The sequence below is a fragment of the Dermacentor silvarum genome, chromosome 4 (genome assembly GCF_013339745.2).
Source record: "Dermacentor silvarum isolate Dsil-2018 chromosome 4, BIME_Dsil_1.4, whole genome shotgun sequence".
Taxonomy (NCBI): domain Eukaryota; kingdom Metazoa; phylum Arthropoda; class Arachnida; order Ixodida; family Ixodidae; genus Dermacentor; species Dermacentor silvarum.
The window spans coordinates 95,310,663-95,382,751 of NC_051157.2; the positions used below are offsets into that span (position 1 = coordinate 95,310,663).

At 47.2% G+C, this 72,089-nt stretch overlaps 1 protein-coding gene across 1 annotated transcript; it reads right to left on the reverse strand.

Moving 5' to 3' along the window:
- Window positions 1-647: 647 nt before the first annotated feature.
- LOC119450386 (cytochrome P450 2C42) lies at window positions 648-35,874 on the reverse strand. The gene is made up of 9 exons (XM_037713822.2): window positions 35,767-35,874; window positions 22,625-22,851; window positions 18,980-19,101; window positions 16,858-16,964; window positions 15,620-15,927; window positions 10,228-10,346; window positions 9,192-9,450; window positions 7,568-7,758; window positions 648-996 (listed from the first exon to the last, which is right to left on the reverse strand). Exons 1-9 carry the CDS (start codon window positions 35,767-35,769, stop codon window positions 815-817), a joined length of 1,518 nt encoding a protein of 505 aa, XP_037569750.2. The 5' UTR covers window positions 35,770-35,874; the 3' UTR covers window positions 648-814.
- Between the last annotated feature and the right edge of the window lie 36,215 nt (window positions 35,875-72,089).

The window sequence follows — 72,089 nt, forward strand, 5'->3', positions numbered from 1 at the left end:
TATTTTCACAGTGCTGACTCAGCCCCATCGAAACCCTCCCCACTAGAGCGTCCTCCTCGCCTCTTGTCGGCCAATTAAATAAGAAAAACCGCTGAGTGTAGACAATGTTCTTGGTTTTGAAAGCAAACAAAGGTGACCTCCCATAAACGAGGAGAGTGTTTGATTGGGTTGTTCAGACAACGCTGCGGGTCACCGCCCGATGCTTACGTCGGTGGTTATGTAAATTTCACGTCAGGAGTTTGGAATCAAAACCGTTTGGAATCATTTGACGGTATAGCGCCCATCAATTCATTATTACAATAATTTCTTATTAGTTTCTAGTATTATTCACACACTTTAATATCAACACTTGCTGCTGTCCCAGTAACGATTCTATCATTGAGATGGAAATCAAAATAGTAACGTCTACAATTTGTTTTCTGAATAACAATTTTACTGTCTTGTTGTAATATTTTCGCGAACCGGGAAGTTCAGTTATTACGAGCATTATACTAGCTGAAAGCTCCTAAATATTTAATCGAGGAGACTTAGAATGGACAGCATTTCTTCTCCGACCAGTTTAACACAAGTTTTCAGCCAGCTCCTTGTTTGCTATTCGGAAACGCTGTGCACCTAAGATGTATATGAAACACAACACATTTGTTGGTATCAAAGAACACTCATGGCTCTCTGTTTATTGATTTTCTGTTTAACGAAACGGAATCTCCTCTGTAGAAATCGGCGAAATTACTTACGTAACGGATGAAATGCTTTCAAGATTCCTGCACATACATATATAAAACACGGTAGTTGTGTATTTACTACGCTGTCGTTATCACGAGTGCTTGCGTAGAATAAACCGCAGCTTCGTGTCTCTTAGTTCTGGAGATGGACCGAAAGGCGTAATGATGATTGGCTTTTCGTTTTCGGGAAGGATGCGGAACTGATGCAACAGGGTGGTCAGGAATAGGAACATCTCCACCATTGCCATGTTTTCTCCGGGACATGATCTTCTCCCTAAAAGACAAATTGGTTCAAAAGGAATCATTCACCACACACCAATCCCATAGCCGCTGGGTAGTTTGCGCTACTGAGGATATAATTCCGCTCGTATAAATGAGCTTAATGAATGAAAAAGTTTATTGCGATAGCAGTTATACGGAATGTCGCGGCGTAGTCACCCTGTCGACGCTGCCGCCGCAGCCCTTGTCGTGCGCTCTCGATCGACGGCGCATGACTGGCAAGTACGAGGAGTGCCTGACCGAGGGTCATTAGAAACGCGGAGCGACATTTGGCTTTCTCCGGCGCCGTGCTCCCTGATGGGCTGCAGAATTAAGCGTCTCTTCCTTATACATAATAAACACCAGTTGTATTTGGCTTTCTGAACGACGAATACAATTGGAACGCACCATCAACGCTACCCTTAATCGCCTCGGTGGCTGAACCAGGGTAGCATTGTGCCTTCCACTGCCGGCAGGAGCGTTGTGCGAACGCACGCTATAAGCACACTAGCCCTCTTGCTGAGTTGCTGTGTCAAAGGTCTAAGCGGAATGGTCAGTGAATGACAAGGTAACGTTGCCTAATATATCACTGGTGACGGACTAAAGCCAATGTTTTCCAGTCGGTCTCATCTCGTGCCACGTCGAGGTGCGATGCTTGCAATGTTCTCATTAACCCAGCGTTGTGAGACGCCTGATAGCTGCCAGGGCGCTGTGCTATCTGACCATAGAGAGAGAGGTAAACATTTATTTGGCTCCAAGTCTGGAGTTTTTCTGTCCAGCAGGAGTTGCCTTACGTGCGGCGTCCCGCCAACATGTCACCCTCACGTAGGGTGATAAAAGACTGTGCGGCAACACGGGACACTAGCTTTTAAATCTTTGTACGTTTGTAAGAAAAATGATAGAAGGCGCGCACGTGTCCCAGCAACGTGATTGCAGTGGCCAGTATAGGAATCACAATCTGCCATGCGAAATGGGAGTGGTCTATCAGTTGCCCTTGCGATTACATTTGCCAGCGCAATGCTGAGTTTGTCGGTGCGAGCCAGATTGCCAGAAATCACTAGCTTTTTGTTTTGTAGCGTGAGCTACACTGGCGGAGGTTGGGAAGTTTCGCGTGGCTCCTGGAGAGCCGTGCTGCGCATGCGTGCGGAGCAGTGACGTCACACGACGCACACCTGGCGCGCCGGGCGTTTGATCGTTTGCGCTGGGCGTTTTCCAGTGTGGTATATCCATGGAGAAGGAGAGCGAAATTGCTTCTCAGCCGCGCAGAAGAGCGGAGAAGCTTAACTCATCGGATCCCGAAGTAGTTGCCTGGCAATTAGCGGTTGAGCGTAAGAAGAACGAACAGAAGAAGGCTAAACGTGCTGTGGAGACACCGGAGCAAAGGGAGGAACGTCTAGCAGAGCCGCGTCGCCAGGAGGCTGAGCGACGTGCCCGACCATCTCAGCAGCAGCAACAACAAGACGCCGTCGATGACGTCAAGGCTCACCGATTGACTGACTATACGGTGAAACTTAGCGAAAGCGCCAGTGCGACTCCGGACATTCGAGACGGACTTCGTAAACAATTCGTTTGGATATGTGTGCACCGTGTATGAAAGACTATGGCACATGAAAGACTTGACGCAGGTAAGTAGTGCCATGGGTGAAACCTTGAATATAGCGGCGCCGCCTGAGTGGGGTGAAACCGTGGCGCGGGTTTGTACAACGTGCAAGAAAATTCTCGATTCCACTCTTTAGCGTTACCAATGGGTATCGTTACCCGCCCATGCCACCAGGTCTACTGTTTCTGAACGATGTGGCCGAACGTTTACTTTCACCACGGATTCCGTTCAGTTCAGATCCGTATTGCTGCCAGTGAACTGCCAAACGTAGCGGTGCCTAAGGAGCGGTGCCCAACGTAGCGGTGCCATTCAGCTTGACGAAAGTGGTGTGGTCATCGAAGCCGTGTACGTGTCGCCAAACAATTCAATTAAAGACACTATAGACGTAATGGCTACGTCTATACGTAGTCGTGCGATAAGTGAACTGTATGTAATGGCTGGTGACTTCAATCGTGCTCCAGACTTTCTTGGTGTTGCTTTCAAGGACACGTTTAACCTGGACTTAGCCAGTGTTCCAACTGTACAGACGACCGAATGGGGAACCACCATTAATCTTGTGTATCTCAGACAGACAATCAATTCAAAATACTGCGTTGGCGCCATAGAGACGGCAGCGTTTTAGTACACTATACACCTTGACGTCTTTGTGGCAATAGAAAAGCAACCAGACCTTGAGCAAATAAAAATAAATAAATATACATGTGTCACTTAATGCGTATACCGTGTGTCATTGAAGCAGCAGTAAGCATGATAATCAATATAATCCTAGATTACCATGAAAGCTAAGAAAAACCAGCGGAACCTTTGGTCACGCTAGGTATATCCTGGCAAAGCCGAGCGAAGTCAGTGCTAATTTTTGTTCTTTAAATATAGTTGAATCGTAGGGTGTAGAGCCACCCTTCAATTATTGTCAGACAAGGAGTTCGCTTATTTACGCTCTATGTGTTACGCTTGAATCATGCCGTTGACTACTTATTACACCGTATACGCGGTTATGGGCTTATTCGAATAGCCGTTTCTGGTCTCGATGATGCCGCCGCCGCCGGCCCCATAACCGCTATTGCCGGAAATGCGAAAAAAAAGTACCCGCTCTCCGCCGGGATCGAACCCAGGCCCGCTGCGTAGGAGTCGGATACTGAGCCACGCAAACGCTTGCTATCACGCAGAAGAAAAATTCCATTTATACGTGCCCTATAGGCACACGCGCAGGCGCAGGCGACCCGAGCCTCCGTCGGTATGGTGGCGCCATCTAGTTAACGTGCCTACAAGCGCCGCGTGCGACGAGATGCGATTCAGACGACGCGCGCAATCAACGCTATCCCGATGCTAGATGTGCGCCACGTATTCTGGGTACCTATTCGGTACACGTTATGGCGTCTCCTCGCAAGGTACGAACCGCTGCTGAAGAAGCGAATCGTAGAGCGGCGTGCGCTGCTACAACCAGGCATCATCGGGATCAGCAGACTGCTGTGCAGAGAGCATTGCAAGCCGCAGCTCGTCGGCGACGCCGGGCGAACAGTTCAGATCGTCCTCGTCAAGATCGAGGCGAATACAGTTTGCCACAAAGACCTTGTTGTGCCTGGTGCCGACATTGCAGCTACTCTTGCGCCGCTCAACCAGCTTACGCTGTGACTGTGCTCCGTGTGCCGCGCAGGCCTGTGACTTTTTTGTCCTTCCCATGTTTTCATCTTTGTACCGTGATGATGACAGGACTATAGAACTGCTGTAGATTGGGCATAATGGTAATCTAACTTGGATAATATTTTTAGCGCCAGCGGAGGACAGAAGAAAGACATTGACAATACATTTCGCTAGCGCATTATGTACCACGTTGCATTGTCAACGTCTCCGTTCTCTCCTCGTCCGTTGGTGTTTGAAATGTTATCCAAGATGACAGGACACTCAATCTGTACGGAAACGCATGCTTCTATGTTTTTTTTTTCTTTTTACAGCGAAGCTGTATACCTCTACCAGCCAAGGCAATTTTCGTGTGGCTGACGTAAGCAACAAACGCGAAAGAAAATGAGAGCGAGAGAGAGTGCGCGCGTCGCAGGCTATGCTCGGGAGAGAGAAAGAGAAAATGAGAGCGAGAGAGAGAGAGAGGGTGAAAAAAATTGTAGCAGTACCAACGAGACAACGCGCACAGGTGCTGTCGACGCCAACCGCACTTCTCCATTTCCCCGCATTAGCGCCGAACACTCGTGGTGTCCATGACTGCAGCAGGCGCCTTTGGCGGCGGCTCGGCCAAGCTCCCACCAGCTGCGCGCTACTGCACATGCGCCATGACGTCTTTCCGGAGTTTCGTCTGTGGGCGCCGCCCGTACACTGTGCATAGCTTTCGCCCCACTTCCCCTACGTGTGATCGGACTGCAAGTACTTCGCCAGGCGGTCCCCGATGCCACGGACCACGAGGAAATGCTTATACACTTCGCATAGCCATGACCAGCTAGGAACCGATCAGCTCCGCTGCGTCTTTAGCCTTGCATCACTAGTGCAAGCATATCTGCTTAAAAATCAGGCATACATCATACAGCTCAGCACTCGTTTTCAAAAGAAAAACCACAAAACAAGCATCGGCGATGATACGGCGCGTGTGAACAATGGGAACACGCTCAGACGCGTTCCGGTAAATATTGGGTTTGCAGCTGCTTCGAAAAGGGTTGACGTTATTTAAAGCACTTGTGTCAAGTTCAAACCGTATAGTGTATGCTAATGACGTCTGCGAATAATGCGAAGCACGTTCCTTCTCCCGCGTGTGTTTCCCGGTATAGATTACGGTTGAGTAAGCTACTCCGAGTGGAAAAGTACCCAACAGCATAGAAATGATCTAGTGACGCCATGACGGTCTAGCGACTCATTAAGTTCATTCCAGGCTACCATGGGTAGACCACGGAAAGTAAGGACGCTTGAAGAACAGCGTGAATATGGGCACCGATCACTGTTCAGATGGCGCTACGACGTTTCATGTTTCTCCCCAGCATTGCCGATGCCGGCCGCTAGAGAGGCGATGAAAATGATACGCCATTCCGAACGAAAACGGCTTCCTTATCGTCGCTCGTTTGAGAGGTATTCCCTGCGCTTGGACGATATCAAGCTCACAATTGTTCCCGCTGCTCATATCGATTGCGAACGCGCGCTATCATATGCAGAGCATGCGCACTTTGATACTTTCACAACTTGGACAGGCTTCTTTCGTGATAAGCGATCGGAAGTATCACGGCGAATGTGTACAGCGTCTCTCCAGTTTTGCTGGTTATGACACTGGCCGTCCCAAAGCTTCACTTGTAGTGGCGCATAGATCGCGCGCAAACTGCAATGCACGGTGCCTATAATGTCGTTGTGAAGTAATAAAAGGCGTGGTTAAGTACATTTCACTGGTCTCTGGTTTCACTCTTTGTAGAGCCACATGTGTGAATTCAAGTGACGTCACAATAGGTAATCGTTGTGGATGTCGTTTACAACTTCGTTGTCCAGCCACCTTCACAGCGTGGATTGGAGCCAGATTTTTTTTTTCTTTTTCAGTAAACTCACGTGAAAGTCTGCGCTCATCGGCCCACTTCTTTCCTTGTGTCCCTGCTTGCCGCGCAGTTGTTATTAGTGCATCCGTATGTACTAGCCCAGCTATCAACGTTTTCAGCATTAGAGGAGTCAGTTGTGCCTTCCTATTGCCGTAAATTCTTCGCGCTTCGTGGGAAACTACCAAGTTCTTTTTAGTAAAAACGCAATAGTTTGTTCTTTTGTAATGTTTTAGCGCTGTGGTCTAATTGTCGAATTATAAAGAGTCGTTGCTGTCAAATTTCTACAAAATAATATTAAGCATGATGTCACTATAAATTCTAATATTTCACGAACAACATCGGTGCGACAACATTGATCTCTAGTTATAGCTTAAAGGGACCCTGAAACACGTTTAGAACAGAGTACAACAACATTGCCGACCTGTTAACCAGTCTCCAGTCAGCATGCGAGCCAAATATTATTGTACTGAAGCAATTCACAGCGCGAAACGACAATAACACACAGAAAAGATACACGGACACGTGCTGTAGGCTCGGAAAAGAGCCCAAGAAACTAGCAGCATGCTTCAAAAGGATGGTACGTTGGGCATTTTGCTATTCCACCCTGCGTGAAATGACAAGAACGCACAGATTCTTCTCGCTTCGCGCTGTGAATGGTTTCACCGCGCGAAACGACAAGAATCGGCGCAAGGGCACAGTTTTGCTACTCGTCCCACCCAAAGGTTGAACGTTTGACGGTTCGTGGCGGCACCCCTTGGCGGCCGAGATATCTATGCTACTCATTTCATCTCGAAGGCTAAGAGCAGCAGACGCAGCAGCACGCAACTGTCGTGTTTAGACCAGCAGCCCAAAAATTAAATAACTTTTCCGTCTTGTTGAGATCGCATCCATATATATTTTATTTGCTTTAACTCAAATTATAAATAATTGTATGATATAGAATGTTCCCGGTGAACCCGAATTCATCCAGAAGATGTTGTGGGCCCAGCTGCTTGCGACGAAGTTCTGTGACGACTACGCGGAAGCAAGTGTTGGATATTTTTCGCTGTTTTTGGCACGAGATAAGAAATTCCCTGCTGCAGCAGTGCAATGATATTTTTCAAAAGGACGGTACCTTGGGCATGTTGGTATACCAACATGCCCAACTCTTGCTTCCGCATGGTCGTCACGGAACTTCGTCGCAAGCAGCTGGACCCACAACATCTTCTGGATGATTTCGCGGTTTCGCAGTGTGTTGACCTCAATAGCATTTTATACTGATGTTCTGTAAATACCGGACCTTTCAATCAAACATCAAAAGACGAAAATTATTATTTTATCATTTGGCCCTGAGATGTAGGGAAGGTGAACAAACGAAGCAATCTTTTTTTCTAGCATGATGGTTCGATTGCAATGCAGATGATCCTATCGAAGCGTGTCAGCCTAATTAGCAAAAACATATTAAAAATTGCTCGGAATACTGTTCTTACCTACGGAAAAAGAAAGCAAACCATCAGGTCTCTTTGTCGTAGCTGTGCCGTCTGGATTCAAGAATCGGGAAGGGTCAAACTCCTCTGGATTCTTCCATAATTTATGGTCTCTGTGGGCTGTCAATAAATTTGGAGTTGCCACAGTGCCTTTTTTAATGTAGTAGTCGCCCATCTTCGTGTCTTTTCCCACCCTGAAAAGCATGAAAAGCGTATGATGTTCGCTTTTTGTTGACATTCGCTTCCGTGGCCGCCTCTGCTAATGCACTGGTTGTGTTAATTCGTAGTTTTTTTTTAGAATGCGAAGCATTTCTTTGCCCAGTTGGAGGCAAGGTTTAGCGCAAGACCGCCGAAGGTTACAGAGTTTTTTGCTGATGCTCGGACACCCCAATGCGTCCACGCTCATGCACACACTCTCCCGCGTGCTCGCTCACATGCCGCTACTAGATAAGCGGCTCCTTTCCAAGGTCAATCCAAAAAGCCCCGAAGCTTCAGGCGGAAAGCGGTTCAGAACAAATTGTCATCGACATCAGCAAGGGTGGTTATGGGAGCAGCGATTGAAGCACGACTATGTGAGAAAGGAACAAACACTGGGAACGAAAAAAAATTTTTTTCAATTAAACGAGACACAATTTGATTCATTCAACGAAAATAAAATTCGTAATCAATTTTCTGTACACGTGGCGAGAAAAGAAACGACAACTCTATTTTACTTTATCATTGTCAATGAGTACCCTTTTTTTTTCAGCGCCCACCATACGAGTTTGAGCGCCCAACTACGTTGTTGCCATCTCATAAGCTACAACACTACACTCGGAATCATAACACGTCAGCGCTAAACACACAAAATTTTGCCGCGACCCTAAACTCAGCACCATAACTCAGCGACACACTCAGCGACAAGTAATACTCTGGCATTTACACATCATAAGAATTGCTTAGGTGCCGCCATATTTTTTTCTTTCTCTCTCTCTGTTTGAGAAACGCCATAATACATTAGCTACACAAGCGGAGCTAGTGCGAAATATGTCATAACGAGTAACAATGTTGGACTAGGCTAGTGGTTCTCATGTTTGCATGGTGTTCGATCCTGCGAATGGCTACTTAAGTTTAGTTAAGCATTTGACTCTAACAATCTGATCCTACGTATAGCAGTGTATGAGCGATAATATAGCTATTCATACTAGGTGTTATAATAAAGACCATCTGTTATGACAGATTTCGTGAAGTGCTTTACTTAGATATAATCGCGTTGGATAGGTTACTGGGGGATTCATCACAACACAACTAATCACCTCAAGAAATGATATAATAATGGTGTTGCCTGTGCTGATCCGAAGTTATGCATTAGGACATATCACTCGGTCAGTGCACAATACTAAATTTAGAATACTCTAGTCACGATGGTAAACAAGAAATAATCTAAAATTGTCAAGCATATTCCACACGCACTGACGTATTCGAGTTCCAATGCGTGAGAAGTAGGCAGTATTGTAAATATGTCCATCACGGTGAACACGAAAGCATAGGCAGAACGAAGGATACGGCACCTTGGTGACATATTTACTGCTTGTTTAAATGATAGTCATGAAATCTGCAAAAATTTATGTGCAGGAATTTTACATACGCGCGTGGTATGTTGAACGGTGTCGCAAGTTTCCAGCGGAACATCTCCCAGATAGTTGCCATGGTTAGTGGCATTGATGTATGGTCTTCCCACCTTGGTAAGCGATCACTGCCTACCACGGTTTCAATCTCTCGTTGCAGCTCAGCCTGTAGTGTATCCGCATGGCTGGCTACGTTGAGCAGGTGCCAGTGAAGGTAAAAGGTGCCGCTGGTGGCAGCCCCCATGAGGATGTCAACCATGTTTCCCACAAGGTTATCCACTGTGAGAAGTATTCAAAACGGGCTACAGATGTGGCATTGCCTCACTGACATACACGTTGTAGGCACTATGCATCTTAGTCTCACCGTACGGACAGCGATACTTGTTCAGATCAGTTCGTATTAGTATCAAGTGTTACTGCTGCTAACACAGATTACTTGATGTTTAAAAAAACGCGAAAGATAGGAGTGAATTTACCATTGTTCGACGGGGAACTTGTAATTGTAAAAACTAAGTGTAGAAACCAGTGCGTGAGAATAGACTTGAAATTCCTGATGTGCACTAGATTTTCTCAGCTATCGTGTGCCATGCAGTTCTAGCATGGTTCAATTATAATTATGTCATTCATACCATAGACTCTTGATGTGGAGATAACTCTGAGGCCTGGTATAGCGACAGTAAAGATATAAAAGCTTAAGCATGGTTAGGAAAAGCACTGCCGTAGCTTAAGGAAATTTGTAGCGCGTAATGTCAAGATTGCATGCACATATAAAGTAATACAGAAAAACTAAGTGAGCCAGTATGAAGTGGTTCAATTGTGTTTATGTGCAGGCTTTGCTAGCATAGGTATGGGAGGCTGCTGGGCATGGTGTTATCATATGCTGCCTTTTTCGTAATGCAGACACATCCTATTCCACTGTTTCTATCCATTCTAGCTCTTAGAGCGTTAGAAGAGAATACCAAAGACCCATGCATGTTGTCAAGCGCCCAGTTACACATAGAGTTGATTGCAATGAACCTGCGAGAGACACATGAAAACTCCTTCAGGGTGACGTACCTGTGAAATATTGGTTCTGATTGTGCTTCTCTGCTTCGCGGATCTTCTCCATGTACAGGTCGATGTAGCTCTTGGCACGCCCACTATTTTTTGTGTCCTCATTGTTCTGCACTAATTCCCTAGTCAGAGAAACAGAAGGTCGCGTGTGATCATTCTACTGACCTATACTAGACCTATACTACCAGCCTATACTTCTTTTATTGCCGCCGGCAATAAGATTCTGCGAACACGCGGAATCACTACTCATTGCTGCCGTTCCGCCTGTCAAGGAGGCGAAATCGTAACGCACGGAGCGTCTCAACAAACTGGCTTGCTGCGAAAAATTATTTAGTGTTGGATGCCGTACGGCGATGCGTGCGTCAACACTACCAGATGGCGCTCACCTCCGCGCATCCGCGGCAGCAGTAGCGGCATTGCATTAGCCTCTCTACAATGCATTAAAGCATTCCGTGTCGCTAAATAATGACTGACATTCAATAAACGACATTCAATAAACACAAACTCGTGTTTCGACTCTTTATGCACGCACAAAGCTGTGCTGTATATAAACTCCAACTCGTTGGATCTGCTACATTTGTTTTACTGCCATATCAATTATATAGACACTCCAAGCGGCTTTATGCCGTTGGCGTCGCCGTCGCCGTGATGTTCCATAAGAAGCCCAAGGGCGATAAAATCGTCGACGCGCGCTGTATCCTGTATGTGCGCGTGAAAGCACGCGAGGGACGCGCGCTTTCACGGGGAGCGAACGTACGGCGGAGAGCAAACGCGAAGCTTCCGTTGCGCGAAAAGTCATGAGGGATTGGGAAGGAGGGAGGGGGGGGGGCGACGTTGTGCTGCGGCACCAAATGCGTATCTTGCCACCGGGCGCAAAGAAAACTGGAATCTCGCCCGCGAAAAGAAAGCGGAAAGGCAGCGAGGGTGGGAAGGGGAGCGGCTTCTGCTCTGCGAGCAACTCCGTACTTGTACCTTGCGCGGCTACGGTCGGTCGCGCGCACCGTATCTTGAAAGCGATCTGCAAAACGGCTTCGACCTTTGTATATGCTGTGCCTTTCGCCGTTGAGTTTCCGTTGAAGCGATAAACCGCACGAACCTTCGCTCACTGCTGTTGGTGAATACTCGCGCCGATGGACTGAATCTAATCACTGTCGCCTTTGAATGACTGCTAACTTTTGCTGCGTGTTAACTTAGCTGGACGGCGTCGGTCGTGCGCGCAGGAGCCACGAAGGAAGAAGTTCACTCTTTGGGATCCGTTTCGAGACTGGTTTATTTGCAATAGTAAATGACTAGAGTGGGGAAAGGAAAGTGGATAGAGATAAGTAAAGAAACACAGTAAAAGGGCGTGAGTCAGGCACGTGCAGTGCCGTGGAGAGGGTGCAGTGGCCACTGTGGGGTCGTTGACACGGGGCTCGGTGGTATTCACAATTAACTTGCTCGGACGGTTTTGCTAGAGGCCCCCCTCCGATCTCGCTTCTCGGTAGCGTCTTCACGGTTGTCATCGAGGGTCTTGTTAGGCGCCCCCGCCTCCGCTCTCGCCTCTCAGTGGCGTCTTCACGGTTGTCAGCGTAAGTCTTAACAGCTGTTGGCGCGCTTGCTCACGCCAGCGGTTTGACAGCGATAGTGTGTGGTCATCGAGTGTGATCTATTCATGTTTGCTTGTGCGCGATGACACCATGCTTGTTAAGTCAGTTAGTAAGCGAATGTGTCCAAGTTTATGCAGCCCATAAAACTACTAGCCTTACGTCGTATAGCTCTCTACTAATTTGCTATCGCAATTGATAAATCGCCTTTCGGGCAAAACTGCGACTTTTAATTACTATAACGACGTAAAGTTTGTAGTAATTCATGAATTAGCATAGTCACTAAGCCGTTTAAAGCCCCAAGGACGAAATTTAGGTAAGTCCTTGTACTAACCATGATTTCCATAGCATGATTCCCACGCAGAAACAAAGCAACTTTCAATAAAAAAACGTATTTCAAAGCACTATGGCTGAACATATAAACCTACTAAAATAGTCGTCTAACCACTGTACCACGTTTGCGGTACAGTGGTTATAGTGCTCGGCTGCCACTCGGTGGTCCTCGGATCAACGTCTCTTCTTTTATGCGTATGTTCTTTGAAATACCACGGTGTGCAGACGTACAAAGAATCGTGCACTCGCTATGGTGCCACTGTACTGTGTAAAAAACAAGAGAAACCATTGTCGGTTAAATTTTTAAAAGAGCCGCTCACTCTAAGGGCTGCTTTTATTTGGGCCTCAAAGCGGCGCTATTGTCACCTTTTGTACCACATAGAAATGTGTCATTCACCTGCGGACCGCATGGTAAGCGTCGTTATTTATCAGTTTTGTATTACACAGGAATCTCCCATTTACATGGCGGGCCGCTTCGTAAGCGCCAGTCTGTTCATATTTTCTACCGCAAAATATACCGGCTAATAAAACAGGCTCCGTGACATCTGGCGGCATAACTACACTCACATTATACCGTGAGCCGAATATATTGGTTACGCATAATAAACGTCGGTATTTTCAGCAGTATCTCCCGTGTGGTATCTTCCTTAACTCCTCAGTTTAGGGGTGACATCAATGTCCGAGGAGCGATCTCAGCGTTTTTTTTTTCTTTCCACGGTGATGTTATAGCACACTGTGAGGTGGCCCTCTTGCAAAGCTGTCCAACTGTTACAATGAACATGTAACAAGCTGTAAGTGTTTAAAAGTAACTTTCGTCTCTCCTAGTAGTTTCTGGCATGTGAGAAAGTGTGTGCTGGTGCCAGTATCTTTCGGTAAAAAGTATTGACCGTGTCTCTGCGATTTTCACTGGAAATGATGTCAAGTGCGTAAGTATACAAAATGATGCTGCATAAGTTTGCACAATACGAGTAGACCTTACGGGTGACCTCATAGTAATACTACAACACTGTAGTTTACTTTGTGTGCTTCATGCAGGCTTTTTCGCATTAGTAACATGGAAAGAATGAATACTGCTGAGCGAATGAGCAGCACCATACTTAAATTGCGTTAATTTTACATAGGTGTAGTAAAGTGCATTCTTTACACTATTTGATAAACATAATGTTTTTCGCAAATATACAATATTCTCAGTAAAACTGCTATTTGCAACACCTTCACCTAACGTACAACGTGGATAATCTTATTTTTTTGTCTTTCTCCTACGGGAAAGCTAAAGCAGACCACACTACAGCTGTCTACCATAATTTTTGCAACTGCTACCTCCTGGTCTCATGTGTCTCACATGCACAGTCATGATGCTGTGCATCGTCTCCTTGCCTTTTCCTTCCGGCCAAATTGTTTTCACGTGCGAAAGCTTTAGGAAAATAACAACGGTCCTTCGGGATTTTTGTGAGGCACAATTGCCGATATTAGTCTGGTAGTATAGCAGACATAAAACCTTCGCTGCGACAGTTGCATGTGGCTCTTAATACAAGAGCTTTATTTCTGTACCTATATGGCATTAGAGCGCATTGCTGAACTTCAGGAATGGAGATCTCCACCTTAGGATCTTAGCACGAGTGCAATGATACTTTCCAAGTCAGTGAAGGAACACTGAAAAATTAGGGCTCTAGCGTTGCCTGAAAGGAGCGGATACAGCTGGAATTTTTGAAGCTCGTGCAGAAATATCACGCAAGTAGATTCGAGTGTCAGGTGGTCCAACTAATACATTGTTCTATAGCGCCCCTAATAACCCTGTCGTAGCAATTGGATGTCAATGTAAAAAAATCGCAGTTTCGCCTGAAAGGCGAAGCATCAATTGCGATAGCAAATTAGTAGAGAGCTATTCGGAGTAGGGATAGTAGTTTTACCGGCTGCATAAACTTGAACCCACCCGCTTACTAACTGAATTAACAAGCGTGGTGTCAGCGCCCACAAGCACACATGATAAGATCACACTGAATCGCCGCAGACAACGACTGTCAAAACACTGGCAGCAATCGCAGCCGCCGCAGCGGGCAAAGTTCGTGCGGTCTATCGCTTCAAAGGAAACTGAGAGGCGGATGCACAGCACATACAAAGGTCAGAGCCGTGTGGAGATAAGAGGCCGTGTGGGCGACGGCCACAGCCGGGCAAAATACGAACGGAGTTGTTGGCAGAGTTAAAGCTGCGCCCCCCTCCCTTCCTCCCGCACTGCCTTCCCGCTTTCTTGCTTTCGCGTGGGAGATTGAGTGGCAAGTTCCCCTTACGCCCGATCCAAGATACGCCTCCCTCCCTCCCATAACCCCACGGCCTTTCGCGCGACGGTCGCGTTTGCATTCGGCCGTGCGTTCGCTCTCGGTGATAGCGCGCGCGTCCCCCGCGCGCTTTCGCTCGCTCATATGGCGCGCGGCGACGATTTTATCGCCCTTGGAATCTGTACGGAACCTCACGGCGACGGCGACGACGATGGCCACGGCGACGGCGACGCCCACGGCAGAAATCCGGTTGAAGTGTCCATATAATTGCTGTCGCAATAAAATAAAACATCCCAGACCAGAGCCGGAAGTGCAACCCTTCGGGCGCCCTTTTTTAGTGCACTTTAGTGCACCCCTTTACCTTTTCTGCCAGCTCCTATTCGTGCATTCAATCAACTTCTTACGGAAGTACTAAGAACGTTTAGCTTCCTTGCAATGGTCTCACTTTTTTTTTAACTTTTCCAAAGCATCGATATGTTCAAGCATTCCAGGGTTACCTCTCCAGATAGACGGGGAGATAAAAGTTTCACTAGGTAAATTCCGGTTAATAGCTGTAGCAGAACTCACGTCATGGCTGCAAAATAACTGCTGCCGTGTGAAACCAAGGTTATAAAACGATGGACATAGTGGAGAATACGCGACACCAAAGCTCACCGTAACTGTTGTGATAACATGCGCGTGATGGGCCATACAGTATGGAAACCAGGAAACATCAATCAGACCATTTACCTTGATTAGTATAGTATATTTTTTTACGCTTGGACTGAGACTCCCATGTAAAAAATTTAACGGCTCATATTTATGCAAGCGTAGTCGTAGTTTCTGTGCAGTGAGGCCTTATGCCCGTATACTGCCGTTATGCCCATTTTAAGAAACTGCAAGCTAGCTGACTTCACTTCTGGGAGACACTTTGATCATCCTTCTATTTCAGCATGGGACACTAGCTATGACAAGGCGCCTTTAGGGTCTACCTGTGAAATATACCTTTTACTTTTACGCTAGAGAATTCGACTCATTCGTCGCATGAAAATGAAAATTATTTCTAAGCCTTGAAAGACACATTCCTGTAGTGAACTGAAATCGGCTCACGATGGTGATATCGACGCTGCAATGAAGAGACCCAAGATAATTTTACATGTCGTGCGAAGCGTAACAGGCGAGAAGAGCTCCGCTAGAAAAACGTGGCTAAATAGGCCGAAGTACCTGACCACGGAGTTGAGTGACGATATATTATGGCGCCGTTTTGCGCTGACGGAGGTAGGCCAAAGAGACTCGATCAGCACACGTCGCAGCCAATCGGCGCGATGGTCGATGGGCGCAGCTGCTGTCTGCAGCCGGAAGCCTGAGAGAGCCTCCTGCAGCGACGCGAAGTGCGGATCATCCAAATCGTAGCGGTATCCCAGGAGGAAGCGGCAGATGGAGTTAATGTGGCTCCTGTGCACGTACACGAAGCTTGACACGGGGTGACCATGCTGCGAAGCCAAAGTGTCCGCTAGGTGCCTGGCTTCGAACTGAAAGTTCGAATTAAAAAAAATGACGAAACTGGTAACATGGTTCACATCTAATAAAATGAGGGGTGTAGTAAAAGTAAACGTAATTGAGTTAAGAATGAATGGTCATAAATATATTAGTCAGTACATGCGACGGGAAACGGAAGGCGGAACGCGTACGCTCTCAACTGATGTTGTTCTTAAAATTCAGAATAAGTGTTGCAAGGCACTTTTTCTACCTCGATTTGTTTCATTAGTAAAAGCAGCACTAGATCCTGACGAATGGGTAGATATTAGACGGAAATCTAAGCTTCTGTTCTTCATCCTGGCATCTTAAGCTCATGACTGCCTTCCACACACCCACACAATATGAATCTCTGTAATATTCGCCGTATATAGGCCAACTGTTGTAAAATAAAGTTTCGTTGAAAGAAAGCGCTGTACCCTGGTTACATTTCTTTTGTTCCTTTTTTTTTGCGTGGTGCACTGACCGCCATTATGACTGCCTCGGCAAAACATTTAAATTTATACGCACAGTCCTTGTATTAATTTAGATGTATTGATGAAACACAGCTACTTTGTCTTTGTTAGCTTTGTATTTCGGTCAGGACTATGATACAGAATATGCATAAATTTACCACACGCAAGCTAGCGTGGATAAGTATCTTCAACCCTACGCTTACACTTTCTTGGTTAAGGTCCTCAATCATTTGTTGCATTTTATCTCCAGAATAGCTAACAAATTAAGACAATGTAGTCTGCAAGCCGAAGGTTGTTCAGATGTTCGCCGTTGACCCAGACTCCTAAGCCTTCCATGTCTAATAGCTTGAATAATTCTTCTAAGCATGAAGTGAATTGCATTCGGGAGATGACACTGCCAAGATAGCTGTGCAAGCTTAGAGTAGTGAGAGCCCTTAGAGAACTAAGGGCTCTCAAAATATCGCCCCACACCTGTATGTGCTGGCGCATCGTCTCGCTCCCGAGTCCAAGCTTCGCCAATGCTCTCATGGAAAAGTCCCTGTTTTCTTTCCATTGCTGTCCGCTGAAGGTCGAAAACCCTGTAAAATAAGGCGTAAGCAGTCTCGGAGTGAATTCGGTGACATTACACTTTACTCCTATTACATCAAGAAACTATATGCATGTAGCCCCATTAGAAGGCGGTGAACATGTAATTTCGTGGCAATAATTGTTCTTGTTTCATTGTATCTACAGGTATAGAGTAAGTTTGATAAACGACAATTTAAGCTAGCGCAATCACTACTCGAATAACATTCAAATCAGTTTAGGTCAACAATATGTTGCACACACAGGAAACCACTGTCCGGGGCAGGTATTTCGACGAAGAGAATTCCCATAGCCAGGGCAATGCAATGCCGTGACGAAAACAAGTCTCCTTATGAAAACATTTCCTCCACCCTGGGAGCTCGGTTGTTCACCCACTGTCGATCACGTCAAGTCTCCATTTTCCTGTGATGACATTGTGTCATATCAGTTTGAGTAATTAACTCCTGTTATTTGGGATGCTATGTTTTTATACCTAACGAAAGAGAACAATCATGAAACCTCATTCGCAGTAAAGATAAATTTGTGTATTATATTTGGATATCGCTATTGTCACGCTAGAAACGTCGGAATAAACACATTCTTTAATATTTTACCTACAAATGTGAAGCAACAAGAATTAAGTAAGGTAGGCGTGAGGTTCGGCAGTTTTGCGGTTACCCGCCGTGGTGGCTTAGCGCCTATGGTGTTTTACTGCCAAGCACGAGGTGGCGGGATCAAATCCCTGCCGCGGCGGCCTCATTTCGATGGGGAGGAAATGCAAGAACGCCCATCTTCCGTGCATTGGGGGAACGTTAATGATTCCCAGGTGGTCGAAATTTCTGGAGCCCCCCAATTCGGCACGCCTCATAGTGAAATCATGGATTTGACATGGAAAACCCTAGATTTTAACCAGTAGTGCGGTCTTCACCATGTATCTACGCAAGCGTTCACATGATTAAAAAAATATTTATCCAAGAGAAGTGTTTTCTCTTAATCTCTCCTCGTTTTCAATAGGCGCACAGGTGAAAACATTGAAACTTAGGTATGAGTTCATTTTAACGCTGCCGAAACAACAGCACAAGAGCTCGAGGTAAAGTTCCAATTTATTCGTCAACACTGAAGGCTCGTCTAAACATATCAAAAATTTCTGGAGTCTCCGTTCTCGTCTTGAGCTAGAGATTGGAAAAATTCTTCTTTTTTTTCTGACAGCCAGATCCGATCAATGTTTAGTACTTATGTTTCGGCTGGATGTACCTCTGCACGGAACAAAGCGAATAATTTATAACTCTCTCAAAAGGTATCGTCATATGTGTGCTGTTAGTAAATTGAACCACTTCATAATTATTAATGCTGTTTGACAGAAACAAGACTCGGCAAGGTGCGACAACGTATGGTCTGTGCATAGCACCGGAAATAACAAATCATTGCTCGCCCTACTACCACTGCCTGTAAAATGGGCATAAGGCATACCATGTTTGTATTGGGAGATCACTTTAGCTGTCTTTATCCGCACGTTTAGTGTAAAAAAAGAAACAAAAGATATCTACGTTGAAACAATCGTCATATATTATGCCATGGGCTAGGGGGTGGGTGAAGCGCGAAGCAGAAAATTGCGACTATTTGTTGCCAAGATAGTTCTATAAAAACATATCCCAATTCAACGAATACAAAAGATAGAACTTACAAGTAACAAACAAAAATAAATTTTATCTGTTTCGCGTAGCAAAACAAATAAAAGATTTCCAGCGCAAATTTTTGTTAAAGTTTACACCGCCTTTCTCGAAGTCTCACTGTGTAACTACAGCAGTCGCTGATTGTAGGCGTAAAATAAAATGCCTAATTCCGCATTCTATGTTCTTCCACTTTCGCTATGTAAAACAATCTCTACAGATAGCTATTAAGTACGCCATAGCTTGCTCTGGAAACAAACACATAAATTAGTATAAATGCACGTTACAGTATGCGTCGCTTTGGTGATATCTTAGCAATATTGCTAACAGTATTTAGGCCGTTGTCCTTTTTTTTTTACCTTTTTGGGCAGAGCTTAGACCCCAAGTGGTCGGGCGGTCCTGAAGTTCCGGTCTGGAGAAAATTTCCTTGATCTGTTCGTTGTCATTCAGGATCACGACGTCCACAGAACCTTGCTTCAGTCTTCGCACCATATGCGCACCGCACAGGAACACATGACGAGAGAAAACGATATCGGTCGTATAATAAAAAGTGACGCCTTCATAGTACGTCTTTGTCACCACTGAAAGTGTGCACGAGTGGCCACCTTGCAGTAAGGGGTGCCCAAGGGGTGGGACACTCCTCAGATACCTGAAGCTCATCCGATTTGGGAACATCTCACGTACCATTTTTTTAACCTTTTAGGTCATCTTAAATACTTAGACAAAAAAAAACTAATACCGCTGTGTGTCCGGATCCCGTAACAAAAAAATAATGATTCTTTATGGCCTGCTTACATCCTGCTTTCATTTGATGAAACTACGCATCAGTTGATTGCCTTCCTTTAGACAGCCTTACTGACAATGTTTATCGATACTTCGGAAGTGATATTTTGTGTCTTAAAGTGGTCCTGAATAACCCCTTGGGATTAGTGAAAAAAACATAGTGCGCGGATAGCATATGCTGCTGCGAACATCTCAGCCAAGTTTGGTAGTCGTGCGTGGCGCGTGGAGCTCGCTAGTGGAGGGCGAAGCTCACTTTCTCTCAAACGCTCCCTTTTAAACAGAAGCTTGCTGCTCACTCTTTTCTGGACGCTTTATTTTGTAATAAAGTGCATTCCCATACGCCGCTGCTATTGCCCAATAGCTGACGTCAACCAAGAAAGGTGTTTGGATCAGTGCGCTTCTTCCTATACTGTTGCTGCGGGTATTTATTGACGAAGTTTAAGAGACAGGCTGAAGTAGGCAAAAATCTACTTTCGAAATTCAATAACAAGTACGTACTTTCGGAAGAAGTTGACTATCGTCCGCTCACGCTCGACCGCAGCCCCCCGCGTAGGAGTTAAACTTTGGCCCCCTGCTTACCTGTGTCGTAGGGGTCGGGTCCCGCTAATTCCGACTACTTTTGAACGCCCAACTAGCCTCGAACCACGCCAAAAGTAAGGTCACATGACACGCACATTTGGCAGTGCGCGCTGACTCCCAGTGGCCGCTCCTGGTTTGAAACCTTGGCAGACTTATTGACAGCGCTTCAAAAAAGTTGCAGTGGCTTAGCTCGGCTATGCCAGGATATACGTAGCGTTAGCAAAGGTTCAGCTGATTATTCTTAGCTTTCCTGGTTGTCTAGATTGTCAAGGATTGGTAACGCTAAGAGTGGAATCTTCTGCTTAACGAGAAAGTTTTTGCACGTTGTACAAACCCACGCCACGGTTTCACCCCTCTCAGGCGGTGCCACTAAGCTCAACGTTTCACGCGTGGCACTACTTACCGGCGTCAAGTCTTTCATGTGCCACAGTCTTTCGCACACGTCACACACATATCCAAACGGATTGTTTACGAAGTCCGTCTCGAAGGTCCGAGTGGCACTGGCGCTTTCGCTAAGTTTCACCGTATAGTAAGTCAACCGGCGAGCCTTGACGTCATCGACGGCGTTTTGTTGTTGCTGCAGGGGTGGTCGGGCATGTCGCTCAACCTCCTGGCGACGCCGCTTTGCTAGACGTTCGTCCCTTTGCTCCAGTGTCTCCGCAGCACGTTTAGCCTTCTTCTGTTCATTCCTCCTACGCTCAACCGCTAATTGCCAGGCAACTACTTCGGGATCCGATGAGTCAAGCTTCTCCGTTCTTCCGGGCTGTTGAGCAGCATTTGCGCTCTCCTTCTCCATGGCTATACCACACTGGCAAACGCCAGTCAGAAGCGCAGCGGCTCCAGCGCAGTGTCAGACGGCGACTGCACAGCGAGCGCGCGCCGGCGCCAGTGCGTCTACCACGGCTACGACGTCACTCCTCTGGAATGCGCAGACCGGCGGCGGTGAGTCGCGCGCGGCGGCGGCGGAATGCGCGAGAGGTGCCGGCTCCGGTGGCTCCGGTGCCCAAGCCGTGTGACATCACTGATCCTTGCGCATGTGCAGCACGGCTCTTGATGTGCCGCGCGAAACGGGCTTGGCTAGGCCAGTGTAGCTAACGCTACAAAATGCGCAAGCCTGATGTGGCGACTATGCGTCGGTCAAGCTGCTGAAGGACAAAGCCGGTCTGCACCACGTAGCACGGTCAGGCTGGTGCATATGAGCTCGAGCACGCACTCAAGCCCTGTCGTGCACAGAGCGAACGCTGCGCAGCCGTACTACAGTTGCTTGTAGCTGCGGTCTCCAAGGTAGCGTAGATACCCCGACCGGCGCGGGGTGCCGCGACGAGTCCACTGGATGAGCGCACTGCGGTTCGCTGAGGACAACCACGTTTGTCTTGTGTTTAGCGAGTTGGAGGAACCAAAATCGGAAGTAAAGGCATCTGCGTTCACATCCAAATCAAATTTCAACGGCGCGCTACGGTGGGGAAGGCTTAGCAGAGAGGATCAACGGCGTCTATCTCAGCAACCTTCGGTTTACAGATGACATTGCCCTATTCAGAAACAATGGGGACGAGTTACAACAAATGGATACCAAGCGAAGGGAAGCGCAGTCGACGAGGGCAGAAAACTAGGTGGGGCGATGAAGGTAGGAAATTTGCAGGCGCGAGTTGGAATCAGCTAGCGCAAGACAGTGGTAATTGGAGATCGCAGGGAGAGGCCTTCGTTCAGCAGTGGACATAAAAATAGGCTGATGATGATGATGATTTCTGAAATAGCCTATTTCAACTTCAAATGCAATTCTCCTCTTCGATGAAAAGCTCTCAGGGCCCCTTTGAAAACAGATCCGATGTAGTAACGATAATAGCTCGTTATATTGATACAGCCAGCATTATGCGCTGCTTCGGAGATTCGTGTTTAAATTACTTTACTGCCTTCCATTATATGCATTCGAAAACATCATAAATAAGCACATTTGTTACATGCAGAAAACACAAGCATACCTCCATGAGCACGCTCTAGTTGTGAATGTAAATGTCGTCCTTGTGATCCTTATTTCACGGGACTCCACCGACAAAGAGCGCGCAAACCATAAAATGACCAATGTGCCTCCCAAGGAGTAATTGTACTTTCTCTGGTATTTTAGGATTTGTTTGTTTTAACGCTAATAGACCATATTTTTAAGGAAGACTAAAATTAAAACAAGGTGCAAATATTTCTACACTGCACGTGCAGAGAAAGTCAAGGTGCTTATAGTGTTAGAACGGCGCTACTTTCTTAGTTTTGTGGTGTATCACTGAAAGGCGTCCTTAAGCAACATCTTGCGAGTAATAAGGCACTACGAAGCGATAGCTACAAACAGCAGTGTGCGGCGCTTACCCCGATGAAACTTGTTACGAGACAGCTCGAAGGAGGCGGTAATGCACTCACGAATGCACACTTCCCAGGAACTTCGGAACTTCGCATATACCTTCAGCATGTTGCGCGCTTAAGCGCATGAAGTGGGGGACCAAAATATTTTATATACGTCTATTCATTTGGCTTGACTGCTAATGATTTCAATAATATTCTTTCCTTATGCCAACACTGTATTGTTGTGCCAAAGTAAAATTTCCCTAAAAAAATTATGAATTGCCACACTTTAAAATTTGTCACTCATACCTTACCCCACAATGGAACCGTATTTTTTGGACCACTGAACAGACTGCTTGAAGGAAATGCGGCCGGGCGAGAAGTTCAATTTTCCAAGCACAGGCCAACCGAAAGGACCTGGCAGGGCCCTGCGAGAGCGGTCCTTGGCTAAATGGCGGCGCAGGAGTGTCGCCAAAAGTGCCGCTAGCACCGATGTTGTAGCAACGATGTACAGTGAACTCGTGCCGAAACGTAGCACGTCCTGCAAAGAAAGAAAAAGAGAGGACATGTCCCATATCCTAATATCCGCGTGCATGTGCGCGGTGTGAAGCTAGTTACCTGATATATATATATATATATATATATATATATATATAGAGAGAGAGAGAGAGAGAGACAGAGAGATAGAGATAGATATACATGGTGTTCCCACTGTCACGCACCAAGATTTCAAAATATGGAACCGCCACGTAGCTGGACAGAAACAAGGTACTGTTTGCCATCGATTGGAGATACTCAGATTATTCTTTGCATTACGCCTAAATAATTACTTAGCCTTAAAATGTAATCAACTTCTGAAATCTTATTCTGATAAGAAAAGTGTCAATGAGAAAATTGTAGAGCAACATCAAAAACTCCCGATACCGCTTTCTGTTGCTCAATACGTGCTCAATAAAAGTGTTTTCCCGAGCGTACCCGCGAATACACGTAAAAGTGCCGCGTGACTGCACGCTCCAGGCACTTTGCGTGTATTCGCGGGCTTCTTTCACGCTCGAAAAAAAACTTTTATTTGCTCATTGGCACTTTTTATCAAGTTATTTTTGAGGAATTGATTAAAAAATGAAGACTAATTAGCTAATTAGGCGGGATGCAAGAAATAATCTGAGTATCTTCAGGCGATGGCAAACATTTCCATGACGCTGTCCAGCTACGTGGCATTTGCATATTTTTAAATCTTGGTTCTTGATAGCTGTACTATATATATATATATATATATATATATATATATATATATAGATTCTATACTGTTATGTTTAGTCAGGTTGTCTCACGTAATTTCAACCAAGTGTTTAAAAAGGGGGTTCACCACAGCTACGTGTAACCAACGACTCATGGTTTGCCGTCACGGGGCGCTCCTGAAAATATTGTTTATATTCTGTTTAATTAATAAATTATTTAATTACATCAAATCAATTGTACAAAATTTTAATATTCACCGTGGGGCCAAGTGCGTTTCGTTACGTTGTATATGTGATTCAGAAACGACCTATTTAATATTTTTTGTGGCAACGTACATGCTGCGTGGTGATATTTTTCAGCGTTTAAATAAAGCCCGCGAAATATGAAAAAATCCCACGTGACTGCGCTCATGCGTTATCGTATTCCAGCGATCTCAACTGTTCTTCGAGCAAAAGAACTGGTTATTAAATACCGGGACCCGTCTTTTCGGCGTTCCGCCGTGGAAGTTGCTCGCACACTGTGAGGCCGATGACTGGAGCTGCCATCGGTCACTACGCCACGGTCCGCGCACAGGGTTCTTTCGCTCGAAGCACCGTTATGAGCATTGCAATACGATAGCATATGCACGTAGTCACGACGTTTTATTTCATATTTCGCGGGCTTTCTTTAAACTAAGGGAAAAAAATCACCATGCACCATGTACGTTGCCACAAAAAAAAAAGTATCGGTTGTAAATCCTGTCTACAACGTAACGTAAGGTACTTGGCCCTAAAGTGAATATTTCAAGAAAATTGCACAATTAATCTTAGGTAATTACCTATTTCAGCGGTATACCAAATATTATGAGTAGCACCGCATATGTCGCTGGTTGCATTCAGCTGCGGTGAACCGCTTTTTTAAAATCCTTTGTTCAAGTTAGGTGAAACACCCTCTATACCGACACTGTCATTCTCTTCATGCAGTGTTCGGTTTTGGCCTACCACTTCCCGTCAACAAATCTCCATATCAAAATTGTGGAGTGGCTGGGTAACCTTCAAGCCCGGAGCTCCGACGCCCGACGCTACCCACTGCTCCGACATTGTTTGATGGGGCCACAGAGTAAGATACGGCCAAGTCTCCAACGGTCATCGCGTCTAGCGTGCTTCGCCAACGCGATCTCGTTTTCTTGAGCGGCACCAATAACTATGACGTCATCCTTTTAAAGGGTGAGCAGGCACACGTGGGATAACTCTGTGAAAATGAAAAATGCCCTGTTCTACCTCACGCACATCGCAAACCTTTTACATCGTAACTAAAAGTGGCAGCCCTGTATTTGGCAGCCCTGCAATGTATGTACAAGCTTCGTGCCGAGCAGCACCTACGCGCTCGGGCGGACCAGTAGGGAAAACATTCTACGCGCTATATAAAGACGTCATTAGTTTTTGCAAGTGCGTAAATCCTTCCATGATTGAACAAGACAAGATCAAGCACATAATGAAAGGCACAGGCAACGGTCACCTTAAAAACTGTTGCTGGCTAAGGATCCTCACACGGAGCAGAGCTCGTGAACTTGTGCCAGAGCTTCGACGGTTGTCGATGACACCAGACGATTCCCTCGACGATTTGACCAACGGTGGCTACCATAATGCGCTGTTGTCACAAATAAATCAACTTTGAAAGGAACTCGTGCGTGAAGAAGTTGCTCGCCAGCTATCCTGTTTGCGAATCACGCAAGTGCCTACGCACTCTAAAAAAGTTAATTATGGGGTTTTACGTGTCAAAACCACGATCTGATTATGAGGCACGCCGTAGTGGGGGACTCCGGAAACTTGGACCACCTGGGGTTCTTTAAACCTTGGACCACCTGGGTTCACCTAAATCTAAGTACACGGGTGTTTTCGCATTTCAGCCCCCATCGAAATGCGGCCGCCGTGGCCAGGATTCGATCCCGCGACCTCGCGCTCAGCAGCCCTAACACCATAGCCACTGAGCAACCACGGCGGGTGTGCCTACGCACTCTCTGGGCCCGTCAATTCGGCAGGTAATTCAGGAGCACGTCTCCGCGGCTGGGTCGTATGCTTATCAGTAGACTCCTAACGCCGACCCACTTACATAAGTGGATGCCGTTGCAAAGACACGTCGTGTACCAGAGTTCGCCGCTCAGCAACCTATTTGACCGCCAGCGACGTTACTTTCTAGCAAACAGAAACAGTAGGAAAATCCCTGGCGCAGTGCAGACAACCGTCCTATCTGCTACGCTTGAGGAATTCCGGGTCTCGTTACGGCTTCTCTTCGAGCCCATTCGCGGCGACCGCCGAGTGCACCAAGATGTCCTGGCTACTCCTTTCGGCCCCCATAAAGCACGCAACAAGACCTGCCCCCTAAAGTTTACCCACGTCACACCCAGCCAGCTCTCAATGTCCAGCCCTTCGCTTTTGGTTGATCACCCTCACCCTGCCGCCCTTATCTTTTATCTATGTGTCACCGACCCAGTGCTATTCCGGCGAAAACTGACTGCCTACAGTTTCCCAAGTACGAACTGCGTCAATTGTCCACTTGTCTAAGTCCTCGCTTATTCTCCGCCAATGTTATTGAAGTGTTTCTTGAAGGTGTACGAACTCTTGCGCTCAAGGATACTGGTGCCGCTATTTTTATAATAAGTCAAACAATGTTGCTAAATTCGTAAGGTAACGACGCCACCTTTAGTGCTTTCTCTCTATACTGCGAGTGATCAGAACATTCAACCTGCTGTCGCGTGCACAGCCAGGTTGCTCATCGAAGAAGTGCTATGCAGCATTGAGTTTCTTGTGCTGGCTTTATGGTCGCATGATCTGATCGTTGGGTGGGACTTTTTGTCCAGTCATCAAGCTTGTTATTGACTGCTCTCATGCTCAAGTAGAGCGCACTATAATTCGCGGCATGCCTTGAGCCAGTGTGGCCATTCCTTGTGATGGCACGCTTGTCGTCGCCGCCAGTACAGACTTTCCTTCCCACCGCACCGTTATTGTTCCGCTTACCGTACTGCTCTTTCCAACGGGAACGCTCTGTTCACGCCATCTGATGTCTTTTAGTCGCCATCAACATATATCGCTGCCATTGCTTGTTCTGGCACTTCAACAGCATGTGACTAGAATACTTATTTGCAGACCAAGCTCATGCCCTCTGAATTTGTACCATGGTGAAACGCTTGGCCACATGCAGCCTGTTGACAGCGATGTTCCCGAGCCTATTGATCGGCCCGAGACCTACACAATGCCTCAGCTGAACGCACTGAATTCTGAGCCTGCATTCAACCTCGTGCCGTCTGATTTTTTTATCGTTCCATCGACCGCGATGTGGCTTCGGCTCAACGGGCGCAGCTTCTTGATCCAGGAATTCATGCCTCTTTGCGGCACCCCCTACCGTCTGTCACTTGTAACTACGAAGAAAGTGAACGACGTGCCTCAGCGCGGAATCATAAAGTATTCCTGTATTCCTTTGCCCTCTCACGTACTGTTCAAAAATAAAGAGAGCTCGGTTACATTCTGCATGGACTACCGTCGCCCGAAGAGCAATGCTCGGAAACATTTTTACGGATGAGACGGGTTTATTTACAAGATGATCGAGAGGGCGTAGAGGCGAGATCGCAGGCAGTCAGTCATCTTCTAACGCACGCGCAGTTCTTCAATCTCCTCTTCTTCGGCTACACCGTGCAGCGTAGCATTTTCCTCCGACGCAGACGAAGCTCGCCGAGCGAGTTAAGGAGCCACATGGTTGGTACCGCTACATTCGGCAACCCTATGATGGTAGGGCTTCAGGCGGGCCACATGAACCACTTGTGTCTTCCACGACCGGCGATTACTGGAGGTCAGTTTTGATATGACGTAGTTGACGTCACTTGATCGGTTTAGTATCACGAATGGACCGCTATACGTTGAAATAAACTTGCGATACAAACCTTTCTTCCGTAGAGGTGTCCACAGTAAAACGTGATTGCCTGGAGGGAAAGTGAGAGGTCGTCGCCGGGTGTCCTAGTGTGCCTTGGTTGAAACTTGCGAAGAAAGTGTCCGTAAGCGAGCGAGCTGACGCGCTTCTTCAGCACGACACAATGTTTGTGCAATGGATGTGTCTTCGTTCAGGGTGAATGGCAAAATTGTGTCCAAGAAACTTTGGGGACTGCGAGCATACAACAGATAGAAAGGCGCATACGCGGTTACTTTGTGCTTGGCTGTATTGTATGCGAACGTGATGAAGGGCAGCACGGAATCCCAATTTTTGTGATCAGCCGAGACGTACAGTGACAACATGCTGGTAAGAGTACGATTCGTGCGTTCAGTGAGGTCATTTGTTTGTGGGTGGCATGGCGTTGATTGGCGATAAGTAGAACCGGAAAGGCGCAGCAGATCTTCAACAACGTCGAAAGTGAATAGCCGTCCACGGTAACTTATCACAACACGTGGAGCGCCGTGGCGCAGGATGACAGAATGAAGGAGAAAGCACGACAAATCGGCGGCAATAGGAGAAGAAAACGCCACAGTCTGAGTATAGCGCGTACAAGTAGTCGACGAACGCAATAATCCAGTGACGGCCAGTAGAGCTCTTGGGAAAGGGGCCCAGCAAGTCTATACCAACTTTTTCAAATGGTAAAGCAGGAGGTTTCACTAGTTTCAAAAAGCTTGCAGGAGACGTCGCCGCCTTCGTATGACATTGGCAACCTGGACAGCTGGCAACGTATTGCCTTGTGCTCTTCCATAACTTCGGCCAATAAATGTGCTGGAGTAATCGTTGAAGTGTGCGGGCAAAGCCCAGGGGACTCGGTGTGATATCGTCATGCATATAGAGCAAAGAATCGCAGTACGCAGGCGTTCGGGAACGACTAGAAGCAACGAAGCGCCGTCAGCAGAGTAATTCTTTTTGTAAAGCAGGCCGTCACACAGCGTGAACGGCGTGGTCTGACCTAGAGCACTGCACGGGCTCGGGCTTATCCGAAAGGCCCGGCCGGGTAGGGCAGTTTTGTCGCGGGCTGGGGCCGGGCTCGGGCATAGCATGTGCTTTTTGACCCGGGCCCGGGCCGGGCTCGGGTATTCTGACGCGGGCCCGGGCCGGGCTCGGACTTTCTGGTGGTGTGCATGTAACGTGCAGCGAGTTATCCTCGCGCGTCTCGACTCTGAAAAACCTGTTCCCCGGCGCAGCTGGAAGCTAGCAGTGCTACTCCTGTGTACTTCCCTTTTCTTGTTCCGTCGTATTTTGCGCTTTTCAAACAGAATGTAAAAGTCCAGAAAGACCGAAGTCACCTCAAACAAAGGATTCCATTGTATTCCTTACCTAAATCAGTGTAATTAATGCTTTCAGCACGGTGCAAGCGCGTTCGCGACTTGCTGATTCTTCAAAGGCGAATTGGTAAAACGATGACTGGTAAGAAAAGATAATTCGTCATGCGCCTGAAATGTGGCACTGCGTCCATCCATGATTGCACGCATGTTCTCAACTGGCCGCCTAACGGCAGCGCATTACGCTGCACCATGGAGGAACGAGAAGCATTCTTTCTCCATTTACTCCATCCATGCGCTGCGCTCACGACCGGTCGTGGCTGTGCTTCGGCTATAGTGTACTAGAATACGGTTGAGTGGGACGAGCGGCTAGGGCGGCGCATGTTTTGCAGTGAGGCGCCCGATGCGGAAAAATACTGTGGTGGAGCTGCAATAGAAGTGGATGGGGCCGCATCAAGGCCGCGCCTTTGGAAACTGCTGGCGATACTGCTCGGCAGGCTCATTCGTACTTCTTCGCGCGCTGGTATTTGCGTTCAGACCGCTCAAATGGTGTTCATAATTGCATATAACATGTATTTATGCCTTAACAATACATTTCTTTCATTCTCTTCTTTATTTATTTTTTTAAACTCGCTGATCTTTCCCGGTCTCGGCTAGGTTCGGGCCGGTTTAGAGCCGGGCTCAGGCCGGGCTCGGGCCTAAGGTAAAGGGGTGGCGGGCCGGGCCGGGCGGGTAACATAGAATATTTGCGGGCCCGGGCCGGGCCCGGGTCTCATCATAAAACTTTTGGTTGGGCTCGGGTGGGTAGCCCAACGTAAAAACGTGCCCGGGCTGGGCTCGGGCTGAAAAAACTCGGCCCGTGCAGTGCTGTAGTCTTACCTGGCATGCGGGCAGCCTCCAATAGGGGTATTAGTGTAGGCTCGCGACATTTTTCACATTTAAAGGTACTGACGTCAGGAAACTCGGTAATGCTGGCAAGATAGTCGTCGAAGTCGTCGTCACTAGCGTTGGAGTGTGGCGACATGAGACGAGACAAGCAGTCGGCATCGCTCTGACAACGACCGTACTTGTAGGCGACACAAAAGTTGTATTCCTGAAGGCGTAACGCCCAGCATGCCAGCTGCCCAGAAGAATCCCGCAGTCCAACAAGCCAGCAAAGGGAATGATGATCCGTGACTATCTGGAAATGGCGACCGTACAGATATGCCCGACACTTCTGGATGGCGAAGACTACTGCCAGGCATTCCAATTCGGTGACAGTGTCATTTCGCTCCGCTCTCGTCAGTGTCCAACTTGCATACGCAACGACGTGCTGGCGCCGATGCTGAAGTTGAACGAGGACGGCACCAACGTCCACACCGCTAGTATCAGTGTGTAGCTCAGTGATGGCCTCGGGATCGAAATGGCACAAGACCGGCCCTGAGGTTAGTAAGTACTCCAGCTGACGGAACGCGTCCTCGAACTCTGTAGTCCATACGTACGGAATGTCTTTATGAAGGAGGCAAATGAGTGGGTGAGCAAGTTGGGCGAAGTTCTGGATAAACCAGCGGAAATACGAACACAGGCCCAGAAAACTTCGGAGGTCTTTCGCTGTCTTCGGTAGGCAGAAATCGCGCACTGCAGCAATATTTTCAGGGTCAGGTCGTATACCATCTTTGTCGACGAGAAAACCGAGAACGAGAGTCTGGCGCTCACCGAAGTGACACTTCTTTGAGTTAAAAAACAGTCCCCGCATTTTGTATGCGGTCCAGTAAGACGCCACCGAAATGGGTTCTGACGTGGGTACTACGGGAAGGAAACACTAAAGAATTGTGGTAGAAGTCATATTCATGAGCATGACTCAGAAAACACATCAATGACTCAGCGAAAAAGAGTTAACACTCAAAAACCACTGAAATAGGTTCTGACGTTGGTACTAAGTTAAAGAAGCACTAAAGGATGATGGTATAAGTCATAGTCATGACCATGACTAAGTAAAAATGACAATGACTCAGCGAAAAGGGTTAGCACTCAAAAATGTCCCAGTTTCACCCGAAAGGCGAAGCATCAATTGCGATGGCAAATTAGTAGAGAGCTATACGGAGTAAGGATAGTAGTTTTATCAGCTGTATAAACTTGGACATGCAACTGCACCAGCAACGTGCAGAACTATTGTAGAAGCCATCGGCGTTTTGCCCGTTTTCGCACTGAACGCGCGCGGCATTTGTGACTGTTGCCGGTGCCTTTGGCGGTGGCTCGGAGGTTTTCGAGATCAGAGCGGGACACTCGTCGAGCACGTTGGAAGTCTTTACCACCTTCTCGCCTCGCAAGCTTTTTATATAAATACGTATTTGGTGCCGCAGCTAAACGTCGCCTCCCCTCCCCCCCCCCCTCCCTCCCGTCCCCCCACAGCCTTTCGCGTAACGAAACAAGTCACGTTTGCTCTCCGCCGTGCGTTAGCTGCCCGTGAAAGCGCGCGTCCCTCGCGCGGTTTCACTCGCACTTACAGCATACAATGCGCGGTGACAATTTCATCGCCATTGGATGTCATACGGAACTTCGCGGCGACGCCGACGGCAGAAATGCACTTGGTGTGTTCATATAATTGCAATCGCAATAAAACCAAATAATCAATAAAATGGGTTCAAACGTGCGTACTAAGGGAATGAAACACTAAAGGATAGTGGTAGAAGTCATAGTCATGAGCATGACTCAGCAAAAATGTGAATGACTCAGCGAAGAAAGATTAACACTCGAAAACCAATTGAATGGGTTCAGGTGTGGTACTAAGTGAAGGAAAAGGCTAAATGTTGATGGTCGAAGTCATAGTCATGAGCATGACTAAGACTTTCGCCTTAAGGTCTCTTGGGGATAGCTAAAGGGACTCCTGAGGACTCATGACATAAATGTCATGACATGCGTGTCATGTAGGTTATGAAAGAGTCGCTAGGCTACCCAACACAGGGCCGAGGCCACGAAAAATCAATCTATGTGGCCCCCAACATCCGGGAGCATATCAAGGTAGCCGCCATCCCCAGAAGCATGCATCCGGAACATCATGCCGGTCGTCGCAAAGCTCGCGCAAAGACTCTTCAAACGAGATACGGTAACCTCCCCAACATACTATACACAGATGCCGCGCAAACCCCGAAAAGCAGCCATGGCAGTCAGTGTTGTCGACCATAACCTTCAAGAGATGGTCTCGATGACGGTCCCCACTGCCAACACCCTCGAAGCGGAGGAGACAGCCATCGCCTCAGCCATCGCCTCTACTCAAACCAAAGAACACGCTACAATTATTACCGACTCTCAAGCAGCTTGTCGTAGCTATGCCACAGGCAGAATATGTTCTATCGCCGCCCGACTCCTCAAACAAGCCTCTCAATTACCCGACGTTGAAATAGTATGGACGCCAGGACACGAGTCCCTTCGTGGAAATCAGCGTGCGCACGCTGTAGCCCGAGCTCATGCCACCCGGGCGCCACAAGAGAGGGATACGGCCGCATCTATATGGAGCCTGTACCTTTACAATACCACGCCATAGTAGAACACCACAGATTGAACAGGCGACAATACCCACCCCTGCGCAAGACCCTCTCACGCGAAGACGCAGTAGCATGGCGACAATTACAAACCAGCACATACCCCCATTTAAGCAGATTACACGCAATACACCCTGCACTGTACTCGTACAAAATGCCCCCTTTGTAACGACTACGCTTCCCTATATCACACCACATGGGCATGCCCCAATATACAGATAGCCCCGCATATACCCAACCCCACACCTGAGCAGTGGGAGTCCGTGCTGACTAGCTCGGACTCTCGTGACCAGCAACAACTGGTGCGGCGGGCCCGGGAGACAGCAAGAGCCGCAGGAGCCCTGGACTGAGGGCACCTCCCAACACAAGCAGGAAGACGCCTGTTTTTTTTTTCTATTAATAAATGTTTTTCCTCGTCCTCCTCCTCCTACGTCATGGTGCTCTCATGGTCCTTTCGTAAACTTGGTAGGCACACTGCTTCGCATAACATCGATTCCCACAGGGCGTGGGATCTCTGGCTTTTATATGCGAAGCATTTCTTGGCGAACATTTACTACTTTGGCAGTATCTATCTATCTATCTATCTATCTATCTATCTATCTAGCCGCCTATATCTTTGTGCTCTCATGGCCGTTTCGTTTACTTGGTATGTACAATTGGCATAATGTGACAAGAGTATATGACGAACATAAATGATATGTCATGACATGTCATGACATGCCTGTCATGTAGGTCATGACAATCACCCAGCAAAAAAGATTAACACTAAAAAACAACTGAAATGGGTTCGGACCTGGCTACTAAGTGAAGTAAACACTAAAGGATGCTACTAGAAGTCCTAGTCATGAGCATGACTCAGTTAAAATGGATTAACACTCAAATACCACTGAAATAGGTTTGGACGTGGGTACTAAGTGAAGGAAAAGGCTAAAGGCTGGTGGTCAAAGTCATAGTCATGAGTATGACTAAGACTTTCGCCTTAAGGTCTTCTATGTGTAGCTTAAGGAACTCGTGAGGACTCATGACATGAATGTCATGAACCTCTTGGTGCTGTCATGGTCGTTTTGTTAACTTGGTAGGCTTCCTACACACTGCTTCGCATAACATCGATTCCCACAGGGCATGAGATCTCCCGGATTTTTTTTTTTCAACACGTGGACACGATCCTGGGGACTCTAGCCCTTAACAGCTTCGCTTTAAAATCCCCGCCACAACGATCAGCCTTTGCACACTTTAGCCATACACTCTCTTGCCTCACTCCGCCAACTGTTACACTCCTCTGGCATCACTCATGCGTTTACTGCCACGTATCAGGGCCCATACCGCATCATCTAGTGCCATTCTACCATCACCATTGTCATTCAGCCGGTCAAGCCATTCTCGCAGAAGCCCTGTGTTGGTCGTTAGGCAGTCCATATCAGCAGCCTAAAGCCGTATCACTATTCTGTCATTCTGTCATCGCCTTGAGTCACCAGGATGGTTCCCCTTCACCGCCATGGTTATTGTAGTGAAAAAGGCGAGCTAAGACAAGGAGCGCTGGAAAATTGTGAACGATAAGAACCGCTAGCGCAGATTGCGAGCTGTTGGTGCCAGGACTGTTGTTCCTGCTGCGCTGGTGTTTGGCCTGCTGCTTCCCGTCAGATAATTCCCTTATCAATTAACACACACACACACACTCACGCACGCAAGCGCGCGCGCACAAACACACACACACTTATATATTGTCACATGTAAGAGGTCGCCCGTGGCGAAAAAAGAGGACGAAGAAGTCCGCGGAGCGTTCCGAACGGCGCGAGCCGAGGTGTAATCCGCGAGGGAGAAGCTTCGAAGCAGTATTATCGACGTGGCTGTTGAGCTGGAAGGTCGCTTCGTCAGCCATGCTCTGACGACGGGAGAGCAGAGGACCCGGCCACGAAGCTCGTGACGCTGGCAAGGCCCAGGCGTAGCTGTAGTCCTCGGAGACGTCCGGGCGAAGCTCCTGGGACCGGCTGCTGCTGCTCACGGTGGTTCCGGTTTTCTTCTCGAGAATCCCTCTTCCTCGGCCAAGCCCGTTCAATCGATAATCACCGTGCTACCGGGTCGCCATGCCGATCGACGTAGGGCGAAGAACGCTTCCGCGAAGCCTAACCCGGCAAGTGACACGTCAGCGGCGGATACCGGGGCACCAGCCACGCACTCGGCCAGGTCAACGGAACCGCGAGTCGTCGGCACTTACGGCATCAGCGACACCCCGAACGAACAAGTCGTGAGGCCTAACCCAGCGAGTGACACGTCAGCGGCGGCTACCGGGGCACCAGCCACGTACTCGGCCAGCTCGACGGAACCGCGAGGCGTTGGCACTTACGGCACCCGCAACGCTTCGGACGCGCACGACGCGGACTCAACAACAACTTCACACCGACGGTCCGTAAGAACCCGCACTTCCATATTGCGACGCAGTTAGGCCGTGGCCAAGGTGGCCAGACTTTGATGAGTCAGCGCTAAGACTGAAGTAGAGACTTTAAGGCGGAGCTAGGCTCCGAAACCAAGATAGTGTCAGTCGTTCCTTGTTTACGTGAGCATTTTTTGATAGTTTTGTATTTAGTCAGAGCGTTGTATTTTCTAGTGAGTGAGTATTTTTGGTTGAGTTATGGTTTGAGTTTTCTGTGCCTTGTGCTTTTACCGTCCCTGTACATATTAAATCCTCGTTCGTTGTGCTGCCAGTCACGTCTCTCCTTTATCGAGAGTGGCGCATGTACGTAACTCTCCGCCTCCCAAGCAAGTTGAAGGCCCCTCCAGTAGCCCGCATTCAGCAACGAGAAAACAATTGGCTGCATTTGTCGGGAAAAACTTCGGCGCTTACAGAATACATGTATGTTCAGGTCAGTGCAATGCCAGCTATTTATTCAAACTAACACCGGGTGATACGTATTCAACATTTGCTTAATATCGGGAGGTATGGTAATTAACATATTTCCTCGGGATTGGTAGATTTCTTAATATGATTTTAGGTAGTGATTCGACAAGAAAATGAATATTTGATAGACATTTTTACCGAAAGATAATGAAGTTCCTTCCCAATGCAAGAGTTAAGATTTGTCACCCGCGCAATTCATCACGTGGCCCTAAGATGCATGAAGTCGGCACCGTAAATTTTGGCAGCCTAATTTGGTTTGGCGTATCTTATTCATAAAACAGATAGGCTACTTCCGAATGGGCGCGACTGTAACGACCTCGCAAACACCCGTCAGCGAAGCAACTCTTTATGCCTAACCATCGCGCGGACATAAAGGGCCGAGTTTTCTGCATGATAATGATACTCGCTGAATGTTCCAGCGGTGAACCTGTAGCCCAATCCATCGAAGCAACCACTGTGTAACTAACGTGCTAATGCGGTCGTCCCATTGCGAACTCTACTACATTCCTGATACTTCATGCTTTATCGGATTAACATAGTCCGGAACGAGTCTTCACGGATCTCATACGTACCATTGCACCCGATGAGCTGCGGTAACTGTTTGGAGTGTGACCCAACCAGTGTCTCTCTGCGAACGTGGAGAGCGACAAAATAGAATAAATGGTGCAACAGGTGCAGCAGGTCACGCTGCGCGGAGCCGGTGCCAACCTTGTATCGTTTGCTTCGACGCTTTGCACTTTTTCGCTAGCAGCTGTTTAATTTCCGCCGAAGGTGGGACAAACAAGTCAGTGGCTCTGGCTTTTAACTGCGTCTGTGGCAGTGTATAGGTAATGCAAGTTAAGCTAGCGAGGCTCCGTGTTAAGCAAGCCATGCGTGCCGGTAGTAACGGTAGATATGGTGTTGTCGTCGTTGTACTGAATAATTCTGGAGCATACCGTACGTTGGGCATTGGGCATCAATCGGATGGCTCAGACAAACGCACAGCAAGAGGCACACTAGAAATCGAAATTGTCAAATATAGGTAACAAGTATATTGTGTAGGAGGATGAAAAAAAATTGCCCCAAACGCTGAATTTCGCAATCAGGATTCGCTTATTTTAGCGAAACGTTTGTAGGTAAAAAACCAGGTCGATTGTCTCTGGCTCGCCACAGAATGAACACAGTGGTGAAGGAACCCGTCCCGACCTGTTTTGATAGAAATTTAGCGTCGGTATGCGAAAGCGTAACCTCGGGATGTAAAATATCGTATTTCATGTCTGGCAAAATTCTTTGCGCCAGGAATATAAAAGATGAAGAAGCCATTAGTGATGAACGCAAAGATAAAGAACCAGTATTTATCACAGCTTATCCAACTGGTGAATTTATTTGCTGTAGGGCCACCCCCACTGCCATGAATTCAGTCAAAAAATGGGTATAAAATTCTGCAGTCACAGAGAAGTCCCATCTAGCGTTGGATAAAAATTCCAGCGCCAGATTTTGTACCAGCACCAGACCTGGCTCTGTAGTAAACCATCTAAAATACAATGTGAAAGTAATTTCCTGTTATTAGGAAAATAAACTGAGAAAAAAAAACTCTGGCTCTAATCCACGCTGTGAAAGTGGTTGGACAGCGGAGCTGTACACGACACCCACAACAATTACCCATTGTGACGTCACTTGAATTCACACACGTGGCTCTACAAAGAGTGAAACCAGAGACAAGCGAAACGTACTTAACTACACCCTTTATTACTTCACAACGACATTCTATTCACGCTGTTCTTCTGGCGTCATTACTTTTCGTGGTCTACCCATGGTAGCCTGGAATAAACTGAATGAGTTGCTAGACTATAGTGATGTCACTACGTGATTTCTATGCTAGTGGGTACTTTTCCACTCGGAGTAGCTTATGCCACCGTAATCTTTACCGGGAAACACACGCGGCCGAAGGAACGTACTACGCATTATTCGCAGACGTCAATAGCATACATTATACGGTTTGCACTTCACACGAGCGTTTTGAATGAGGTCAACCCCTTTCGAAGCAGCTGCATGGCATGGCATGGCAAGAACTTTATTTAGGTCCAGAGAAACTAGGGCCCGAGGGCAAAAGCCCCCAGGCTAAGTCGGTGGCTCCGCCCACGTAGGCACCGGTAGGCCAAAGGCTTTCCCGATGTCGTGAGCTCTCCGGACGGCCAGGAGCAGCTGCAAACCTAATCTTTACCAGAACACGTCGGAGGGTATTCCCATTTTTCACACGCGCTTTATCATCCATCATCTGGTTTTGATGCTTGTTTTGTGGGCTTTCTTTTGAAAACGAGTGCTGTGAAACCGTCATTTTTTTTTCTTTTCCTCCCTCAGCAATTTGGCCACTATGGACGCTTTTCTTACTGTTTTAGTTTTTAATACTTATTACACTTAGCACAAGTTAAGTCATAGGCTCGGTTTGAACAGTGAATAATTTTTATCCGTAAGTGTCAAATGACCCATTGAGCGAAATGCAGCTCCACTAACGTGAAACCTAGGGAGGTGCGAGGCATGCAGTGATGCACCGCTAATGGGCTCATACTGCCTTAAGCAATGGCTCATAACACCGTAAACGTTGCCTCCCCATTACGATGACAGAAGAGAAGCGAAATTCGACGCTGGAATGATGAGCGGCAACGCAGCCAGCTGTGGAAGATGACGTCGAACGCGAGAGCGCCCGGAACCTGGGACGCTCGGCACACGCTCCTGCCGAGCGCGTGCCGCTTGCATGTCGTGACATTTTACAGCGTAAGCTGTAATGGGCTCATTCCAATAGCCGTTTCGGTTCGCGATAGTGTCCGTCGCCACCACCGTAGATTCCGCCGCCACCTGTGACCGTAACCACTATCACTGGAAATGCGAAAAAACGACCCGGTTCTCGCCAAGATCGAACCCGCGCGCGCGGCGTGGGAGCCAGATACTCTACCACTGAGCCACGCAACAGTAGTAGAGTATTGACATTTTCGCTGTGCCTAAGCTTTGCACGACCGAGTGCAAACTTTTCCCGCGTTTTTTCTGACGGATTTTACTTTGGGAAATTCAATCCGTGCGCCACGTGAAGGGCATGCCCGGTCGGGTTGGTTAGGGATGGTGTGGTTCGGCAAGATTATTTCCGCCAGACGCCGATGTTTACGCCAACGCCTACGCCAAATTTTCTGCGACACGGGGTCCTTAATGCTGTCTCATTAAATTTAATTGATTGAAAAATTACTGATTGGAAGAGGCCAAAAGTAAGAAGTAGAACCTAGATAGTTGACCAACGTTCAAAGGGTCTAGTAACTGTTGCATGAATGCAACTTGAGGAGTATGTAAGAGTGCGGCCAATTCACAGGCAAGGAATAACGCTAACTGTGAAATAAAAACTGTTTCATGTTGTGTTAGCGTTGACTTGTATATTCTCATGAACGATCGCACAGTCAAAAGGTGGAACAAGAAAAGTATGCGATGATGCAACCACCAGCCCGTCGGGTTTCCGGAGATTGCCTGAGTGGTAAATACTAGTCATTTGCACAAAATTTAGACAAAGTGAAAATTTGTTGCAAGGATCTTAGCGTGCAGCCAAAGCATGGGACACGACCGAATGCGGCGGCCGTGGCCTGGATCGTGCCCGCGGCTTCTGGCTCACAGCGCAGCACCAGATTCACTGATACACTACGGTGCATAGGCTGTTGCATCTGGCATTAAAGTTCCCATTGGCAATTGCCCGGTTATTGCCCCTGTAGAAACATCCTGACGAAGATCGAAGCTGTGTACGGGAGGCGGCCACCTAGTAACGCTCGTTGGAAAGTGTACAGCTCATAATTAGATACGTGGTTCCATGTTCCCCGAATATTTCCTTGCAATACAGCCTTGCTGCAGACAATCGATCGTTGAAATTAATCGTCAATCTTCGAGACTTGGCTCACGACGTTACCAAGTTATAGTTTATTGGTGCTAGCAACACCGAGAGCCTGAATACAGCTTTAGGTGCTTTCAAGGTATCGTGCCGCCGCTAAAAGCCTTTCAGCCTAAGTCGAATGCGATAACGTAACCAGCATTACAGTCCCTATAGCAACTTATCTTTCCATCTCGCTTGAAGAGTCTGTACCGTCTGAGTGGTTGTTCGGGCCAGCAGCAAGCACTTATCAATTTGTCACCGAATGAACAGTTGTTGTTACAAGAGTTCATAAATTTCACTGACACGGCGCATTCTAAAGCAACGGCTAACGCAACCAAACCTGCTGACCGCGCGACTAAAGAAGGTCATGTCAGATATGTTTACAGTATTAGATGCCACTAATTGCAACTGCTTGGACGATGTGCTGTTTTGCATGGCATTAGCGCAGACTATTTCCGTTGTAATATTCATATCGACGCGGACGTGACTTACAGCTCCTTGGAGATAGCCTTACCCTTTTTATTACAATAGCAAATATTATATGGACAATCCAGGCGCATTTCTGCCGTCGCCGTCGGAGTCACCGTGAGGTTCCGTATGAAGTCGAAGGGCGATAATATCATCGCTACGTGCGGTATGCTGTATGTGCGAGTGAAAGTTTGCGAGGGTGAGCGGCAATCGCGGGTCAATCTCGCGTAGAGATGGGTCGCTCAGGAGCGAGCCGGATCATGTGAGCGGCTCTTTTTAAAGAGCGAGTGAGCGGTCGTTCAGTAAAAATGAGCGGCGGTTCTTTTGGAGAAAGGGAGCCGGTTCTCTCGCGCTCAGAGAGCCGTGCCGACGCGTTCCGTCAGAGGCGGGTCTTTTGCTGGGTGCGACTTCCGCGCCATCTATTAGCGGTACGAGAAAGCAACTGCCCTCCCGCCCTTCCTCGCAAGAGCCGCCTTTACCCCCTCGCCTTCGGCTGAAGAACGAAAGAACCGCCGCTCACTTGCTGAACCACCGCTCCCTCGCTCTTCAAAAGAGCGGCTCAAAAGATCCGGCTCGCTCCTGAGCGCTCAGGAGCCAGCCGCTCTTTTCGCCACGGCTGCCTCGCTCTTCAAAAAACCCGGCTCGCTCCTGAGCGCTCAGGAGCGGGCCGCTCTTTTGAAGACCGAGGGAGCCGTGGTTCAGTAAGTGAGCGGCATTTCTTTCGGAGTGAGGAAGCCGGTTCTCTCTCCTTGAATGAGCCGTGCCGAACCGTTCCGTCAGAGCTGGGTCTTCTGCTGGGTTTCGATGTTTTGCGATTTCTGACCGACGAATGGTGGCCGGTGTGGGCCGACTCGCGCTACTGGTACTCGCTCGCAGTGTGTGGTGTGCGCAGCCGTCCCCTTGGTTTTTTGTGCATCTTATGGTGTGGCACCCGATACCACCGAGGGTAGAAGTAAAGAAGTCTTAATTGGCAAAGGATGGTACCGTTCGTTGCCTGCTGCTGTTCGAATGATGTCGCACGACTCTCACCGATCGCACATCGTGCGCTGGTCCAATAACACTTCGAAGATGGTCTTCCGTGTCTTTAAAGGGCCCCTAAACCACCTCAGATATGTTTTGAACATTGCAAGTAAACGCGCATCGAGTTCAGAATGCCGTCACGAGCAACGATGCCAAATGATGCAGCGCTACGCGCCGAGGGAGCGCCACAAAAAAAGAAAGAAAAAAAAAAGAACAATGCCGCACTCCTCCCTCGCCTTTCCGGTATCTCCAGCGGTCGTCACGATGTCAGCAGAGGGAATCTGGTGATGTCACCTGCGGAAACGATGTCCATTGGTTGAACAAGAACCTACGATTTCCGGTTAGTCTGCTAGCAGGTACGCGCGCTTTCTGCTCTTCCTCGTCGTGTTGCTCGTTTGTGCGCCCTTGCTAATCGGTAATTACCGCCCACAACGCAAGTGCCAAATCGCTCGCGTTCCTGCACCGTCGTGCTTAACAGCCTGATTAGCTGCGCCAACAGAGTGCGACAGTGTTGGCCTTTCCAGACGTGCGCGCAACACAGGGTCTATAGCGGTACGCTTCGCATAACACGGGCTGGCACCGCAGCAACAGCGGGTAGCCGAGAAGCGCTTAGTCTACGTTACCGGCACGGTAACTCATCGCACGCCGTCTGCCATTCGCGGGCCGCCGTTCGACAGCGGTTCTTGCTCGCGAACGGCGAGATTTCCATGCCGTACGTAGAGAGGATGAGACCGGGACTCATTTGTGCGGCAGATTCACCGCCGCTGATCGCTCGACGGCGCCGATATCGTCGCTAGGCCTTTTCTGGTTCCCTTCAAAGCTAAAACGGGCGGCGCTTTGAAATGAAATACCGACGCTCACAAGCCGCAATATTTTCTTATCGTTGTTATCGATCTTCGCAATACTTGTACACAAAGAAGAAAAATACGCTGGATATTAGCGGCGCCGTCGGCTGCGATGTAAGCACAGCCGAGCCCGTCGCCTCCCGGCTGCAGCTGATGTTTTCGTTGCCGGTGGCGGAGGCGCGCAGGTTCGCGGTCGTCGATTGGGCCATTGATGGTGCAGCGGGCGGGGCACAGGCCGAACTACCGTCTACTTTGGTCACCTCTCGCGCGGCAGACGTTCTACGACACTGGCGCCGGTTCGCCGTCGGTATATGTGCCGCTAGCGCGCGGACGTGACCGGAAGTATGCAGTGTTTTGAGAAGCGCGTTGGCGATGACGTATGTCACGTGACCTTTCGAGAAGCACTCGGCGAGGAGGGGAGACCAGCCGATGAGGAGAGTAGCGAAGGAAAGAGCGAAACGAGCGAGGGCAGTTTTAAATGCAGAGCATTTTTAACTCACATGTAGCGTGCGCCGTCCGTCCGCAACAGTTCGAGTACAGGTGCGCCCTCTCCCCCACTCCTCCTTTCCCGCATCCCGCGTGCAGCACATGTGCAGCGCGCGAAGCGTCATAGTTGAGTCGCGCTCCGGCGCTGCAAGCACCGTAGCAACAGCAGGTGCTGGCGTGATAGCGCGCCCTCTCTCTACCCCTTCTCCCTCTAACAACTTTACGTTACCTACTTACGATTCTCTCTTCTCTCTCAACCCAGACCACCACCACCACACCAACAACACCAACACCACGGAACCCCACTGTGCTCTGCATTTACACGTGTTCCTCGCGCGGGGGCATGCGACGGAGCTTTTTCGATCATCAAACGAGTGTAACTCCGCTATTACGGCACCATATCGAAAAATTCTCGCGGCTACGTGTTCGTTGTAGACTCGTGCACAACTGCAACACCACAATTAAATTTCGACCTCTGGGTGGTTTAGGGGCCCTTTAACGACAAGATGTGAACGTACAGTTTACGTCCTGGTCTTCATTTGTGCTAATTAGTGTAGTCATGAAAATGTCGCCCATGACATCCACTTCAGTGCATTTTCTGAGCGTGTATCATTAGCACGTCAATAAAACGAGGCCAATGATCTGTTGTGTTGTAATAGAACTTCATTTCTTTTTCTTCCTTTTTTTTTTGTCCTGGTGTATAATGGCATGATCGCCAGTATCGCGCGTGCACTCAAGAGGAAAAAAAAAACGAAAGGTACGTGCGGCAGTTTGGTGGACCTTTCGTATTATTTTTGTATTGTACTTCAAGAAATGAGTTCTACATTCATTTTGCATGGCGTTACAGCTTACTCATATTATAGTGAACATACGTATGTGAATAAATGAATAAATTTGAAACATAATGTACAATCATTTTGTGTTCTTAGTTTGACAAAAGTTGATTTTAAAGTACCACAAGAAGGACAAGCTTCTGTAATGACGATGAAGTTACATATTTTTTTTTTTCAGAAAAAAGTACGTCGCATTCTGCCTGTCACAGTATCATAAGCATTTTATCCCCAATATCAGAAAAGAAAGCTTCATTACAACTAAAAATTCACGCTTTTAATATATGTACATATATTCTCTAAACATAGCGAAAATACTAATAACACGGTTATTAAATTACGCATATATCGTTTTTTTTTTCAAAGCCACATAACTATAGAATATGCATAACACAGGTTACACGTTTAAGTGAACCGGTGAGCCATTCAAATGAACCGGTTAATTTCAGTGAGATGAGCCGTTCCGAGCCGCTCACTGAAGTGAGCCGTTTTGCCCATCTCTAATCTCGCGCACGCAACGGAGGGAAGCGCGGAGGAAGCGCGCCGTCTTCCGTCCTGGGCGCCCGCCGGGCCGCTGTATCTCCAGAGTTATCTGCAATGAGGACAGAGTCCGCAATGTGATGTGTTTTCGTGACTTAGTTTGCAATGATTGTAGAGGCAGCATCAAGGTCAATTTGCTCGCTGCTGCAGCCGCGCTTCCCCACTCTAACGTTTTCACAGCGAATTTCCTTGGTCATCGAGTGAGTTGTGTTCATGTTTAATGTGCGCGCCTGACACCGTGCTTGTATATTTAGTTAGTAGGCCAACGTTTACAAGTTTATACAGCTGATAAAACTACTATCCTTACTGCGTATAGCTAGGTGTCCACTAATTTACTATCGCAATCAATGCTTTACCTTTCAGAGGAAACTCCAACTTTTGTTTATATAGATACATTTATATTTATTCTTTGCGAATTATTTATACCGGCCACTTCGATTTGCTATGCTAAACTCAGCATCTCACTTATTTCACTTGCCTAAGACCGGTACAGTCTGAACTTGGTTATTCAGGTGGAAAAATATTTGCTTTTGTAAAAACTTTTTCAGAGGCGTAAATTATTTTTCCGCCTCTATTCAACATCGCCTTCAATTATAGTTCAAGTTGTTAACAAAAATGCTAATTTAGGTTCGCTGTCAATGTGTCTGTGAGCTATGTCTACGGTAAGTTTACTTTCACCTTTTACTGTGCTGAACAAGCTAGGTTTAGTTGAGCATTACTATAGTTGGGATTTTGGTTTTGCTTGTTTTATATGGCGATGGAACCTCTCATCTCTTACTCCCAGCTTTGTAACGTTCAATTCCTAAATGCTGCGATGTATTCTCGATGTAGGATCAGCAGGCAGTGTTGTCCAAATCAGTACTATTCCTGTGATGTCGCGTATGGGTGCTCACATATTTTAGCACACCGGATCGTGATGGTGTCGCCCTCCCTGGTGGCCGCCAGCACTGGAACTCCAGACTCGATGGTTCCCAGCAGGTCCGCGTCTGTGGGGATGCCGTCGGCGCCGTGGACAAATCCAGTGCTCCTGCCTCGCTCGGCAGGCTGCCGGGCAGTCACTGGTATCCCCCGGATCTCTGTAGTGGCCAGCAGCTCCTCCAAGCACCTCGGGGTGGTGGCGTCGGCGGCCACGATGTTGCGCCTGTGACGGTGGCAAGTCAAGTTCAAGTCGAGGAGCGTTTATGAATGCGGGGGTTATACTCTCTCAGCAGTCATGTGATGGTGTCGGCAAACGCGGTCCACGTTCCGGCATGTGTAAACGGCTGCGTAAGACGCTGTGGCCTCTCCCCCGTACTAGAGAGTACTGCACGTTTCTAACGCGTTTGTGATAGCGTCCCCTTAAGCGGGAGATGGTGCAATTATAATGAACGGCGCTGTTATAAAATAGGAATGACATCACATATGGCGCGTGTCATTGGTGGAAGTCAATCGTTTGATTTAGTGCGGCGAGACTGGGCGAATTACACGGAAGATTCAAGGTTTACCGATGATTCCCTCCGGAGCTTCGCCCACTCATCATCATTCACCCCGTGGATATGCGGTGTTTTTTTTTTTTTTTTGGAAATGGACACCAAAAGGCCAGCTTTAATTCTGGGAGATTTCAACGCACCTAGCGTCTTCTGGGGATACAAACAGGAATTTTTCAAAGGGAAGCAACTCAGGGACGCCATGGAAGACGCCGGCTTTACTCTCCTTAACACACCAGACCAGCACACAAGTATTGGAGGAGTGAGACAGAATAACACATCGCCACACCTTACGTGGGTTAGGCACGTACCAAAAGGCACACACTGGGACACATGGCCCGATAACATCGGAAGCGACCACCTGCCTATTGTGATTACCTGGGGTGAAATTTCTTTCTCAGGCAACTGAAGGTTCATTCATCGACTGGGACAAGTATCGATCCTATATGGACGGATGCCCACACGCTCTCACCGTGCAGGAACTTACAGAACACGTACGAGAAGCAACGCCAAAGGCCAGCACAATCTACAAGAAGGCAACTCAGAAACCTGTGCCCGACAGGCAGCTCCTTAACTTATGGGAGGCACGCATAGATGCACTGCATACATACAGGAGAGAAAAATCAACTCTTAATCGTCTGAAGCTTAAGCTCCTCACAAGACAAGCATCGAAGTACGCGTGCAAGTTACGCAGGCAGCAGTGGCAGGCCTGCTGCAACCAGTTACACGGCCGGATGAATAATCAAAGGTTATCGAACATTGTGAAATCATTGGAAGGCCGTAGTAAAACTCGAACAGCCACTGAAAATCATTGCTTGGCGTCTAAATCTACAGCACGTGCCACTGCCGATACTTGTGCCAACACATTTTTTCCGCAACCAGTCAAAGATCCGGAATATCCAGAATGGCCTGAGGAAAAACACAGCAATGAAGCAATGGACGCTCCTTTCATGCTTCAAGAGCATATGACAGCACTGAAGGAGTCAAACAGTAAAACAGCACCGGGTCCAGATATGCTATACGTTGAAAAAATTGCAGCAGCTCACAGAAGATCAACTGACTCCAGTTCTTGCCATCATTAACTATGCCTTGGAAGAGGGGGCACTTCCTGCAGAGTGGAAACATTCCTCTGTAATACCACTCCCAAAACCAAACAAACCTGCAACAAGTGCCAGTAGCATCCGTCCCATATCATTAACTTCCGTTATCGGCAAGGTGATGGAACGTATGGTTAACAAACGCCTCTCATGGATGTTGGAACATGGGGAATAACATGATTGGACCCAAATTGGCTTTCTACGCAGGACACACTTCTGCGCTTGCACTCTGATGTTCTTAAGGACAACTCACTATATTGGCCGAGCACTATTGTAGGCATAGACGTAAAGAAGGCCTTTGACTCGGTGCCCCATGACACTATACCCCGAGAGCTGTTTGGACTACCTGTAGGCAGAAGGCTGCACAATTATGTTCGAAGCTTTCTGCAGAACAGAACGTTTGCTGTAAAAATAGGTTCATTTACAAGTAAACCGTATTCTAATAAAATAGGAGTTCCGCAGGGAGCTGTCATCTCCCCAACGTTCTTTAATATAACAATGCGTCCACTTGCGTATCTTCTAAAAGAGGTACACTCCATCTCGGCGGGAATCTGCGCTGACGATATTACAATTTGGTCTAACTCACGAGATATCCCTCTGCAACAACAGCAACTCCAGAAAGGGTTAAACGTTATCACCAATTTCTATGACTCACAGGGTCTCGAAGTTTCACCTGAAAAAAAAAGAAAACTGGTGAAACTTACGCAGTACCTCAAAAGCTTATCCAAAGAAGAAGAAATCATCTACACGGATGCCTCGTGCACTCTGGAAGGGTACAACACTGCGGCGTTTGTGAACTTCAGAACAGGTAAGCATCCTCATTCTCTATCACACAACCATGCTTGCTACCCGAAACAGCCGAAAGGTACACTATGGCGGAAGCATTAGCTTATTACGCTCAAACAGGCTCCTCGTCAAAAGCTATCCCCGTCTTCATAGACTCTCAACAAGTAATACAAACACTCCAAACACGAAGGAATTACCGGCATACGCCAGGTTCATCCTCAGCCAAGCCTCCCGACTACAAAATCGATCTATCAGAGTAAGAATCCATTGGATTCCTGGACACACCAATATTGTCACGTAGTTGTGACGCTGAACAGTCGTAAAACTGTGTATGACGAAACTGATTCTTTATTGGGCGAACCTGTGCCCACAAAAGCAAGCTACACTCAAAGCACAAGGATAGCGGCGAACACCGTCGGCGATCGTCGAAAATCTGATCAGCGGTGAAGCGCGACGGCTTTTATACCTGAGTCATCGAAGGTTCCAGATTAATCCCTGATGCCCGCGTATCTTCCAGAAAGTTCTAGACAATTCGCGTTGGTCATACAATCAGATAACATAAGCGTCGGTGAAAACAGGCAACGGAAAGAAGCATCGATAAAGTTCTAGAAACTTCCGATACAGGCGTGTCCTGCGCCGAGCGATAACGTTTAACATTTGTTAGCCGGTGGGAAGCGGCCACCGGTGAAAGATAAACATGTATACGTGTCAATACCCTCCCCTTAAAAAGCATCGTCCCGATGCTACAAACACGAAAGCGAAAACAAAACCATGCGTAATAAAAACAATAACAACGCAACAAAGTACCTAACGTCGTCAGCGGGCGTAGAAAGGTTTAAGACGCACCACATGGATGACTTCAAGGCTCTTTCCAGGCGGCGCGCTGATACCTGGTCGTGATGATTCGCGACGAGGTATCTTCTTCGTGGGGGGCGGAGGATCTTCGGCATTGCGTCGTACTGCAACCTCACCTCCATCGGTTGCTGCTTTCAGTTTCCCGGATAAGGGCTCACGGCCCGGGCTGGGCCAGTGTATGATCGGCGCTGCGACGACAGTTAGCGTCCCGGCGATGGCGAACGCGAAGGACGTTGGGGTCTCCATTGCGTTCCGGCGATGTAGTCGGCGATATCACGTGGCCGCTCGCCAAGCTGTGGACGTGGCGCGTTGACGGCGAACCCTCGTAGGCCCATCTCGCGGTATGGGCATCGGCGGTAGACATGGCCGGCTTCCCCGCAGTGAAAGCCGGCCATGTCAAATGTCTGTCTTTCTCGGGTAGCTGCGCTGGGCGACGGGCGGGCGTGCTGGCGGCGGCGGCGGCGGTGGACGACGGAACTGTGGCGTTACGGGGCCCTGGCGCGAGCGCGGAGGGGGTCCTTGATGGCGGGCGATGGCGGCATAGGTCATCGCTTCCGGTTGTGGTTGAGGCGATGCCGGAACTTCTGGCACTTGCAGTGACCGCTGAACCTCTTCTTTAACTATGTCAGCGATCGAGGCCACCTGAGGCGGCGACCTTGGACATAACTTCTGTAACTCTTCCCGTACGACCGCTCTGATCGTCTCTCGCAGGTCGTTCGCGCCTAGCGCTTGAGCTTCGGCGTAGTTGGTCAGGGCACGGCGGTTGTATAGTCTGGCGTGCATTTCAAGCGTCTTCTCGATCGTTGTGGCCTCCGAAGCAAATTCTGCGACAGTCTTGGGCGGGTTGCGCATCAATCCGGCGAATAGTTGCTCCTTGACACCCCGCATCAATAACCGAACTTTCTTTTCTTCAAACATGTCGGGGTCGGCATGGCGGAAGAGGCGAGTCATCTCCTCCGTGAAGATCGCGATGTTCTCGTTCGGCAATTGAACTCTGGTTTCCAAGAGAACTTCAGCCCTTTCCTTTCGTACGACACTCGTGAAGGTTCTCACGAAGTTCTCACGAAATAGGTCCCATGTCACCAGGGTGGTCTCTCTGTTTTCAAACCAGGTGCGAGCAGCGTCATCCAACGAAAAATAGACATGGCGCAGCTTGTCGTCGTCGCTCCATTTGTTGCACGTCGCGGTCCTCTCGTATATCTCCAGCCAGGTTTCAGGGTCTTCAGCAGATGATCCACGGAAAGTCGGTGGCTCCCGAGGTTGTTGCAGCAGGATGGGGGACGCTGGGGATGCCATTGGGGTCGTTGACTTGACCTTGATCGTTTTGATCTTCTCGGGAAGAAGTCCGTACTCCGGGGGTTGGTTTTGTAGCCTGAGGCTAGCTCGATGCTCCGGGGCAACGTTGGCGCTCTCTTCGGGATTCGGGCTTGGATCACGGCTTTTCGGGGGCGTCTGCTGCATGGACAGAAAAGCATCTCCACCAGATGTCACGTAGTAGTGACGCTGAACAGTCGTAAAACTGTGTATGACGAAACTGATTCTTTATTTGGCGAACCTGTGCCCACAAAAGCAAGCTACACTCAAAGCACAACGATAGCGGCGAACACCGTCAGCGATCGTCGAAAATCTGATCAGCGGCGAAGCGCGTCGGCTTTTATACCTGAGTCATCGAAGGTTCCAGATTAATCCCTGATGCCCGCGTGTCTTCCAGAAAGTTCTAGACAATTCGCGTCGGTAATACAATCAGATAACATAAGCGTCGGTGAAAACAGGCAACGGAAAGAAGCATTGATAACGTTCTAGAAACTTCCGATACAGGCGCGTCCTGCGCCGAGCGATAACGTTTAACCTTTGTTAGCCGGTGGAAAGCGGCCACCGGTGAAAGACAAACATGTATACGCGTCAATATTCCGGACAACGAGCTAGTTCATCAGCGAGCCCTGCAGCATCAAAGTAAGGAACAACTCGGGATGACAGTTCGAAGCAGTCCGAAACGTCCATCCAAGGCGACGCTTATGAAACCAACTACAGAGCGAAAGTGCACCACCGGCGAGAATTAATAGCTAAGTTAGCAGACGCAACAAAACACACAACCCTACCACTAAGGTCCACCCGCCTCTACGAGGTCATACTAAGAAGGCTACAAACTGCAAGCTTCGCGACAATCCCAGTACTTCACCAGATGTACCCGACTAAATACCCCGACCCAAATTGTGCCTACTGCCAAGCCCCTGCAACCCCGGATCATATCCTCTGGGTATGCCCAATTCATAACTCAAGCCGAGCCGCTTTTCTAACAAGAGCCCAAACTACGCTACCAAGCCTACAGCAAAACATGCAGGAAACGACCCACTGGATACTCGAAGATCCGCTCATCAGAGCCAGGCTGAATTAACATATGGCGCAAAGCCTTGTGCACTGTGGCCATACCCTGTCCATCCCCTACAAGATCACTCGCTTAAGGAATACACCTTTGTTTACAAGTGTGTTCTTTGCCATAGTGCTGACGCCGATAAGCGCTGTATATAATCTAATAAAGTATTATTCAATTCAATTCAATTTGCGCATAGCGTTCACCGCAAGCATGTCCCCGTAGCGATTATGGTTGCATAAGCAGCATTTGCCGGCTAGCAGCTACGGTAGCATACCATACAGGGAGCGACGTACCTACACTTTCGTATGTAAAAGAACCCGCCTAGCAACTGATTGGTGTTGTGACAGTGCTATGGGAAGGCCACGCATAGTGAAGACTCCTGAAGAGCTGCGTGCATACGAAGCGCGGCAAAAGTATGGTTAAGTGCATTTCCCTTGTCTCTGCTCCACTCTTTGTAGGTGCACAAATTAGCCGTCTGGTTCACTCTTTGTAGGTGCACAAATTAGCCGCGCTAGCGAAGTCGCTGGCAGCTGCAACGTTCAAGGCTAATAGTTAGGTAAAGTGCATGTGAATGTCGCCATGCAAATAATTTCAAGCTACGTCACAATAGGTAATCATTATTCTAGTTGTTAACAGCTTCGCTGTCCAACCACCTTCACAGCTTGTATTGGAGACCAATCTTTTTCTCTTAACTCCTCCATATGTATTTACAGAAACACAATAAGCAAATTTCTAACAAATTACAAACCAAATCACTATTATTATAGCTCATGATCATCAGCCCAGATTTATGTCTGCTTGTCGCCAAAGGGAGTGGCTTTGCGGATATAACTGACTTTCTGATTTGAGGTCTGTTTTTCTCTTTTTTGCTGGTCAATGCTCGTTGTATATGAAGTTTATTTTTGTGATCTTGGCGATATGTTCCGTATACATTGCTGCACGTGACATTTATTTTAGTCGAAAGTTAGCGCCTTTTCCTGTCCTTTTTTACCCCCATGTAGTGTTTCCTTGCGCTGTGCAGTCATAATGAATAAAATTTTGTCCACTGCTAGACGTAAGCTTCTCCGACATGTCTACAATTGCGCTAGGTGATTCAAAGTTGAGCCTGCCAATTTTCCAAGTTCTTCGTACCACGCAATTCTCTGTCGACCTCGAAAGCGCTTGTCTTCCATTGGCAGCCATTCTTTAACTCGAGTAGTCCGCCGGTTATTTGGACTGAGCAAGTTTCTGCAGCATATATTATAAAAGACAGAGTGCAATGATTATACACTACTATTCTCAAGGTTCATGGTAATTAGCTGATCTAGAAGTTCATTGTCACTCAGTAAATCTTGATTTTTAGCCAGCTCCATTTTTTCCCTATAATCTCAGCTAAAATATTGGCTTCCCCCGTTTGCTCTCTATTCAACACCGCCGTGTTCCTGGCTGTTTGTGCCGTATATTTTTCGTTCAATTGCTCGTTCCGCGGTCCTGAACTCCTCCTCAAACTTGTTTGCTTATCTGCAGGTTTCCGTCGCATATATTAGAAAAGACAAAGTGCAATGATTATGCACTATTATTCTCAAGAATCGCGCTACGCTGCTGGTCACTCATTGTCACTGAATAAATCTTGTTCTTTAGCCTGCCTATTTAACATTAGTTTTGCCTTTTGCATATTAATAATCAATTCCTCTATTATACTTTCTCGGATAGGGTCCTCAATCATTTGTTGCAATTCATTCTCATCATTGTTGAACAGGACAATGCCACTTGCAAACCGTATACGTTGCGGAGATATTCGCAGTTAATTGACCCGCATCTTAATCAATCTGTGAATAATGGACCTGAAGAGAAGTATTCATTAAGCTGTAACTTGCACGTAGTAACTTAGAACTTGGCGGAGTCGGTAACTAGCGTGGGAAAAAAGCGAAGAAGGCGAGCCGACGGCACGTGACACGAGCATGAACAGGATCACGAGAACAGAGAAAAGAGAACGCAGAAGCTAGACTGCGTGGCCAACGTGCAGGGAGCGCGAGCTTCGAAGCCACCGGACTCGCAGAACCAGTGCGCTGTCCTGGTTAAAGAGCTCTTACAGCCGTTCCTGCAGAGGGCTTCAGACCATAGACGGCCGGCCGATGCAGCTGCTGAGGGGCACCCGCTGTGACGCCGTTGTTCAGGCCAGTCCTGCAACTCAGGGCGAGACCTGCTGAGCGGTGCCAGTGGGGCAAGTCCTAGGACCCGGAGGCAGGCTGTGGGGCCCGTCTCCAGGTCCTCGTCAACACGAAGGGTAGCTGTGGTGTTGCGGCCTACGGGCCGACGAAGAAGAAATCTAACCAGCCGTAACCTAACGAATGATGCCAGCTTATTTTCTGACACACAAATATATACATAGGAACAACAACACCACAGACGTTCACAGGGTTTCCAGACGGGATACCAGAAGACAGGATACCTGAACACAGAGTACGGTTTCAGTATCCAGACAGGATACCGAAACCGAAACCAAAACAAACGACACAACATATCCCTCCCCCTTAACCTTTCAATGTTTTGGTAAGCTGTTAGTGGGTTAGTATTGCAAGGTGGCTTGTACATTAACAACTCGGTCTCATAATGGAAACATAATGAAATAAAAAGAAACTGACCGGTCAACCGCAGCAACTACAATTCTATATGAAACACTTAATAACTCCTTTCCCTCCCCCAAAAGTTCTTTGTACAAAATGTTTAAAGCAACACAGGCCATACGAGAAAAACAAAAATAATAGAGTATTCACACATAGTTGCCGTAACGTTTCGGAGGTTGTCTTGCCCGTGGCGGTTGGACGCGAACAGGAGCCGGACCCGGTTGCGGTTCAGGGGTGCCCAGGCTGGGAGTAGCGCGGTTGGCCACATCAGCAAGAAGAGGCGCACCTGCTTGTAGCTCAGGCGTGTCTACAGAGTCGAGAGCAGCACGGGTGGCCACAGGAGCAGGCAGAGACGGAGCCGCCGCTTGAAATGCCTCAGGAGCAGCGGGTAGCTCTGAGTTCCCGGGGACGGGAACCTCGATGTGTTAGCCTCTGGCGCGTTCCAGGTCTCCTCTGAACGCAGAGCACGGGGACCCGAAAGGACTTTGGCAAACTTGGATGCATTCCAGCTCCTGCCATCATCGAGGCGGAAACAGGACTGTCTGCGCTATCCCAGCACTCTGCAGGGACTGCCAAACGAGGAGTCTCCATTAAAGATGACGGAGGCTTCCTCACCCGGACGAAATCACTGACTGCGATGTTGGTCTTCTTCGCGACTCGACGAAGATCTGTCCGCTTCTTGCTGCTCTCTTGCTTATGCTTTACCCGACGACGCAGTTGACGGAGCTCGGTAGCTGGGTCCTTGAAGAAGGAAGACGACGGGTGCCCAACGAGGCCCAGACATGTTCTGGGCAGCCTTCTATGCAGCAACAAAGCCGGGGTGACTCCCGTGGTCGCATGGGGTGTGCACCGGTAGATGCCAAGGTATTCTATGACCACTGGGCGAAGTGCCCGATGTTCCAGCAAAGCTGTCTGCACGAAGTTCTTGAAAACACGGTTGAATCGTTCTACAAGTCCATTCGCCGGGGGATAGTAAACCGAAGACTGGTTGAATTCTCGGAAACAAAACTGAGGGCCATTGTCGCACACAATCTCGTCGGTGTAGCACTCTCGAGAAAATACTGAGAGCAGAAAGATTGTCACTGTGCGCGTCAAAACCTCGCGGCAAAACTGCACTTCAGGCCACTTGGAGAAATAGTCTTTGAGGGTTATAGCGAACTTACAATCGTGCGGCGCTCTTTCCATGGGACCAACGACGTCGATAGCGACCTCCTGCCATGGACGCTTTGGCAGGGAAGTTACTGCAGTCTTGGCACTCTTGTCTGCAGCCTGTCAGACGGAGCAGTTGTGGATGGCAATTCCCACTTGCTTGTCCATGCCAGGCCACCAAAAACGTTCTCGTAGTCACGTCTTGGCGCAAACTATCCCAGGGTGGGCTTCGTACACAGTGGAAATGACCTGTGGGCTAAAGGAAGGAGGAACTATGAGCTATTGCCCAAGCAAAAACAGGTCGTCGACCACAGACGCGCACGGTGAATAATGGCTGAAGTTCAGCCGGGATGGACTTATGGAAAAGCCGAGATGATGCGACGTAAGCCCTAACTTGCTCCAAGGTTGCATCTTCACGCAGGAACTTCTGGAACTGTTCTTCAGTGGGGCAAGGTGGAGCAATGAGAGACACGACCTCTTCGTTGAACGAAGCATCTTCCTGCGAAACAGACACTGGAAGGTGGGGCAGTGCATCCGCGACTTGATTCTCTGACCCCTTGTGGTATTCCACCGTATAATTGTAGCGCAGAAGACGCTCTCACCAGCGTGTGATGCGAAGGGAGCGTCTTCCGGAGCCTTGAGACGACAGAAGGGAGAGCAAGGCTTGGTGGTTCATACGAAGTGTGAAGCGCCATCTCCAGAGGTATGTGTGCCATCGCTCGCAGGCCCAGACACACGCGAGTGCTTCTCGTTCACCAACTGCATACTTCCTCTATATGTAACCATAGAGGCACTGAGGCATTCAGTCATAGAGGCATTGCGTAATCAAGTAGTACTTGAGGCATCACGTACATATCTTGGGAAATATCTACAAAGATTCCACAGCTACACTGGTTCTCCACAAGAAAAGTAGAAAATTACCTAGCAGGAAAGGGTTCAGGCAAGGAGACACAATGTTTCCCATGCTATTCACTGCATGCTTAGAAGAAATATTCAAGTGCTTAGACTGGAAAGGCTTAGGAGTGAGGATCAACGGTGAATATCTCAGAAACATTCGGTTCGCAGATGACATTGTCCTGTTCATGAACAATGGGGACGAATTACAGCAAATGATTGAGGACCTTATCGGAGAAACTGTAAGAGTGGGGTTTAAGCAGCAGAAAACAAAGATAATGTTCAATAGGCTGGCAAGGGAACAAGAATTCAGGGTCGCCAGTTAGCCTCTGGAGTCTGTAAAGGCGTACTTTTATCTAGCTCAAGTAATCACAGGGGGTCCTGATCATGAGAAGGAAATTTATAGCAGAAAAAATTGGGTTAGGGTGCATACGGCAGGCATTGCCAAATCCGAACTGGGAGCTTAGCACTGTCGTTGAAAAGAAAAGTGTACAATCATTGCATTCTACCGGTGCTAACGCATGGGGCAGAAACTTGGAGGTTAACAAAGAAGCTCGAGAACAAGTTTAGGACTGCACAAAGAGTGATGGAAAGAAATATGTTTGGCCTAACGGTAAGACACATGAAGTCAGCCGTGTGGTTCTCAGAGCAAACTGGGATTGCCAATATTCTAATGGGCATTTGGAGAAAAAATGGAGCTGGGTAGGCTATGTATTGCGTAGGATGGATAACCGGTGGACCATTAGACTTAGAGAATGGGTACTGACAGAAGGCAAGCGCAGTCGAGAACTGCAGAAAAGTAGGTGAGGTGAAGAAGCTAGGAAATTTGCAGGCGCAAGTTTTAATCAGCTAGCGCAAGACAAGGGTAATTGAAGGTGGCAAGGAGAGGCCTTCATCCTGCAGTGGCCATACAGGAATAGGCTGATGATGATGATGTTCTGAAAAATGCAACAGAAGTGAACATCTATTTCACCAAACAATCTTGAAAATTATGATGATAGATCTCATCCGGTGTACAGAGCGAGCATCTGTGCTGGATGCTAGTTTCTTCTTTATCGCTTCCACTTCCGATATTACAGTGGAGTACAATGCACGGGTGATGAAACGGTGAGCCATGTATGAAATTTCAGTTATTCGTCACAGTTGCATTTCTTTCTTTTTTCGCATGCGGGCCTAGAGCAATTTGTAGATAATCGCGTGGGAAAGAAATGCCTCAACAGTTCAAATCATGCGAACAACTGTAAAAATGCGTTTCACAGCTTCGAAAAACAAAAGCCTGCAACAGTTTTCCTGCGAGCTGATCTGTGCTTCCACTTTCGTTCATTGGTAAGGCTTGATTTGCAGCGTTGCCATCACAGAAGGACGATTTTCCGAAAACGCACACTGGCAGCGGCTTACTGACATCGTATCATTGGCTGTATGCGATTGATGAGTTTAGATGCAAGCACGAATAGGATAGAGCACTTGCAATAAGTGGTTCTTATGGCTGTTCTCCCTTAGTTCTCATGACTCAGAACTAAGGGAGCGTGGTGGAGCATCCCATGAGGGGTCGGTGATTAGTTTGGTTTTATAGAGGATACGGCTGTGTCACTCAAAAGCAACGTAGCTTGACGGAGATAATGATTTGTCTTCAAATACATTTAATCAAGATAGAAAAGCTAATATTTGGGGGTTATTAAGATGGAGGAGTGCTAACGTTGTGCTGCATGAGCTCAATGAAGACAATTTATGCTATGTTCAATGTGTGTGTAAACACGATGAGCTAGACGATGAGGCAGTTGTCAGCTAGGAAGGCATGACTTGAATCCGCGGTCAATGTTAACACATGCGTTTTTGAAAAGTAAAGAAAGCACGCGTAGTTGATTCTACGTGTTTAGGGTCCATGTGCTGGAGTAGTAAGGGTAATTGCTGTGAATTAATCAAGTCACACGATCCTGAATTGTCTCGAGAGTCATCCCTACATCAACTTTCTTGATTTGGAGTAAATATTTTTTTCTGGAACAGACATGTAGTTAACCCGCAATTTAGAGATGCAAATTCTTACTCTGGACAGCAAAATTCTGAAAAGGTATTGTGATATTTCGTTACGAAAACTGTTGTAAGGGGGGTAGGAGCTCGGTCAAGCTATGATTCAGTACTGTTTTTTCCTGCCTCTTTTTTTATTGTTTTTTGCTCACATCAAGGGGAAAATTCATTGGTGATTGATTTGAAAAGGTAAGGCATCAAACACAGCAGTGATACATTGCAATTTCGACAGTAACTGGACTGGACAAACTTTTTTTGGGGTCCTGCAGGACGCGCTTAGGGCGTAGTGGGCGTCTCCCACGTAGGGACCGACAGGGAATACCTGGCGGCCGCTTCGTGGGCCTGCTGGACGGCCCATTGCTGGTCGGCGAGAAGCGAGCTTCTGAGGGACTTCTCCCACTTGTCCGAGGTAGAGTCGGGATGAGCGTTTCTACAGTAACAGAGCAATATAAATAAGGAATAGGTGGATAATTCAAAGACTAAGTTTAAGTGAATGTAACGCTCTTCCTGTCTAGCAGTTTCTAATGTCACTAATATGACGGGTCCGAATAACCTCGAGAACAGGTGAACACCAGAAAGTTTTAATAAAACAGCAAGCGCTAATCAATATCATCCTATTGTTTATGTTCACTGCAGGACATAGGCTTCACCCACCTCCCATTACATCTGTATTGTACCAGCTGACGGCCATCATACGCCTTGCAACGTTCCTAATTTCATCCCAACAGCTAGTTCTCTGCTGTCCCCGACTACGCCTTTCTTCTCTTGGCACCCATTCTTTAACTGTTTTTACCCACAGTTACATGGCCCCAGCTCCATTCTTCTAATCGTTTCTGTCTTGTGCTCTCTTAAAAATAATGCTTATATATTTTCTTTCCATTGCTTCTAGCTCGGTCCTTCATTTTTTATCAAGCTTCTTCGTGACCCTTTAAACTTTTCCCCTATATGTTAGTACCATTATATTGAAAACAGATTGCCTTTTTTTTTTCAAGAATACCACCAAACTTCCCGTTATGACTTGTTATATCTATACCGTGTGCTCTCCAACTCATTTTTATTCTGCAATTTTTCTTTTCGCTTGTTCTCGTTCTCTTGTCATTGAACCTTACCTAGTCTTCTACCATGAATCTTCAAACCTTTTTTTAAAATTGCCGGCTAAGATACGTTATCGTTTATTGCAAGTCATTTCCATCATTGCTCCACAGGAGGTATACATTTACAAAGTGTAGGTTGTAGAGATGCTCCACATTGATCTTCACTCTGAATCCTTCCCAGCCTATACATTTAGATACTTCTAAGGATGCCGCGAGTAACATTGGAGAGATTGTTTCACCCCTTGTTCTCAACCACTTTATTGTTTGATGTTTTTGTTTTTGTTTTGAAGAATTAAGGTAGCTGTAGAATATTTACAGATATTGCTATGATAGTCACGTACGCTTTCTCTACTCCTTGACTATGCAATGGCTCAATGCAGGTGCTATGCTGGTGCAATGTAGATCTTCAGCTGGTGCTAGAGGTTAAGCAGTTACGGCGACTAGTCAACGAGTTTAGTTAGGTAATGGTGCTATTTAAATATCAGGCATATTTCTTGCCAGGTTGGCCAGAAAAGAGCTCATTTAAAAACGCCAAGACATCATAGGAACTGTGCGCTTCAAAACGCCTTTATTGGTGAAAACTGTAAAGCGAATTGCAATATTGAGTCCAAGCCATTATTATATATCGAAAATACGAAGCAACTAAGGCAAGAAGCTCGAAGCGACACAAGGACCATGCGAATGAAGAGGGATGAAAGAGTTGTCTGTAACAAATTAGCGACAATTAACGCCCGAATGCTGCTGTAGACAAATTAGTGAAGGCTGTGGTAACCGAATTTTGCATAATTTAACAAATCGAGAAAATTTCTGACTTGCAGTTTCAAAGAAAAAAAGAACGTTAATGAAAATTTTTTTTGCGCAACGCAAGTTTATCATAAACACAGCGCTTTTTTTTTCTTTTTCCAAAAATGTTGTTAACAGAATCCATGGTGATAATAGAGAATCTTTCTTAACGAATGCTAAAATTTTACCCTAGCTTGGTGCGAAATGCACGATAACCTTAAACCAGAGGTATAAGAACGCGTCGCCTTTTGACTGCTGCGCATTGCTAAAGAGTGCATGTGGTGCTATACATAGTGATTTTCAAAGGCGCTCGAACATACAGTGAAGAAGGCATAAGAGCGACCTCCAGAAAGTTCTCGTACACAAGATCTTACGCCCCTTAGTTTTCAATCATTTACTAGTGATGTAAGTTAGAGTACATTCACATGAACTGGAATGCTCAATGCCAGTTACTTTCTCAACAAAACGTCGTTTTATGCATTGAAGTACAAAAGTAACTGAAACGTCGATGCATCTCTCCTCAAAGTTCGGGAATTAATATCTTGGAATTGGTGTCATCCTGAAAATTTGTTCCAAGTGGATCCGCCTTGCGAACTCCACGGCTAGAATTTCTAGGTAATAATATGAGTAATTAGTGGTTATAAGGAATGAGTAGTAAGGTAATTAGTGAACTTTTGGTAATTAGTCGAATATGCATTTGAATTTTTTGTGCAAGTAATGTCCGCCTCTTCGAGTAGACCAGCTCATGAATTGGAATTGTGCTATCTGCTAAAAGCAGTCCTTAAAAACTTCTGAAAGTGTTCACTAAAACACCCGATATATCGTTCTACAACGAGTTTATAAAATGAAAGTTTAATGTTTAATTACGAAATTGGCACCTTGTATTTGGTAAAATTTGACATTTTTATTTAATGCCAACAATTTTAAACACTTTTACTGCATTGATTACCAACAAGAGAATTTCTCCATCAGCAAGAACCTCAATTTTAGCTCTTGAGGCAGAACTGCCTCTTAAACCGACTCACATCCCCTGTAAGCGCAAGTCATTCACATTTAGGCCGTTTTGCTATGGCGCTTCCTCCTGTATCTTGGGTCAAATTAGAAAGTGTGGTTAAGTTACCTATAGGAGGAGTCGGTAACAATCACTACCCAGCAAATTTCAATCATTTCGCCATAAATCAAAGTCAATAATCAGGTTTGTAGCAGTGCTACCTATCTCACGCACAGGTAATTTCCTAAATAAATTGCAGCAAGATAGAAAGATAGACAAGTTGGAATACATGCACTCTTAAACTCAGCGCGGAACATGAAGGCAACACAAAGAGAACAACGCAGGACAAGCACTGTTCTTACGACAGAGTATGGTGTTTTTGGGTGTGTAGATTGTTCTTTATAAACTTCAGTTGTTAGTGAGCGCTTGTGTCTTTCTCTTCGCGTTGCAGTCGCTTTTCGCGCTGATTTAACGCACGTTACTAAATGAAAACTTTGAGAGAGGCAAAGATTGCTAATATTCTACTGTCTGCATTGCGCTAGGAAAATCTGCAGACGTATGTAGTCGTTATGTTCGAACAAACTCTGCTCTTTGGGATACTGAGTGTAAAAATACATTTAACATGACAGTTTTCTATCTTGACTAAAGCGATTAATTGTGCAGTTTGCTGTTCCTTTACTATAGTAATGCGGTGTAGTGTACTTCATTCGTGTTGTTACCACACTATGTGAAGGCCACGCATAGTTAGGACTCCGGAATAGCAGCGTGAATACGATGGGCGGCGACGCGAACACAAACGTCATCAGGCACAACGGCGTCGTGCTCAGGCTAGGCAGGATGCAGGGGTTCTTGCCCAAAGCAACCCACGCTTTGCATATGGCGTTCCTTAAAATAATATTGATATGGCTGTCAATTATTTCATGCAGTGCATTGCTCAATCGTTCAAGGCTACGTCATATTGGTCGATTGGATCAGATGACACTATAGACAGCTTCGCTGGCCAACCACCCTCACAGCGTGGATGGGAGCCAAATGTTTTTTGGAGCATACGTAATTAGAAAAAAAAAGCCATGGTCGGAGCGAACGTGACATTTTGAAGAGAAGTTTCTTGGTGATGCAGACATAAGTTTAGCGCTAATAATGTGACTTTCAGAATACTAATTAGCAAACATTTTGTAATTAATTTTATCAGAGCTTTGGGGCCAATTCATTGTAGGGAACGTTTAAAGTCTTTCACGGTTTTATACATGCCCATATTTTTTAAATCTTGAAAATCGCACCGAAGTAAAGAAAATAACCACCTGTTTGTTTTCGTTAAGCTGTAAATGGGCTACAGCCATGTCTGCTCACAGCTGGGGCTCCACGTGGCATGCGCTGAACGCAACTGTTGGCTAGTGTGCGCGACTAGCCAGTAATTTTCCCCATTTAACGACATGGGAGTTGACGACCTCACGCGCCCGCAGAGCTCGTCATTATTTCGAATGTACAAACAACATCATTTATTGTAGGGAAGTTTCTACACGCGTTGGTGGGCCTTCCAACAAGATTTAGGATACGTTTGTTCTACCTTAATTACTTGCACCAGTTGGAGGCTTGTTTGTTTTTAGTAGTGGTATCACGTCGGAGTGTTTCCACTCTGTACGAAGTTTCCTATTCTTCCATGCATGGTTAATGAAGGTATCAGCTAAAACTGGCAGAAGTCATGTCGTTTACTATAATGGTTTGTATGTAATCATATCTAAACCTGGAGAAGCGATACTGCCGGACTCTTTCAGAGTTGTCATAACTTTTTGTACCATGAAGGGATCATCTATTACGTCGTTGCATTGTTTTTCCTCTGCCCAATGTATATTCTCCGGATTTCAGGTCAGTTGCGGGAAAAATGTTTTGGCACACGTGTCAGCTGTGGTCCGCGCGGTAGAATGGGAAACTAGGCTGATGATTTTAGCTGCGGTTCAAGTTTTGCTCCGCCCATCAATTGCCTTGACGATGTTTCATAGCCTTCGGTTATTTATCCTACTTTGTAGTTGTTTGAAACGGTCCTGCCACTGCTTGCTGCTTAACTTGCACGCGTGCTTTAATGGTTCTCTAGCGTGGATGTTAAGTTTCAAGCAATTACGAGTTTATTCTTCTGTACAGTACGTATGTAGCGCCTCTATACATGCTTCTTATAAGCTAACGAGGTGCCTGTTGAACATGGGCTTCTGAGGTAGTTTCGCATAGGCTTTGCTTGCTTTCTTCGTGGCTGCTTATATTTATAGATTTTTTTATTTGTTAGGCATTCTGCGCGGGATAACTTTAGGACGAAAGTAAATGTAAGCATCAAGGCCAGTTTCGCGCAGACACAACAAAAGCGTCTTATAGAAACGTGTTATGCATGCTCCATTATTGATAGTCTTCAGGTTGGTCAGTTCTTAATTTCCCACCTCTAAGTACCCTTTAGCGGACTGTCTTTGCCGAATGGCAGGTCCAAAGTACATGGCAGGCCTGTGCTACCGATGCAAGAGTGGAGCACTTTGAACACGGCACTTCATATTAACATTGTTCGGTCCACGCACCTCACATGGGTGTTGGACAGCAGTATCATTGGAGCCCAAGCACAAGTGATGGCTGGTGAAAAGGCCACCCCGGTCAGAAGGCTACGGACAGACATTTCTCCCACCCATGAAAGATTGCGGGGAAGGCAGTAGATACGCGTGGGGATGAAGGCACGTGTGTCGCTTCCGAGGCTATATTTGCGGCCAATAACAACTGCCTGAGGAACATAGAGAAGGGGAAGCGGACCACTTACAGGTGTCAAGAACGAGTGAGCATTGTGGCCCGCAAGGTCACTAATGTCATCATGACCGTGTGGAAGCACCCAGTGGGCAGTAATCTTCGAATGGGAAGTGTGTCGATGTAAGGAAGGTGGGTCGCAGTGCCGCCACTAAATCTATGGAAGAAAATGAATTGTGCATATTGTAGTAGGTGCGCTCTTTTTTATTACGGCAAAGTTTTCAATGTATAACTGATACGTCCGTGAGCGCCGAAAACGGACTGCAGGAAACCCAACTTACACAATGGAACAATCTGCGTATCAGCGCACACAATAGAACAACGGCGCACGACCTACTTATCATTGAACACTACAGTTTACATTAGCAGTTGTACCGATAAGAACAATGAGAACTGCAACGCCACGCTACCCAGACGAGGTGTCTGGGTAGCGTGGCGCACTACGCGTGTCACCCAATGCATTCCCGGCCATCACCATGGGTAGGCCTCGGGTGCAGCGCACAGCTAAAGAGGCTCCCCTACGCGAACGTAAGCGCGAGAGCGATGGTGCCCGTAAGGCCGATCCCCTGTATCGGCAATGGCAGAGCCTCTGACCGTCTACCACAGCGATCTCTAGGCAATACTGTGCAAGTGCAAAGTCATTCGTGAATGTGTGAGTGTGTGCGTGTAATCAACGGCTGCATGATCTAAAATAAAGGCTATGCAACTAAACGAAATGTGTCTTGATTCAACTTCAACGTTCAAAAAATACAATCCTAAACAAGCAATCAAATCACATATGCATCGCATCGGATAGCTCAGCATTTCTTGGGTTTGTTGCGTGGCCGTTGGCTTTGGACTTTGACCGACGCACCAACCTCGAGTTTAAACAGCTTCGCTGTTAAAAGCAAACTGCAACCAAAACTTCACATGAGTGCATCGCTCTCTCCTAAATAGCTCTAGTTTAGGCGAAGCGCTACTCGCGCAAGCGGAGAGACAACGTTTTTCCATTTCCACCGTTCTCCCGCAACACGCTCGATTTGTTGGCAGCAGACGACGCGCTGCAGGCATCGCCCGTTGCGCGAGCGGAGAGGGAGCGTAATGTAGCAGCGCTTGTCCACCGGCCACGACGCGTTATTTTGTTTGCCAATAGATGACGCTAAAACTGGACGGGCTTTCTTTAGCTTCCGGTTGATGGCGCGGTAGGCAGCCGCCGCAGAGCGCAGGCCACGCGCTCGCGTGTTCCCTTTCATAAAGGACGACTGTGTACATATTCACACTGCTCTTCCTCACACTGATCAGGCTGCTCTTCGGGAGTCCAAAGCAGTGTTGTACGTAACGGCGTCCCTGGAACTATAGTTCCTTTAGGGAGGAACGGAGGAACGCTACCGTTCCGTTAGGGGTCGGTGGAACTGTAACGGTAACTCGGTATGTTTACGAAGGAGCAGCAGAGGAAGCGGCGTTCCTTCTCTAAACGTTCCACAGCATTGAACGGACGCCCGCTCCTACGCAGCACATCATGCAGGGCGGCTGGGCGACCGCGTATAGCGCAAAGAACTGCCGCTTGCTTGTCACGTGACTATAGTGCATTTTCTTTCGTGAGTTCGCCGTTTTAAACTGCGGAGCTGTTTAAGCCGGAGGTTGGCCCGTATGGCATAGACCAGAAAGTGCGCCTGGCGATGACGTCACCGCGCGTTGCCTAGCAACCACGTGGCACAGCTGCGCCTCACTTCGCCGCCGCCCCGCACCACCGTGCCGAGCTGCTACGACCACGCACCGGCTCCGTCTAGCCAGGACGTCATTTCGCGTCGCCTAACAACCAGATGTGCCTCGCTTCGCCTAGACATGTCAATGCTTCGCCAGGCCGCGTCTTGAAGCATGTCGTGTGGTAAAGCGAGAATCTCCGCCTCGATAGCAAGCCAATCCGGGATAACGTGCCGAAGCTGTAGCAGAGAAAATGCGTCGCCGAGTTGAAGATCCCGAATATCGAGAACGAGAACGCGATAGTCTGCGTTTGAGTATCCAGCGTAGTCGGGATAGTGACCCTGTCTGTAGCTTGGTCGATCACAAGCTACGCTGTTTGCTGCAGCCTTGCACAACTAGTGCAAGCTGCGGTAATTTTTTTTTATAACTAGACTTCAAGATTGTCACGTGATGCTCCCTCCTGTAGTTTCTTTCCTTCATGCTGGCCTGTCAGACACCAACGTTGAGATGAAACACTTAATGAATTGATACAAGGGTCTTTTCTAAACTGCGAATATGTATTCTGGACATTTCCCCCATCATAGTGCAATATTGAATCAGCCCATGTATTGTTCCTTTCGATGCAGTTTCTTGTGCAAGAAATTTATTTATAGTCTCCTAAGACCCCTTGTACAATACATTGCACATTGCCTACAACATTTTTTTCTAAATTCACTCAGAAGTGATTACGCCAAATATTCACTGTGTATGAAGTATGGTGCATGTGTATGGTTCCACAGGTTCCACAGGTTCTACAGTTCGCAGTTATGTATGGTTCCATGAGTAAAGAAGTGGTTTACTCATATTCTTGTCATCCGCTTTCGAACAATTTGACAATAAATTGGTCTAGACCTCTGTGTCATCCCAAACGTCCGAAAGTAACCTCGAGGCGTGTTTCGAAGTCACCGAGTTTGATTGAAAATACCGGACGCTGCAGCAACATGGCAACGTACTACACGTAGTTCCTTCTTCATCTCATCGTTTAAACAATGATATGCGGTTATTTCCAAAGCTAACTAGAGGACATGATGGAGATAGTCATTTTTGTTCACCTACACGGAGACAGCTTTTGTCATTTATCCGAGGTATTCAACTTTAAAAATTGTTTTTCAAGTTCATGACATAAAGATAAACAATAAATACCACACTGAAGAGCGATTATGTGCCGTTGTTCTGTTTGGATCTTAGAAGGATAATGATGCGTGTGCGTTACTTTCTATTTGTAGATCTGAAGCGCCGTGTCCTGACGGCGCATTTGAAGACCATAGCGGAAAGTGCCATAAGTGTTGCGCTTGTAATAGACGAGAACCAAAGTTGCAGTTAGACCTCGAGGCGTGTTTCGAAGTCACCGACATTGCGTGAAAATACCGGATGCTGCAGCAACATGGCAATCTACTACACGTAGTTGCATCTTCATCTCAGCGTTTAAAGGATGAATTGCAGTTTTTACCGTAGCTAACATGAGGAGATGATGGAGATAGTCATTTTTCACGTACATGGAGACAAATTGTAATTTATCCGAGTTTTACAAATTTTATAAATTGACTTTCAAGTCTATGACATAATGATAGACAATAAAAACCACCTTGAAGAGCGATTATGTCCCGTTGTTCTGTTTGGTCTTTAGAGGATAATCGTGCATGTGCGTTACTTTCTATTTGCAGATCTGAAGCGCATGTGCTGACTGCGCATTTGAAGACCAAAGTGGAAAGTGCCATATGTGTTGCACTTGTAATAGACGAGCACCAAAGTTGCAGTGAACATGTCTGGAGTATGTCCGGTGCTCCCTGAAAAAAAAATTGTCTAATAGCGTTTCTTTGGATTCTTTTTATCTCCGGATAATGTGCTCCCGACAATGTTCATATTCGTATAATATATGTCATTTGATGTGATTTTAATATATGTCGTTTGATGTGAAATTGCTCACTTGCCTCAGGATTATCCGGCACTATACTTTAAAAAAATCAAATGTACCATTAATGTAACGACACGTTCCAATGTTCGAAGTGTAACTGGAATGCGTTCCTTTCGCATTAAAGTAACTTGTAACGGGAACTCGTTCCAAGATTGGGACGGAACGTACACGTTCCTCTAAAAGTTTCGTTCCTGTTAACAGGTTGCAGTGTGTAAAGCTTGATAATACATACGAACATTTGAAGAATGTTACATTCGGTGTACCTCAAGGAAGTACACTCGGCCCACTGCTTTTTAACATTTATGTGTCTGATTTGGGTTTATTGCAGATTAAGTCAAAAATCTTTCAATATGCTGACGATACAGCGCTCGCACTGGAAATCACTGACTATTGTGCTGGCGTTAAAACGTTTCAGGCAGATATAACTGAAGTAATTGACTGGTTCTCGCAAAATTTTATTTTTTTAAACCTTCACAAAACAAAACTGACTTGTTTTAAAACCCCCCATAAAACAGTTGCTTTAACCCAACCCCTGTACTTACACTCATCCCGTTGTTACCCATGTGATTGCGAAGCCATGCAAATAGAGCGAACAGTTCAGTATCTGGGTATTTACTTCGACCAACATCTCACTTGGAATGAAGACATCGTTTACCTTTCTAGAAAGATTAGGGCCATCGCGGCCATGTTGTATCACCTTCGGGGGAAATCTCCGCTTCAGCTTAGACGAGTAATCTACACAGCATTAGTCGAACCTGTTTTAAAATACGGTATTACATTATATGGCAACTGTTCCGAATATAAGAAGCAAGTATTAAATGTCATACTAAAACGAATTGTGAACAGCATATCTTACGGTACCAAATTACACTCAGTTGACATGAAAGAGAAATACGATGAGTTAGGTATCCTACAGATTCGTGAGCTGTTTTATTTTGTTGTGTTGACGCGGTATTATTATTCAAATGAATATAAAACTCCTGTAAAAAAAGATGTTACATTGAGGAAAACAGAACGCTTTGTTAAACCACGGGTCTATAGTAATTATGGTAAAAAGTTGTGCAATTACTATGTACCAGCTATGTTTAATGAAATTCCTGATGATCTATGTCTTGCAAGCAACTAGAGAAAGATGATGACTAGTTTAAGGCATTGGTGCGTAAATTTATTGCCTTGCGTATAGCTTTACTTGTTTTGTATGTGTTATTTTGCGCTGTCAAATTTATTGGCAATGTCGTGTATAACATGAAATGCATGTATATGAAGTTATTTTTTTAGAAGATTCTCCACCTGCTGCCTGACCAGCCAACAAGCACAACATGCTTAGGCAGGTCAGAATTTTTGTATGTATATGCTGTATTGCCAAATAAACTTTGAAACTTTGAAACTTTGTGTCAGAGGAACATGTACAACACTGGCACTAAGTATGCGTGGCCTTTCCACAGCTCTGTCACAACACAAATGGCGCCAACACTGTTCTCGGGCTGTGTTGGCTTTATCTATAGCGGTTCCCGGCAAGTGTGGAGGCGGCGCTTAGTGGTGGCGTCACCGGGAGATAAAAATCTCGGAGCCGCCTCGACGGCGGCGGAACTCTCGTTGATTCTGTGGCGAGTACATGTAGCCTTGCCATGGGACGACCAAAGAAGATCCGGACACCCGAAGAAGTAGCCGCTCATCTTGAAGCGCGCCGCGTTTGGTTGGCTGGCTGCGTTCAAGGAACGACAGCGGCAGCGGGCCCGTGAACGTCTCAAACGCTCAAAAACTGAATCAACCCCTCCCCTAGGGTAGGACAAGCTTCGCGTGCACCCTTGTTCTCCGTAGGGGAGGGGTTTAAATATGAATATTTACAGTGAAGCTGTATATAACTAGGATCCCGGGATGCCTTTGTCTCCGTCGACAGAAAACTCAACCAATCACAGCGGAAAGTACGCACCGCGTGCACCGCTGGGTTCCTTGCAGCCCCATCAGATGGCGCTTTCCTCCGCGCATCAACGGCGGCGCCAACCGGGGTGGAGAAAAAAAAAAAGTGAACCAAAAGCTTGCCTTCGCTCATAGCGTTCAGCGCAAGCATTGGCCGGTAAAGATTATGGTTGCATGAGCTACAGTTACCTTGAAGCGGCAACTGCAGCACATGAAGAAAGGGGGACGTCACTGCACTTTCAAATGTAAAACAAGAACCCGCTTAGCAATTGATTCATTTGTTTTGTGAAAGCGCTATGGAAAGGCCCCACATAGTTAGGACTCCCGAAGAGCAGCGTGAACATGATGACTGGCGACGGGAACAGCAACGTCAATATACACAACGGCGTCGTACTCAGGCTAGGCTGGACGCAGCACTTCCTGCTCAACGCAAGTAACGCACAGTTAGGACGCCTAAAGGGCTGCGCAAGCATGGTGAGTGGCGAAAGGAACAGCAACGTTAATATGCATATCCACGTCGGGCTTAGTTTCGGCAGGACCCAGTTGAAGCTACGTGTCATTGGTCTGTCAGATCAGGTGATACCACAGCTTCGCTGGCCAACCAGCTTCACAGCGTGGATTGGAGTCCAATTTTTTCTTTCCCTGCACGGCCGGCGCCACCGCTGGCGTACAGAGACGAGTGCCATCTGGTGGTGCTGCAAGGAACCTAGCGGCGCACACGGCGCGTGCTTTTCACTGTGATTGGTTGAGTTTTCTGCTGGTTGATATAAATAAATCTCTGGATGCTGGTCATATACGAGGTACCGGTATACTGCGCCTGCGGTGCTCGAATGGCTATATACTTTCCCACTATCCTTTTACTCTGCGGACGCTGCCTGGAGCCGGGGATTTCCCACGTATACTGTCAATGCTTAAGAGAAAGCTTTAGGTCGGGTGCTCCTATATAAATACATGTAAAAGGAGAATTCGGTTTTCTCGGCAACCACTGCACCAAATTTGACGAGGTTTGTTACATTTAAAGGAAAAACTTAAAATCTGTTTGTTTGACTGTTCCTTTGAGATTTTTTTATTTAGACCGTGAATGTTTTAATAAAATTTATCAAAAATAAAAATTTCACAAAACGAAACTATCATCTTTCTACCTCTGTCTCTCAGCAATAACAAACTATATCCCAATTCTGCGCATTGCCTGAAATGGTACATCTAAAGCAGACAAAATTCATATATTACACATGAAGCTCAAAAATGTTATATATTGGAAATGCAGCTCTTGCAGATCCCTTGTACAAAGCATAACGAATTCCCGTAAGATATAAATTGACATATCGAATTTGTCCGCTTTGAATGATCTAACGGATGTGGCTTACAGAACCGCGATACCTGTTCTTGATGCGGAGCTCTTAGTTTGTAAACTTTCTTTCTCCATTTTTTTTCCGAACGTTAAAATGTTTTAAATTTTGTTTTATAAACATCACGCCATAAATCGAAATTCCACTTCCAACAGTCACTAGGACTTAACTTTCTCTCTCAAATGCAACAAATTTCATTAAAATTGTTCCCGGGGGTTATGTCAGAAAACCGTTTCTGCGTTAACATGTATTTGAATCGGCCGCATAAGAGTTGGGCCCGAGCTTCCTCTTAGGCGCGCAAGATGACACACCTACGCGCCACTCTGCTACCTTTGGGGCATATAAAGTAACTATAGGATATTGGGCACCATGGACTGACATACCAAGGGGACGATGCAGGGCGTTCGCGTTGGAGCCTGCACGTTTAAGAGCACCGGCTACGGCCTGCAATGAAACTCGATTGGCTGTGTCTATGCCGCAAATGTGTAAATGCGACCATTTTTTCTGCAGCTGCGTTTTTGTGGATATTCAAACGTAAGTTTATACTATTTCCCTCAGTTCACCTTCACCGCATTGCCAGTACTGCGCGCCTCTCTCCCGTCCCTTTTCTACCCATCCCACGAGTCGACATTGGTGACGGCTGCGCTCACCGGCACCCGCCAGTGCTGTCGGCGCAGTCGACTCGTGATTCGTAGGGGTGAAAGGAAGCCGAGAGAGAGGCTCGCCAGCTGGGCGATGAGGCCAACTGGCGTCGCCTGCGCGGCACGTAGGTGGCTGCAGCGCCTCGCATTTCTTGTCTTTATTTCCCAGGATGTCACGTTCATTTTTTCTTTTGGTGCAGACACCGAGTAGCCAGATTTAATTGTATTACCAATAACACGGCATGAGATCATTGTAGAAAGTGGTTTATTTTACCACTATATGAACACAAAAGTACATGGTACCGCGGCTACTCACTGTTATATGCGATATATTGTTGATATCGGTATTGATGTAGGTGCGTTCGAGTGTGGATATATTTGAACAGAGTCGAAATTACTAGTTTCTACGCGTTTCATCATCATCATCATCATCATCATCATCATCGGCCTATATTTATGTCCACTGCAGGACGAAGGCCTCTCGCTGCGATCTCCAATTACCCTTGTTTTGTGCTAGCTGATTCCAACCTGCACATGCAAATTTACTAACTTGATCGCCGAACCCAGTTTTCTGCCGTCCTCGACTGCGCTTTCATTCTCTTGGTATCCATTCTGCAACAGGAGACGACGACGAAGATGTTCGTGCGTTCGGCTGGTGGTTCCTTTTGATGCTGAAGTTTTTTCTATTTTTTGTGTTTAATCATGCATCAACAACACCCAGCGCTGTTTGTACGGGCCTTCAAAACTGTGGCTTTGCTGGGAGGCACTCCCTGTGAAGCCTGCTATGGAGGAGATGGGGGTGGACCCGTCTAGCGGCAGGGACAGACCTCCCGTCACAAGGAAGCGCCTCAGCTCCTCAGTGGAATCAGAAACTGCCTATTCCGAGTCTGAAGCCAGGTCGGACGACTCGGGTGCTCTTATACCTGCTAAAGATCGGCGTTCAAGGCTAAAGTCTTCGACATCGTCATCAAGCGAAGCAACCATCATATACATCATGATCAGCATCGTGACTGCGAAAATAGCCTTCATACCGGTCGACGTGATGGTAAGCCTGAATGCCATTTCCAAAAAGAAACATCATGAATTTTTCTTCAAGCTGGCACCGGGTCTTATTCAAGAGGTTCGAGTGAACTCAAGGAAAAATATTATTGCCGTGGACACAACAGATGCGAAGAAGGTGCAAACTCTACTTGGCCTGTCACAGCTCTGTGGTGTCAACACGCGGGCTTACATACCACAGGGTGCGGATGTAACAGCTGGCGTCATATCTGACGTTGACCTAGAACTTCAAGACGACGTCTTAAAAAGTATGATTGTTTGCACGCCACCATGCAAAGCCATCAGCGCTCGATGGCTCGGCTCGTCAAAGTGTGTGAAGATTCTTTTCGACTGTGCAAAACTGCCTAGTCATGTAAAGGCAGGACTAGCGCAATACCCAGTTCGGCCCTTCGTACCGAGACCCTTACAGTGTCGCAAATGTTTAAAACTTGGTCATGTGCAGGGTTTCTGCACAAGTGCTGTGGTTTGTGAGAGATGTGGTCAAAATCACGACGCAAATTCTTGCGACAGTCCGACATCTCGGTGCCCGAAGTGTAACTGTGAACACTTGGCAACAGAATGTCCCACATTGAAGAAAAACTAAAAGGTTGTGAAAAAGAAAGCTAAGAAGGCATCACGAGAGAAGCTGAGTAGCCGCAGTGCCCGTCCAGCGGCTACAAATGGCAAAACTGAAGATGTACCTGCACGTACGAAGAATTACAAGGACACCACGCGTCGGCAGGAAAGTGGGAAACGGAATTTCTGTCTCTCTGCGATATCGTGGCCGGCTCTTCCATCGAAAGCGCCCGAACCAGTATCTGCCAAGATCACGCCTCCGAAAGCTACGGAACCAACTGCATCCAAGGCGTCGTCTACACTATAGAAAACTCTGTAAATAGGGCGCCTACAGTAGTCTCGGTCAACGATGACGAAAAACTTATCAACCTGCTTAAGATGCTTGTCAACGTCGCTAGATATCTGATTGCCGGTCGTCAGACACCAGCAGCATTAGCCGCAGAGCAAATTCTAGAGGCTCTTGTTCCAGTGCTCGACGGCATTCACTAGAAATAACATGAATGCTCGTGGAAAGCCCCGTCCCTCTGTGTTGCAATGAAAAGTCAGGTCCTTACGACCGCGGCATGCCAATCTAGTCCTTCGGCTCCTCGCAATGAACACCTCGCCTGCTCTTAAAGCGCTTTAAGAAACCAATGTAAGAAAAGAAGAATTTAGACTTCCAGGTTACGTAGGCCTCCACAGTAACGCTCGATGCACTGCGCCAGCATGCGGGTCCTTCCAGTGCACGGACGCCACGCATCCGCGAAATACTTCAAAAGCATCGCTAT

What these genes read in the sequence shown, in the direction of transcription:
- LOC119450386 (XM_037713822.2), bottom strand. An exon ending in CGATGCGCCAGCACATACAG is followed by an intron (nt 15,928 to 16,857) that starts GTGTGGGGCGAT and finishes TCGAACTTTCAG; the next exon opens with TTCGAAGCCAGGCACCTAGC. An exon ending in CCGTTCAACATACCACGCGC is followed by an intron (nt 7,759 to 9,191) that starts GTATGTAAAATT and finishes CATGCTTTTCAG; the next exon opens with GGTGGGAAAAGACACGAAGA.